At 46.0% G+C, this 72,089-nt stretch overlaps 1 long non-coding RNA gene across 1 annotated transcript; it reads left to right on the top strand.

The window, feature by feature from the left end:
• The first annotated feature begins 27,678 nt into the window (after positions 1-27,678).
• On the top strand, positions 27,679-36,324 carry LOC310766671. Its single transcript, XR_014550337.1, has 2 exons — positions 27,679-27,922; positions 36,169-36,324. It is a non-coding gene; the product is annotated as an uncharacterized lncRNA (long non-coding RNA).
• Positions 36,325-72,089: the final 35,765 nt, after the last annotated feature.

Genomic DNA, 72,089 nt, shown 5'->3' with positions numbered 1-72,089 from the left:
AATCTGGTGAACTGGATTCGCTTCCCCGCTCCTCCACATGCAGCTGCTGGGTGACCTTGGGCTACTCACACTTTTATGAAGTCTCTCAGCCTAATTCACCTCACAGAGTGTTTGTTGTGGGGGAGGAAGGGAATGGAGAATGTTAGCCGCTTTGAGACTCCTTCGGGTGGTGATAAAGCGGGATATCAAATCCAAACTCTTCTTCTTATACTAGAAATTTTCTCCATTTTTTTTTAAAGGAAGCTAGGAATCTGAAGGTGAGGGATCATCCAGGGAGAGCAACTGTCCCCCTTGACACCGTCACCCCCCAACAACCATGGCTGCATGGCTGGGGCACTTTCTTATGTGAAAGCGCTCAGTCAGGTCCAGAGCATTGCTGCATCTTTGTTGGGCTGGCCATAGCTTTCTCGTTTCCCAATGGGAAAAATGCTGTGGTCTGAGAGCAGGATGAAATGGACTGACCGCAGCTAGACGGAGGCAACTAAATTAAAGATAATGAGGCTGGGGGAAGGACTGTGAGTGCTAGGATTGCAACATGAATAGGAGCATCATTCAGGGCCCAGAGATCAGGGGAGAACTGGACAGTAATGTATTTTTTCAAAACCATCTGTGCAGGGCTGACTACGTCCATTAGGTCAGAGAGAAACGGGGGTGAAGAAAGGAGCTGTAAGGTACTTAGGTCACCCCCCCCAAGCCAATCTAGCATTATCAGAAGCAGAAGGAAAGGAGCCTCTTTAACAGGAGACAATCCCTCCAAGTAAAGGACTGTCTGGTCCAAGTTCAATTTAACACTAAGGGAACACAGGAGCAGGGCCGTCTTACCCATAAGCGCTAGGGGTGCGGGGCACCCAGGCGCCGGGCTCTCAGGGGCGCCAGGCTGAGAGTCCGGGCCTGAGAGTTGAGTCTGGGGAAGAGTCTGCCCGTCGGTCGGATTGCCGTGACAGGCTCTTCTTCTGCACCGCGAGTTTGGGGGCGACCAAGCCAGCGAGACGCTGAGGCTACTAGCTGGCTCTGCCCTCCTGTGAGCCTGGGACTGGGCAACCTGGGGGGGAGGGGTCGCCAGGCGGATCTTTGCACCCCGGAGCAGCATATGCTTAAGACAGCCCTGCACAGGAGCCTTGGGGCTGTGAGCACCTGGGCAGAAAACTGAGCAGGCAAACAGGTCACCTGGCCACAGTCTCCCCCACTTTGGTGAGATGTATTGCATTTCAATTTAAGTTGCTGAAACTATGATTTGCTAAATTGTTCTCTCATATGCTTGAAAGTTGGCACGACCAATTTTTTAAAATGCAAATCTGCGCACTCTGTTATCCCCCTTTCATGATGACGCATAAATGGTCGTCCTCAGGAACATTGCCAGTTAATGGGACCCAGAAACACCGCATCTGTCTGCTGTTAATAGCAACCTGGTTTTATCACGTCTAAGCCTGAGTGTAACCCAGTTTTGCTTTGTGGGAAGCAAGTAGTTACTAAACTTTGCTCTTGAGGCACATGAGCGTGCCGGGAGACAATTGCTAAGATGTCCTAGGAAATTAATTTTGAAAAATGACTTCTCCGGTGAGCCCATGCCATAGATATTGTGGATGTATGTCATTTTGTTGTGAGGATCATTATTGCATATCCTAATAAATTCCTGACTAAAATACACTGTTATTATTATATGTTTTCATAGAACCCAGATTAAGTGTTGCTATTATTTTGATAAACCTTGGAAGACGTTAAATAGGGAGGGAAGGGTAGATAGATAGATAGACAGATGATGATGATAGATAGATGATAGATAGATAGATGATATAGATAGATGATAGATAGATAGATAGATAGATGATATAGATAGATGATAGATAGATGATAGACAGACAGAGGTGTCTATCTATCAGTATATCGATCGATCTATCCTCTATCTCTACTATATATTTGGGGAAGTGGTTTGTCTGTCTGTCTAGGTTTGGCTGCCTCTCAAAATATTGTCACTAAATTTAGCATAAAGGTTTCTGAGGTAGGGGTGGCAGTTTCCATTGATGTTGGGCCACCAGCTTCCATTCTGAATCAAGGTGGCAGACCAAAGTGTAACTTTTGTGTGACTTCACCCATTTTTTGTCATAGGTTTGGCCCCCTCTCAAGATATTGCATATGCATTTCTGTACACATTACAGGCCTGGAGGCCTGTACTGCACAGTTCACAGAAATGCACGTTTCAAACGACGACTGTGTTTTCGTTTGCATATTGTGGTATATAAATGTGTTGAACCACACACAAAAGTGAGATTTCTTGCTTCTGTTTACATCCCTCCATGGCCTGGCCTAAATCTGGGAGAATTAGAAGAAAAACAATGTGTTCTGTCTCGGTATTCAAATATAGAAGCTTCGTAATGTCTTCAATGAGCCGAGGCTTTCATTTGGTTCAAAGCGAAAGAGCTTTGCACTTCACACCTCAAAAAGGAATCTGCCTTAGGCAGGCCTTTTATTTTTCATATCATGTTTTTCAAATTGTTCCATTCAAGGGAACCAATCACCTTGAAAGCGCATACAGATGCAGCCCCACCAAGTCACTGCCAGAGCCTCAAGCCAAGGAAAATAATAACAAAAACGGCATGGACAACGGCATACAGACAGGTGGCAATTAGGCAAATAAACTAACCTTATCACTGTGTTTTTGCTCAGCCTACACGACTCTGATGCCCTCCAGATGTTTTGCACCGCAGCTCTAATTAGCAATGGCAATTGTAGTCCAAAACATCTGGAGGGCACCAGGTTTGCAAAGGCTGGACTAGATGACTGAAATGGAGAAAAAGGCAGGAAGCTCAGTCATTTCCAAGGGACCATGCTTGTTTCACAACAGAACAGTTGAATTCAGTGCTTCCCCCCCAGCCAGAGCACAGTTCTGGCACTTCTCGGATGGGCGCCATTGTGGACTGGGTCTCCCCCCATCTGCTTCCTGCCTTTACGTACTTCTAAAAATCCCATCATGGATCACAGCCTTGCCGTGGCGAAGGGACTTGAATAACTCAGAGAAGCTATGAGCTATGCTGTGCAGGGCCACCCAAGAAGGGCAGGTCATAGTGGAGAGTTTTGACCAAACGTGATCCACCTGGACAGGAACTGGCAAGCCACTCAAGCATCCCTGCCAAGAAAACTCCATGGACAAAGACAAGAGGCATATAAAAGTTATGACGCTGGAAGACGAGCCCCTCAGGTCAGAAGGCGTCCAACATGCTACTGAGGAAGAGCGGAGGACAAGTACAAGTAGATTCAGAGCTGATGAAGCGGCCGGGCCAAAGCCGAAAGGTCGCTCAGTTGTGAATATGCCTGGAAGCGAAAGGAAAGTCCAATGCTGTAAAGAAAAATATTGCATAAAGATTGAGGGCACAAGGAGAAGGGGATGACAGAGGATGAGATGGTTGGACAGTGTTCTCGAAGCTACCAGCATGAGTTTGATCAAACTGCGGGAGGCAGTGGAAGACAGGAGTGCCTGGCGTGCTCTGGTCCATGGGGTCACGAAGAGTCGGACACGACTAAATGACTAAACAACAACAACAAAAAGCCCAAAATGAAAATTTCAAGTCAAAATGGAAGCCAGCCAGCGTGTGCAAGTCTAAAAAGGTAAAGGTAAAGGACCCCTGGACAGTTAAGTCCAGTCAAAGGTGACTATGGGGTTGCGGTGCTCACCATGCTTTTCAGGCTGAGGGAGCTGGTATTTGTCCACAGACAGCTTTCCGGGTCATGTGGCCAGCATGACTAAGCCGCTTCTGGTGCAACGGAACACTGATAGAAGCCAGAGCGAAAGGAAACACTGTTTACCTTCCCGCCATAGCGGTACCTATTTATCTACTTGCACTTCGACGTGCTTTCGAACTGCTAGGTTGGCAGGAGCTGGGACAGAGCAACGGGAGCTCATTCTGTTGTGGGGATTCAAATCCGCCAACCTTCCATTCGGCAAGCCCAAGAGGCTCAGTGGTTTAGACCACAGCGCCACCCACATCCCTTGTGTGCAAGTCTACACATTTTTAAACCTATGATTCCACCTAGTTCCTCCTAGCTGCGATTGGTCAAGGTATGAGGAGAGGCCAGTTCACATTTTCCATCTCCCATGTAGTGGTGGTGGGCTTTAAGCATTCCAGAAAGGCCTCTACGATGGCACATGTGCGCATTTGCACAAGGGTCCTTCTGAGCTGCCCTAGTCATCCACCTGAATCTAAGAGAATGAGGGAGGCAGGGGCATTTTTATTTGACCTGCACCAGAACCAAGGGCGACCCCCCCAAAAAAAATCAGCTATGGAGGCAGTTTGCTGTAGTTTTTAGCACCTCCACGGCGGTGAATGAAGCTGTTTTCAAACTGGTATCTGTTCAGGGCTGCTCTGAGTCGCCAGGCAACTTACTGTAATAACTTAATGGGGAGTTTATTTTTCCTGGTGGGGGGGGAAGCACTGGTTGAACTCCCCTGTGCTGCTTTCTAAGACTGTCCCTGGCAATTAGACATTGGCTCCAATTCCATAAAGGAACACGAGGGAGACATACTGAGAAACACAAATTAAAGCAGCGCACCCAATCCCAAAAGACTTTCCACCTCCAGTGTGCATTTTTCTATATGGCAACTTTCGCTCAATTATATTCTCCTCCCGCCCACATCCATTTTCCACTCTGCCAGGAAACGAAGTTGCCTGCAGGATAGAAGAGGGGTATTTTTATCTGGCCTGCCACTAGATTAGAAAAAAAAAAGTGGGGTGGGGAGGGGGAGAGAGAGAAGGCCTTTATCTGAAGCTCAGAGAATTGGCCTAAATTAAATTCAATCTCCACTTAGCTTCCAGGCTCTATTAAAGAGGCTTCTGAAAAGAATTTTTAATTTGATGGTGTCTTCTAAAAGTTTACGCTCGCACAAGCGGCGAGAGACAGGGAGAGATCGAGAGAATTGTGGGGCGGTAACTGAGAAAGTCATTTTGAAACAGTAGCACCACAGAGTTATGTGGTACAGTGGTACCTCGGGTTAAGTACTTAATTCGTTCCAGAGGTCTGTCCTTAACCTGAAACTGTTCTTAACCTGAAGCACCACTTTAGCTAATGGGGCCTCCTGCTGCCGCCGCGCCGCCGAAGCACGATATCTGTTCTCATCCTGAAGCAAAGTTCTTAACCTGAGGTAATATTTCTGGGCTAGCGGCGTCTGTAACCTGAAGCGTATGTAACCCGAGGTACCACTGTACCTTAAAGATCAATGCAGGGGTTGACAATGTTGATGGGCGCATGGGCACATTTGCAAACCAGCTGAAAAACCACTCCCTGCCTTGAAAAAGGCCTTCCATTGAGGAGCCAACAGTAGACTTTCCTTCAATATGAAGTTGCAGCAGGCGAGAGGGTGATTTTGGAGGGGCCACTACAGAGGATGGTAAACCTCAAATCACCCCTCCCTCATTTCAATTAAGCTTAGCAAACCAGTTTCTATTAACTACAATAGCAGGCTTATTTGAAGTCTGATTCTGGATGCTTTTGATGGGAGAGGTCAGAGCTTCGGAAAGGAAGGCTTAACTTTTTCTCCCCGGCTGTAACCCCCCCAAATCTCCTTCCACCATGGTGGAATCAGGCTGAGGGGGACGTGCTTCTATTGACTTCTAACCGGTGCCAACCAACAACATTTTGCCACCTGAGGTGGACTCCCAAACGACATCTCTTTTCCTGCCCAAGAAGGAGGGGTGAGGGAAGATCTATATCAGGAACAAGTTGGCGGGAGGGAGAGAAAGATTGAATCCTGCCACCCATTCTGGGTTGGCATGCCTTGCTGCTAACATTCCACCCAAACCATCTTTCTGTAATTTGAGCCCATAGTTGCTGTGAAGTAGGGATATGGTGAACCACCCTGTGGTTTTCAGATGAAGGGTGCTATACAAATTTAATCAATACAGGTAATGCTAATAAATAATGAAGGAGAAATTTGCATTTTTGTTTGCATTTTAATGAGAAACTACCTAATTCCCATGTCTCAAATCCATGTGTCAGTCGAAACACGGATCACCCTTCAAAATTCGCACTTTTCCAGATTTTGCGATACTGCTGTCCAGCTGAAGAATATTTACAAAAAAATGCATACATTGTTCATATAAATGCATATATTAGTGGAGGTAACACTCACAAATTGCTTGCAAAAATGTCATGAATTGGAACTATAACTTGTAATTTACTGGACTTTTAACCAATTTAATCCTGAATATAGTCCTTTGTCCCTTACAGAGAATGTGTTTCCCCTGGCCTAGTTTCAGTGTCAGCCTGTCCTATGATCTGCCCCAGTTCTGACCAAGCAAGAGAACAAGAAAGGATATACCCTGCAAGAACCTGGGTCTCCAGCTCTTTTTGGACTACAATTCCCATGATTCCTGACCACTGATCCTGTTAGCTAGGGATGATGGGAGTTGTTAAGACTGGGTTAGACTATGCCTGAATGTGGAAGTTCCATTGAGTGACCGTAGCTCGTGCATCTTACCTCCATGCACTTGTGGTTGTTTTTTTTAATTTTCTGCATCTCTCCAAAGGTTGCATCCAACCAAGTTCTGCTTTGAATTCCATTGATTCCAGTGGGTCTTCTCTGAGTAGAATTTAATTGGCTACAACCCAGCTATCTTGAGATAATGTGTTTAATCTGTTGGAAGCCATACAGAGTGGCTGGGGCAACCCAGACAGATGGTCAGCATTTAAATAATGAAATATTATTATTATTAAATTATTTTTATTATGAGTTTCATGTGCTGCAAATCATTTCCTTTGCTTCCTCTCTCTCCACCGCCCCCCCCCACAACAAATATATACCGAGTCATGCATTATAACATTTAACAAATGATCACCTAGAAATTCAGTGGCCTGTGGGGGCAACTATTCTACTACAAATCCCAATCATGATTACCTCTGTGCCTGTATCCCCATTACCATTAGCGTCCTGTGCAGAAACAGGAATATTAATAGCTACCTTCCTGCCTTGCAGGGGAGCTGGCTGGATTAATTAGTGGATGTTTGCATGAAGCTTTGTGCCAAATTTTGTGCTGATTGGCTTCTTGTGTTTGTCCACAGGGCTGCATGGGATCTTCGCCAGGTCAGAAGGCGTCTCTTTGATGACTGCAGCGTGCTACATGCTGGTGCTAATGCGCAGTTTATTTATTCGGCTGTTATTTATTTTGCTTTCCCTTCCGCTGGTCCCAAGGTTTAACCGCCTGAACCTACGAGTTGGCTCAAGCTCAAAAGCTGATCTAATCCCTGGGCATGGCTGTAACTGGAGTACAATGGGAACCACAAGAAAGAGGGTCTGCCCACTTTCCCTTCCTGGAATTCTCAACCTACATTGAAAGGCATTTTCTTCACCCTGATCCCCCAAATAAAGCCCATGATATTCTTACAGAAAAGCTGGTAAAATGTTGAACGAGGTAACCGTTAGGTGGATTTGTAGCTGGTTGAGTGACCGAACCCAAAGAGTACTCACTGATGGTTCCTCGTCATCCTGGAAAAAAGTGGGGTGCTGCAGAGTTCTGTCCTGGGCCCGTTGTTGTTCAACGTCTTTATAAATGACTTGGATGAAGGAATTGAGGTGATGCTCATCAAATCTGCAGATGACACTAAACTAGGATGGGTAGCTAATGCTATAGAAAACAGAATCAGAATTCAAAATGACCTTAACAGACTGGAGAGCTGGGCCCATACTAACAAAATGAATTTCAACAGGGAAGAAAGTAAGGTTCTGCACTAGGGCAGGAAGAACCAGATGCACAACTATAAGATGGGAAACACCTGGCTTACTTGTAGCAGATGTGAAAAGGATCGAGGGGTCTTGGTGGACCACAAGCTTAACATGAGTTAACAGTGTGATGCAGCAGCAAAAAAAGCTGGCAATATTCTAGGCTGTATCAGCAGACGTATAATGACCAAATCACGGGAAGTAGTAGTACAACTCTATTCTGCCTTGGTCAGACCACATCTGGAGTCCTGTGTCCAATTCTGGGCACCACAATTTAAGAAGGATGTCGACAAGCTGGAACTTCTGCAGAGGAGGGCAACCAAGATGACCAAGGGTCTGGAAACCAAGCCTTATGAGGAAAGGCTGAAGGAGCTGGGTATGTTTAGCCTGGAAAAGAGGAGACTGAGAGGAAATATGAGAGCCATCTTCAAATATCATAAGGGCTGTCACATGGAGGAGGGAACAAGCTTGCTTTTTCCTGCTCTGGAGGGTAGGACTCAAACCAATGGCTTCAAGTTACAAGAAAGGAGATTCTGACTAAACCTTTGGAAAAACCTTCTGACGGTAAGAGCTGTTCGGCAGTGGAACAAACTCCCACAAGAGGTGGTGGACTCTCCTTCCTTGGAGGTTTTTAAGCAGAGGTTGGATGGCCATCTGTCATGGATGCTATCGCTGAGATTCCTGCATTGCAGGGGGTTGGACTAGAGAACCCTTGGGGTCCCTTCCAACTCCACAATTCTATGATTCCATGACTATATATATATATATTCTGCCTTTTTCCTGGTCTAGAACGCAAGGTGATTTACACAAGGTGGTTTAAATAAGACCTGCCAGTAGAGGACTAGTGCAGTAGAGCTCAGGCTGGGCAAAGGTCTTTCTCACTGACATGCTGCTTTTCTACTTGCTGGGAGATACGTGCGCGCGCCCGCTCCCGCGCACACACACACACACACACACACACACAATGTTGATTGGCATTCATAAATTGTACACCCCAATGCAGTCTGAAGTGGTATAGGATTTTTTTCAAGGTACCATGCGTGGTTTTTAAAGAATGACACCCCCCCCCCGCTGCACTTCTCCTGCTAATTTTTAAAGAAACACAGAAGAGAAATCACACACACGACCGGTTCATCATCTGCTGCCCAGAGCAATGGCTTCATCTTGGTTGATGGCAAGACTGGTCCTTGGAGATCAGGCACGCAACACACTTCAGAGATTCCTTCCAGCAGGATGATTCTCTTGAAATCAATCTAAGCTAAGTTGTATCGAGAGAGGGAGGGCTAGAACATCAGCTGGCATGATTCAGTTATGATCCAATGAAATTATACCCAACAATTTACACTAGCTGTGGCCCAGGCCTGTGCTTCCCGAACAGAAGGTTTGCAGTCACATGTCAGGGCTGCTTTGATTTAACACAAAGCAAATGAAAACAAACAGTGTGCTTCCTCTTAATGCACAGAAGGTGTTCAGCTGTGCTGCTTGTATCAGCAGAGCAAAGCCACAGATCCATAGAGTAACGGAAAGAGAGCAGGGAGAAATCAAATCTTGCCTTGGTTGCTCAAAAGGCCCTTTGGTGGGGGCAAGAATTGCACATCAGGGCATGGTATGATCTTACAATGGGCAGCATCAAGGGCCACCACAACTATGGTGCTAGGTGTTGGGGACTGACTGGACACAGAAGAATGGTGGGAGGAACCAGCTGTGGAACCACCAAGGAAGAAAGTTCAGAGCAGTGAAGCCATCAAGGGGGGCCATGGGGTTGAAGGTGTTGGGAATCTGAATACGTGCAGCTACACACACAGAGTCAATTAAGGTTTGGCCGACAGCCAAGGCAATGTGAAGGAGTAAGTCTGCCTGGTGATACAGAGGCATGGAGACAGCTCCATGATTGGTCAAGCTCTCTCATGGGAATAATGATTAATGGCCTACTAACTGGAATGTGTTAGTACGAGTTGGAGGTTTAGGAGTTGTGAGTCGTGTCAGAGAGAGCAAGTGTCAAGATCCGTGTTCTGTTCTGTTCCTGTAAATAGTCCAATGTATATAATAAACACCTAACTACAAGTTCCTGGTTCCTGCTTCGTCCATCCTGTCTGCAGCCAAGTTGCCAATTGCTTTCATGAACTCTGCATTTACTCTGCTAGGTCTGGCTAAGGTCCTGCAACTAGTCAGAAAGTTGCGAAACACCATTAGGTTTTGCCAATATCAAAAATTTGCCCATCAAAAATTTCAAGGAAGGAGCCAGCCTCCCTCAATATTCTGCAGCAATACGTGTATACCATGCATGCATGCCACGTGATGTGTTCATGTCACACATGCAAGCCATGTGGCATGCGTGTGACATGAGAGCATGTCACGTGGCGTGTGAGAGTGATGTCAGCACATTGTGGAGGTGGTGGGGGTGGCTGGCACCTTCCTTGAAAATTTCAGTGTGCCTGGCTCAGAGCCCGGGGAGTCTTAGTGGGACAATGATGAGTGGTCAGTGGGAGAAGACTGGGAAGAAGAGGTGTCAGAAGCTGAAGGGGTAAATAGGGCTAAGTGAGCTGGGAGAGTCAGTGGTAGAGAGGAGTCCAAAATCAGGGGCAGAAGCAGAAGACGGCAAGGGGAAGAAGGGATACAAAAATGCATTACATTAGGACACGTTGCTTGCCAGAATGTGTACTTTAGTCAAAACTGTGTATAAAAATGAGTTTATTTGGGGAAATTCTCACTGAAATGCTGAAGAATTTTCATGCAGATAACAAACAAATAAACAAACGCATCACATATTGCTGCAGCAATGCAGAAAACTGAATTTAAGATTGGGGAAACGAGAAAGTGAGACAACAAAAATTGACAGATTCTGCCATCTCCATTTTGAACAGATACGGCAACATCCAGGAGCAAAAATTTGCTCTGAGTTTCTATAATCTCCAGATGCTGTTGCTTATGCTTTCAGCATAAGAGCAGAAAGAGGTCATAGTGTGGGAAGAAGATACGTTTGTAGAGGGAATAGTTATTTATGTTTTATATCTATACCCACCACTTTGGGGATTGGTCCATAGGCCCTTTAATAAGAGATGTGTGATATTGTTCGGAGGCAAACACAAGGTCTCGCCCCAGCTGTGTCTATCAGAGCTGCCTGAGACAATTCAGCACGTGGCTCTTAGTCTGGCCTGGTTTACAGGCACTTCACGGGGATCAGAGGCGAGTGAGGCCTCTGGATTTCATGTTACTTATGCTCACAGGCCAACAACAAAGTATCTGTACCTTCGTTTCCAGAGCCCCAGGCCATGTTACAGTAGGTAAACGGTTAATTAAAGCGGATCTGTGAGGATACCTTGAGGAAGGGCATCCAAAGCCTTTAACAGGAGTTACAGATGAAAGTTCCTGCATACTTCATTTTTCTCTCCAGGCAGTGCAGAAAGCCACCGTTTTTGACATTCTGCTCACCTGCGCCAGCCGAATACCCATTCGGCTCCTGGGTAGCAAGTTGCTGGTCTGCTTAGTGACTCACAGGCTGCCTGGGGTGGAGATGGAGCTTCATTTGTGCCCAGAATCACCAGGATCTGGCCCTGCAACAGTTTACAGTGACATAAGAACAAGTTCAAACCAGCAACACAGGACACCCCCCCCAGGAACTGATTTTGGGAGGAGGGGGGTATATACTGTAGGAGGATGAGAGGGGAGAAGGATGCGTTGTCCTAGTGGAAATCCTTGAGCACGCTTGACTCCCTAGTTGAATCCAGCTCAATGTGATGGCCTGGGACTCGGGCTCGGATTCGGAGCCAGAGGAGTCTCAGTCCGCACCAGATCCTTTGCCTCAGGCGGCAGCTGAACCTAGTCTGGGGCCTGATTCTGAAGAGCCCCAGTCTGCACAGGTTCCCCAGCAACAAGCACCAGCTGGGCCAAGTCAGGGGCCTGAGCCTGCCCTGGCTCCAGATGCGGGGATTACCTCGTTGCCTTCAGCTGGGCAATCACTTACAGCTGCTCTACTACCAGTTGGGTCAGGAGAGGCTAAGGCAGCCTCTGGGTCTAGTAACCTACTGATATCTCCCGAGCTGCAGAGACTAAGGTCTGAGATAGGGAGAGACCTGAGTACTAGCAGGAGGACTGCTCACCTTCGGGCAAGACAGAGAGGTGAGTCACCGGGGGATCAGGACCAGCCGTTACCCCGACACAGATAAAAGGCTGCCAGACCCCACCCCAGGTTGCGAGAGCAACATTGCTGCTTGCTGGAACCTGCCTGTTACCCTGTGCCTGACCTAGCCTGGTTTCCTGCCTTGGTCTTGTTGGACTGACTCCTCATGGAATCCTCAGATTCAGGACCGGACCTGGACCGCATTGCTCGGGTTAACCCCTGGGCCCAGCACACCCAAACTCAGGGCAGATTCAGCTGCAGGTCAGCATGGAGACTGGCCCAAGTAAAGCAGTTGCCAGAATGGATGGTCTGGGCCTCCCTGTCTCCTCCCAGGCCAGCTGTTTTCCCCACAGTCTTAAACTTCTTTGGGGAGTGCCTCCCTGTGTTCTCTGAGGGTTTTTTTTTGCTCTGCTACACACAAAACCCTCCGTGCCCTTGGGGACGAGGGGAGCTGGATACAGTAGGACCGGCCAGCTTCTATGTACCTGCTGCTTGCTCAGCCCCCACCTCCTCCTTAGCTGCCTGTCCTCTGTCTACAGCACTTTCTGCCTCTTCCTCCTCTCTCTCACTCAAGCCTGTTGCTTGTTCAGCACTCTGCCCCTCTCCCTTCTGCCTCTGACCTTTCTTCTGTGTTCCACCTCCACTCCCCTGTCTGAGCCTTTCTCTTCTGAGGCTTCCTTAAGAGGGGGTCTGCAACGGGGGCCTCCCACCACTCCTTATCATCCAGCCAGTCCCTGACACCCAATCACTATTATTTAAATGGGAAAACGTGACACATCTCACTGTAGTGTGGGAGACTACAGACAGGTGTGTGTACCTGTTCAATCTGCTGTCTAGATGCTCACAACTCCAAGGCCCATCTCCCTCTCCCTCCTTTAAACTGGACTAGGCACCCCTTCCAATAGAGGGGCTGTTCCCTGTAAGGTAGGACAGATGGCCACCTCATCCTGTCTAGCTCTTTTTCGGACTGTTTTTCTTTAAACTGGACTCTGCCCGGAAAACCCTTCAGAAAAAGCACTTCTTGAAACTGAGAATTGTTCCAAAAAGTCCAGCCAGAAGTCTCTTTCCCATTCCTTCCACCCAAGACCCTCTTTTTTCTGAAGATACTTGGAGTACACCTTCCTCGAAGCAAGAGAAGAAGTGGAAGCTTCAAAGCGAACAGCCAGAACCGCCTCTTTGAAGCATCCCAGTGGGACTGCAGCCAACCCTCAACTCTTTGAGCCATGCCTGACATGCCCCTTTCGAGATCTCAGCAGGGTCTTTGGCAGATGATTGTCAAAACACTCTCAGTTCCCAGGCAAGAGAAGCCAGCCACCTCCAAAGTGGCACCTATAATTAAGAAGGGATTGTGCTTTATTTCTAAAAGGTGCTCATCGAAACATGACACTCTCCACCCATCCATTTGGCCTCTTGGACTTCCCGCTGTTCCTAGTTTACAAAAGTTCTACAATTCCCAGGAATCTTTAGTGGGGCAGCCATGACAGTTAAAGTGATATGAAAATGACACACATTTAAAATGTTGATTCCCAAACTTAAAACAGGTGTGGAGAACCTGTGACCTTCTAGATGTTGACGGACTACAACTCCCATCATCCCTGACCATTGGACTAGCACTGGTGGGAGTTGTAGTCCAACATTCTCTAGAGGGCCACAAGTTCCCCACTGAGGTTTGGGTCTCAGATTACCATCCCTGCTCCATCTTCTTTGCAAAGACAGCTTCTCAGCTACTTCTGGCAAACGTTAGCTGCTGACTGAGGTGCTGATGTTTCTGATGTCAGCAGTGGGGAAAGGAAAGAGTAGGGCTGGGGGAGGAATTTGATTCCGTTCACAGTTAAAGGCAATTTGCACTAACCAGGGCTGGCCCACCCATTGGGCAGGCTGAGGCAGCTGCCTCGGGCAGCAGAATCCCATGGGACAGCACCCTGCCAAAGCGAGGAGAAGCAGTGGGGGCGGCAGCTTCCAGTGAGATCACACAAGATCCCCAGGAGATCTTGCACAACCCCAGTAAACGAAGCTCTGGCAGTGGTGCAGTGGATGGGAGTTGCCACCTTCCCAGTTTGCCTCAGGCACAGAAATAGGGCAGTCACTAGCAATACGAGAACCGAAATTTAGACATCCTTTGAAATTCTCAAAACTTGGATGTGTGCGAATTTCAAAAGATGCTTCTGGTTTGGTTCACACATTGATTTGGAAAGTTCAAATTGGAAACGGATTCAAATCAAATTTCTGCTGCCTTTCTGGGGGGAAATGCAGGGCTTTCCCCCCCAGCCATAGCTCACTGGAACTCAGTTCTGGCACCTCTCAGGTGGGCACCATTGCCAAGATAAGAGGAAAAGGGAGGCGTTCATGGTGAGTTCTGGAATCCCTTTCTCTAGAAAAATAGCACTGGTGGTCTGGGTGCCTCCTGAGATGCCACCTTTACTCTGGTCCCTGGAACAGGGAGGCAAAAGGGTTACTCTCGGCAAATGAGAAAGTAACAGCAATACTAATACTAATAGTAATAATGTTATTATTTATATGCCTGAAGGAGCATCTCTACCTCCATCGTTCTGCCCGGACACTGAGGAGCAGCACCGAGGGCCTTCTGGCGGTTCCCTCCCTGCGAGAAGCCAAGTTACAGGGAACCATGCAGAGGGCCTTCTCGGTGGTGGCACCCGCCCTCCCACCATATGTCAAAGAGAAAAATAACTACCAAACTTTTAGAAGACATCTAAAAGGCAGCCCTGTTTAGGGAAGCTTTTAATGTTTAATAGATTATTGTATTTTAGTAATGGGCAGAGATGGACTTTTTACTTTGGTTTTAAAATTTGTTGGAAGCCGCCCAGATGGGCGGGGTATAAATTAAATAAATAAATAAATAAATAAATAAATAAATAAATAAATAAATAAATAAATAATTTATGCTGCCCATCTGACTGGGTTGCCCCAGCCACATTGGGCAGCTTCCAACAAATTTTAAAACCAAAGTAAAAAGTCCATCTCTGCCCATTACACGTGCAGAACCTGTTTAAAAAGCATGCCTCTCTTGCTCAAGGGAAGCTGAGGTGCGGTCATTACCCCCACGGCCATCTTTCAAGTCATGACGGCGCTGAAGACATAAGGAAAGTGGGCAGTTATCAGAGCAGCTCCATTTCCTTCATTTAATCTCTTAAGCACATTTACAGGCTTAAGAGTTTCCAGTTCCTGAATCCCCATCAGCAATTCTGAAAAGCAATTATTTTGAATCTGTTGAAAGGGGGGGGGACCCACCCTACTTAAAAAAAAAATAATCATTCGCAAGAGTTTGCCCGGCAACTGCAATATTAGAAATAGGATGAATAGTTCTGAAATATTAATTGATAAGATTTATGACCTTAAAAACACGATTAAGAAGCTTGGTGCAATGCAGACACCATTTAATTCTGGCCATGGGGGACGTGGGATTTTAATGAAAGGGTGTTAATTAGGAATTTTGTTATCTCTGGGATGGTGGCTGAGGCTTCAGTTGGGTAGGGGGAAAATATATGATCAGCTAAGCATTATATGCCCTGGAACTACCCAAAAACTTGCTACATGATTTATAATTCCACAGAAATCCCTTTTGAAAAGGCACATTTTAGAGAAATCGACTTTCCCCCCACCCCCCAAATTGCCGTTTACTTTCAGAGCCACCAAAGCAAAGATATGATTGACAGATCCATTTCCTCCAGTCTTTGAAACTCTGTCTCATTCTTTTTTTAAAAAAAGAATAAATCATTGTCTGTAGTTACCAAATGATGTTTAGGGAATGGGTGGCAGATGTCCGGAGGGGTGGGATGCCCTGCATGCAGCCAAACTTAAAATATACCCTCTTTGGTTATCTTGAAGGCAGTTGTTAAGGCCCGTTGCTCCCCGTCCTCAGGTTCATCTCTCTTCAGGAGCAGCCCAAAGTTGGCCTGTTTTGAGCAGTTGGCTTAGTAAGCCTGTGCTTGTATGCACGTGAGATAGGAAGCCCAGGAGCTGATAAACAAGATCTGTTACGGTTCCTCAAAAGCTGTTCTTTAAAGCTTTCTGTTAAGTTATGGGTGAACATATCAGACGACACAGCGATTCTTCAAACACTTCTTGTTTATTCACAGGCCAGAACAGAACTGAACTGAAGGGTTCAGCCAGCCTGCTTAAATAGAGCTTCAGTACAACGCAACAGTAACAACTTTCTGTAACTATCCAATCACTGAACGTCACTTTCAAGTCCTTATTTGCATATGTGGACCTGAGTGAAAACTAGCTACAGTATCCCCCTGCTGGCCCAGGGTGAGAACTTCAGTACATAACACTTTCCCTTCTCTGTGGGCTAAAGCAGATGCTACTAGTGGCGGACGCTGGGATTTCAAATTTCAGCAGCTCCCAAAATCCTGTGCTCACCCCCCCCCACTTCTCACCTTGAGTTATACAATACCCTCCAACATTTCTCCAATGAGAATAGGAACGTCCCATTCTGTAATGATAACTTTACTATTTATACCCTACACATCTTATTGGGTTGCCCCAGCCACTATGGGCAGCTTCCAACATATATAAAACCATTAAAACCATTAAAAAACTTTCCTACACAGGATTGCCTTCAGATGGCTCGGGGGTCAGATAACTCCATACCCTCCAACATTTCTTCCTGAGGAAAAGTGGGACAATCCGGGATCAAATCAGAAACAGGTATGACTTCTTGAAATCAGGGACGTCCCTGGAAAATAGGAATACTGGGAAGGTCTGGGTATACATATTTGTTGCAGTGCTCTCTTGGCTCGGTGCCCAGTCACGTCAACAAAGGGAAGATAGCAGGATCCTCAAGGGAACTGGCTTCAGGAGCTAGGCCCATTGGCAGAGCAACTCTGTATTACAATGTTGTCTGCAAATGTGATGTGAAAAGACTGGCAAGATCAACCACACCCTGTGGGAATCCTTTGCAGACGACTGCAGTGCCAGGAGACAGAGGGTCAGGTCGTGCATCCATAGCAGTGACTAGGAAAGGAATGACCTCTGGGAGGAGCGCAGAGAGAAGAAATTCCATGGTGCATCTGCTGCAGCACAACCAGACGCCTTCATTTGCCCCAGCTGCAACAAAACATGTCTCTCCCGTATCTGTCTCTACAGCCACAGCAGGCACTGTAACTCGCCAATGGCTTGACTTCACTCCCAAAGGCGCACTGCTCCATTGTCTTCCGAGACAGACAGATGCCAACAGCCTTATGGGCAATCCTATAAAGATCTGGAGTTTTGTACAGACCCCTTGCAGGAGACTTTCATCAGCCAGAAACCTATATCACTGTATGTGTCTCTAAGGTAAAGGTAAAGGGACCCCTGCCCATTAGGTCCAGTCGTGGCCGACTCTGGGGTTGCGGTGCTCATCTCGCTTTATTGGCTGAGGGAGCCGGCGTACAGTCATGTGGCCAGCATGACTAAGCCGCTTCTGGCGAACCACAGCAGCGCATGGAAGTGCCGTTTACCTTCCTGCCGGAGCAGTACCTATTTATCTACTTGCACTTTGACGTGCTTTCGAACTGCTAGGTTGGCAGGAGCAAGGACCTAGCAACGGGAGCTCACGCCGTCGCGGGGATTCAAACCGCCGACCTTCTGATCAGCAAGTCCTAGGCTCTGCGGTTTAACCCACAGCGCCACCCACGTCCCTTGTATGTGTCTCTAGCTCCTGGCTAATGCGTTGCTATTCTGGTGCTTTTCCTTAGAATTAACTGAATTTATTTCATGCAGTAACTAAGGAAGTTCTGCTGCTTCTGGAGGTGTTTTCTTTTTTACATTAAATGGAAGGACCTAATTTTGTTGTCAACGTGCCACTCTGGTTGAGAGTACGGTTTCTAAAGCGCTACAATATTTTTAAAGGGCTTTCATGTTGAGTGGTTCCTTGACTCTGCTTCATAAGCATAATGGTGGGGCTTCCCTGGAGTCACTTAAAATTAGCTTTGCATGTCCCACATCTAATTAATACTATGTACACTCCTTAACTCCTTATAATTTACTCTGCTGTGGCATGTATGAGAAGCTGATTGGAAAAATAATGTAATCTCAAGAATCAATGAGATGAAAAACGATCGCTTTTCTGCATCTGAATAATATTACCAAGTGTTTTTTAATCAAAGTGGGTTTTTAAAGGTAATATATAGAAATCAGAGGAAGGGGGAGTAATAGAGGCTAGATGGCTGATCTAAAAGATCTGAATCTTAACTGCATCTTTGAAGTCAAACCTTCCCTTTGCAGAACGTTCCCCCCCTCCCCAAGTATAGTTTGTGTTCATCAAACAAAATCCTGTTAACCTGAGATTATCAAGGTAAATTCGTACCAGTGCAAATGCTTTCTTGCTTTCCGGTTTTATTGAAGTAATAAGGGCTCAGGCCACACACTGTTATTGCTTCCTCATTTTTAATCACTGGCCACTACATCTTTGTGGCAGCAAAATCTATAAACTGCACTTTGTTACGCAGCATGTAATGAGCAAACAGAAACCTGCTGCTGCAAGATGTGAAGACCACAAGATTGCAGGACAATCCTAACTATGTCTGCTCAGAAGGTGCAAATTAGCAGATACTCAGGTCAATCGTCTGACACAAGCCCTCTTCAGGGGTTCAAAGAGTGGGTGACAGCTCAGAGTGATAGGGTGTGTGCAGGTATGTGTCTATCAGTCCACCCTCAATGTCTTCAGAGATCATTCATTGTGTGATTTAAGAGTTAAATCCAGCTAACCTAGAGGTGAGTGGCGGCAGAGTTGTTGCTTAGCAACCAAGCAGCGCAGCATGCAATTTGCTGACTTAGCACATGCCCTGATAGGCTGGGTCATTCTGAGGGAGTTTTCCTCTGTATGTTTGGTTGAAAGTCCGCTAAGTATGTACAAGATCTGAAGTCAGAAAGAAGAAACCTCCCTTTTGCCTCACTGTTTTTTTGCCCAGTTTTGCTCAGTAAAGTGCCACTAGGACTTTTCTCTTTGGTCTCCATTGGTCATATTTAAGTGACTTGGCTAACAAGCAGATCTAGGGGTCGATTTGCACACAAACCACTCCCCTTCCCACTCTGTGACGAAACCAGTCACGTGCCCATTGTGTATGACTCGTGACTTCTGGATCAGTCTCTTTTTTTGTGCAAGGTATTGCAGGCTCAATGACTGAGTATTGCAAAGGGAGGTAATGAATGCTCAGGATAACCCGGTGGGAGAAGCCTTCTGTAATACTGCTATCAAGTTTCAGGTATTAGACAAAATATAGCTATTTTCCTACAAATGGCCAGAAATCTAGTGCATTTGCAGTGTCTCGTGCAATTTGTGAAATACAGTAATAGGGGGAAAGGCAGCTCTCCACTCTTGGGAATGCTCCATTTTCTTTTGTCCTTCAAAAGGACGCAGTCTTCCATTTCCTTCCCCTCTAGTTTAACTACCTAGCTCCATTCATCTCCTGTGACTCTTTTCCCTACTTTCCTTTGGCTTTCATAGATTCACTAATAAAAGCATATTCTTTCCAATAGTAGTAGTAGTAGTAATAATAATAATAATAATAATAATAATAATAATAATAATATCATCTGTGGTCCCCAGTGCTCTTGCTTTGGATGAGAAGGTACCTTTGCTTCAAAAGGTTAATTGAGGCTTTGCATATGGAATTGCAGTGAAATGCCACGCAGAGGGGTGTTGGGGGGGGGGGGAGAAACATCCTGCCAAATCCTGATTTGAGACAACAAAGGGACGTCTATTAATTGGGGAACACCTGCCTCCGCCGGGTGGAGAAACGGCACAGCAAAGAACGAATTCGCCGGGCAGTGGAGCCGTGACGTTGCCTGTTGCTGATATTAATTCATCCCTTTTCTTCGGAGAAAAGATCAGTATCAGGAGCAGATGCCTGGCTGCCGCAATAAGACATGCTGCCTATTGCGCTGGATATGCCGCTTGTCAAATCACATCACTCTTGCTCTAAACCCGACTTGACAGCTCCTGAATCGAATACATCGGCTATTGAATTAAACTTGTCTCCGAGGAAATCATATCAGGATTAAGTCTAATATATAGGGATATACAAATTGCTGCATGAATCTCTGGGCCGATCAAATTAAGGGGTGCCAAAGAGCATTAGCTGGGATTATAGAAAAAAGAGAGGGACACCCGTCACCATGTCAAGGGGTCCATGCAGGTATATGGATAGAAGGATGCATGTTGCAGAGAAATGTACATTGCACAGAGTTCCCGGATGCTTTGGGTCTCTGTCACCAGAGGCCAAGCCACCCGGTGTCAGAAGTGGACTTGATTTCACTACACCAGCCTTTCTCATCCTTGGGTTCCCCCGATGTTAGAATCATAGAATCGGAGAGTTGAAAGCGACCCCATCTAGTCCAGCTCCCTGCAATGGAGGGATCTCAGCTAAGGCATGCATGACAGGTGGCCATTCAATCTCTGTGAAATGCACATTTTACAGGGGGGAAGAAACGCATTGCAAATGTGCATTTTATGTAGAGATGCTGGAGAGTTTTGACAGAAGCAGGAGCAGGAACAAGAATTGCCCGTGCTCACGTATTGCTCCCATGTCTAGAATGGAAAATCAATCCAGCAAACATAATCAGTATGTGCTGCTGCTGCTGCTGCTTTCAATCCACAAATGATATGTAATCGATTACCTTTCCCCCCTCCCCCTATCTACAAGGAGTTTATTGTGCATTGAAATGAAAGCAGGGGAGTAATCTAATGACAACGTGCCTTACATCGTGAATTGCGTAAGTTGTGCAATTTCAATGCAGCAAGACAAACAGCATGTTTTTTTTTTTGCAGAAGATGGACTGCAGCAGAACGGAAGCAATGCAGTGAATACATTACTATGACTATTATTATTGATTAAATTTGTACACCACCTTTCACATACCTTCCAACATTTCCCCAATGAAAATAGGGACGTTCTATTCCATCATCGCCGAAGAATTGATGCTTTTGAATTATGGTGATGGAGGAGACTCTTGAGAGTCCCATGGACGGCAAGAAGATCAAACCTATCCATTCTTAATGAAATCAGCCCTCAGTGCTCACTGGAAGGACAGATCCTGAAGCTGAGGCTCCAATACTTCGGCCACCTCATGAGAAGAGAAGACTCACTGGAAAAGACCCTGATGTTGGGAAAGATGGAGGGCACAAGGAGAAGTGGACGACAAAAGGTGAGATGGTTGGATAGTGTTCTTGAAGCTACCAGCATGAGTTTGACCAAACTGCGGGAGGCAGTGGAAGACAGGAGTGCCTGGCGTGCTCTGGTCCATGGGGTCACGAAGAGTCGGACATGACTAAACGACTAAACAACAACAACATTCCATCATCATCATCATCATCATTTTACTATTTCTACCCCACCCGTCTGACTGGGTTGCCCCAGCTACTCTGTGTGGCTTCCATTGAAACCATAATAAAACATTAAACATTTTTTTAAAAAAACAACTTCCCTATACAGGGCTGCCTTCAGATGGCTCCGGGTGTGTGTGTGCATAATTCCATATCTTCCAACATTTCTCCAATGAAAATAGGGGAAAGTGAGATGTTCTGGGATCTAATCAGAAACCGGGACAGCTTCTGTAAATCCAGGGCAGTCCCTGGAAAATAGGGACACTTGGAGGGTCTGCCTTCATCTGTAGATCTCGGGGTGATTCACAACATAAAAATACAACATAAAAACCCAAAATACATAATAAAAAGAAGAACAAAAACAAAGCAATAACCCCCCCCCCCACATTTAAAAGGGCATCAGATGTTACCGTATTTTTCGCCCTTTGGACGCACTTTTTCCCCTCCAAAAATGAAAGGGAAATCTGGGTGCGTCCTATGGGGCGAACGCAGGCTTCAGGAAGACATCCGCAGCCTAGGCAGCCCTGCGGGAGGCCCTTAAGCAGAGCGCCCTGCGCGCCGGACAGACATCCGCAGACAGCAGCCTGCCGCCCGGTGGGCGGGGCGCCCTGAAGCAGAGCGCCCCGCGCGCCGGGCATACATCGGCCAGCCCCACAAGCTCAGGGGACAGCAGGGAGGCGCAGCGCCGCCATCCCGCTGTTCCTCGACCTGGTTCGGTTTCCCCGACCTGCTTTTGGGGGGGAAATAAAGGGAAAAATTTTTTCCTTTATTTCCCCCCCAAAAAACTAGGTGCGTCCTATGGGACGGAGCGTCCTATGGGACGAAAAATACGGTAATCAGCCAAAAGCCTGGTTGAAGATGAATGTTTCTGCCTGGTGCCTAAAGGTGTATAATGAAGGTGCCAGAATGGAAAACAATGCCTTCTTACATTCCTACATTTATGTGAAAAATGCAAGCGAAATATTCACAATGGAAGTGTGGCAAATTCTTACACCCTCCCACCTGCACAACAGAGGACAAAACAGGCCTATGATTGAATATCACAGCACTGAGCTGGGACAGAGTCAGGCTTCTCAGCCCATCCCTACACAAGACAGAAGTTTGGCGTGATCGAGCGAGGAAATCCTTGTTCTCCCGAGCATCATTCCAACCAAGAACACTTGTAAAAAGAGAGTTTTCCGTGCCGCTCACATTTCCAGCTGAACAAGTGTTCCTGCCACCCCCCACTTACGATGCTGTAAAGATGCAGTGACAAAGATGTCACCTGGGACTTTTGGCCTTTAAGCAGGACACAAGCGGGAACGATACGTGTTTCTGTCCTGTCACTCTGGAAATGAACAACCAGAGGAGCCTACAGCTTCTAAATTATTCAGCGCCATAGCTGGTTAGCTCACCTTTGCATGCAGCTTGTCACATCCCCTGGTCACACTGTCATGTGCCCCTGTATATTCCCCTTGAAATGCATTCATATTTCAACAAGGAGCAACCAAGTTGGGGCAAAGGGGTCGTGCTGAGGTCTCCCAGGCTCACACCTCTCTCTCTCTCTCTCTCTCTCTCTCTCTCTCACACACACACACACCTTTATCTACAATTTTTTAATTCCGAAACCTCTGGGAAGTCAGGGGGTACAACCCCATTGCATGCTCCCTTAAAGGTAAAGGTAAAGGGACCCCTGACCATTAGGTCCAGTCGTGACCGACTCTGGGGTTGCGGCGCTTAACTCGCTTTATTGGCCGAGGGAGCCGGCATACAGCTGACCACGTGGCCAGCATGACTAAGCTGCTTCTGGCGAACCAGAGCAGCGCACGGAAACGCCGTTTACCTTAGCACATACTTAATTGAATTCTTCAACTTTCAAACTCCAAAAATGAGGGGTGCTAAAATGTTGTAACATGACTAGGGAACTAATGTTCTTTGGCACCCCTTATTCTGAATGGCCCAGGGATCCATGCAAGCAATTTGTATATTCCTATATACAGTCGTACCTTGGTTTTCAAACAGCCTAGTTCTCGAACATTTTGGCTCCCGAACAATCAAAATATGGAAGTGACCGTTCCGGTTTTTGAATGTTCTTTTGGAAGCCGATCGTTCGACAGGGCTTCTGATTGGCTGCAGGAGCTTCTTGCAGCCAATCAGAAGCTGCGCTTTGGATTTTGAATGCTTTGGAAGTCGAACGGACTTCCAGAACAGATTCCACTTTTTCTGGAATGCTTGGGGCTTGCACATTCACATTCCTCCCATGTATTTACCTGCAGCTGGATGAGGGTGAGGGTCTATGGGCTGGGTTGCCACAGCAATGGGGTTTTGTTTCTCTTTACTTGGTCTCCTCTGAGTATGACTTAAGTCACAAAGCCATAATAGCAGCTTAAAGACAATCAGAGGCTGGCACTTCATCCCTGACTTGTAGGGCGCCACAACCACATGCCCATGGTCTTGTCAGCCCCAAACCCTGGAGAGCACTGAGACAGCACTGAGCCAATTGGGCCGATGTTTTGACTTGACGCAAGACAACCTCCCTTGGTCATCCTATGCCCATGGCTTTTTTGTATCTAGCTCCAAGCAAGCTTTTGTGAATGGCGTCGAACATTGCTGCTTTTATTTTTGAATTTTTGAATTATTATTTTACAAATATAAAACTATAACAATCCAAATGCATTTCCATATATAGAGATTATTTTGAATCTCTAGACTTCCGCCCATCCCCTTCATGGGTCCTGTTTGTCAACATTTTTAACTGCATATTATTTCACAATCCATATTTTGTATCTGTCCATATTATCCATAATAACTGTTACATTACAAGCGTTATTAAAATTTTGCTAATGTTTGCATCTGCTTACAGTGGTCTCCTAAATAAATTATAAATAGTCCATCAGCTTAACTTACCATTCCTCTCTTTTAGGGATGCTTTGTTCTTTCCATTTCTGGGCTAGTATCATTTGAGCGGCTGTTGTCTCATACATGAAAAGCCTTTTCTGCTCCTTTGGAATATTGGTACCTATAATTCCTTTTTAAAAAGGCTTCTGTTTCTTTTTTTTTTAACAAAAGTTATTTTGAACATTTTTCTCATTTCATTATATATCATCTCCAAGAAATCTTTTATTATCATACACAACCACCACATATGATGAGAGGTACCTTCTTTACATTTCTAGCAGGTATTTGTACTTGTTCTATACATCTCCGCTAACTTACTAGGAGTCAAATACCACCAGTACATCATTTTCATATAATTTTCTTTCAGTGTACAACATGCCATGAATTTCAGGTCTGTTTTCCATAACTTTTCCTGATCTGCCATCTGGATATTGTGTCCCAAATCATTACATTGTATCATTACAGATTTAACCTGTTCATCTTTTGTATGCCATTCTAAGAGCAAACTATACATTTTCGACAATAATTTGATATTATTTTCTAACATATCTTTTTGATACCTCACGCTGATAACCTTTCTTTTCATCTGTCTTGAAAGTGTCATTTAGTTGGTGAAACTGTAATCTGTCTGTTTATAAATCCCTTATCTCCTCATTGCTCCGTTTTAAGAAGTGTGTCCCATAGAGTTGCTCTTCTTTTTTAAAAAAATGCTTTTTATTGGTGTTTCATTTAATACAAACAAACAAAATACAGTAAAATTCATTTCCCCACATTCTTTCCCCACACTCTGCTGAGCATTGACTTCCTTCCCTCCCTTCAACAGGTTTTCTTATGTCAGTTATTTTTCCACAGTTTCTTATTGTATCCAATCCTATCTACATCGTAAGATTTATTTCAGTCCTGCCAGAGTCTTCAAATTTCTACAGTTATTATTTATGTACTCCATAAATTTACTCCAATCTTTTTGGAATTTTGCTTCCTCCTGATTTCGGATTCTACAGGTCAGTTTTGCTAGTTCCACATAATCAACCATCTTCATCTGCTACTCCTCTACAGTGGTACCTCGGGTTAAGTACTTAATTCGTTCCGGAGGTCCGTACTTGACCTGAAACTGTTCTTAACCTGAAGCACCACTTTAGCTAATGGGGCCTCCTGCTGCTGCTGTGCCGCCGGAGCACGATTTCTGTTCTCATCCTGAAGCAAAGTTCTTAACCCGAGGTACTATTTCTGGGTTAGTGTAGTCTGTAACCTGAAGTGTATGTAACCTGAAGCGTATGTAACCTGAGGTACCACTGTATTGTTGGTAATTCTGGTACTTTCCATTTTTCATAGAGTTGCTCTTCAAAGGTAGAGTGTGAAAGGGGTTTGTGTTTCCTTCCATGGATTGCTGCAGCTTTATAGAATTAAAAAAACAATCCATCAGAGGTCCTTCCCCACCCTCTAATTTAGTGGCAAGTCTAACCACAAGCCTTCCTGAGCTATAGGGGAACTTGCAGGGCTCTATGAAAACCCTTTCTTCTCACCCGCAGAAAGATGGAACGATACGAGCGAGGGGAAATGCAGGGCAGCCTGTTTTAACAATATCGCCTTTCAGTGCAGCTCTGCAAAAATCATTTTGGCGCTTTAGCCCCATGTGCTTGAGCTCTTTGAGAAGTGCGCTAACTCGACCGGCAAAGCAGACGCACACAGGCAGCTCCTATTGGGAGTAAACACAGCTAGGTATCATCTGACCCTTAGCATCCGTGCCCAGACTTCAAATGACATCCACAGTGAGTTGGAAAGAGGGGGTGCGTGTGTTTATTTATTTCTCCCTGTTCTTCAAAAGCGGATGACGAGGGAGGTTCTGCTCCAGAGACTGTCCCGCAGGAAGGAGAGGCTCGCACACCGACCTTGCACCAGCGGCCTGACCCACAGGCGAGCAGCACCAAAAGCTCACATCCGCTGGACTTACCGGAGCATGACTACAGTTTCAGATTGCTAGGACTGTAAGGCTCAAAAGCAAGCATGAGAGCCAGGAAATGCGAGAAAGGGAGTGGGGAGCGGTGAGAGGAGGCAAAGGAGAGATAGAAGAGGTAAATAAACCTTGCTCACACCTGAAAGAAGCAGGCAACATCCCCAAAGCAGGCAGGCGGCTTGCAAGGGGGCTGCAAACATTCTCACACATCTGTTATGTTTTAAGAGGGGGAAATCCACACAGGCGGTTTCGAATCAAAAGAGGACACCTTGAAATAGGTTTTAATAGGTGGCTGGCTATTTTTGCTGTCACAATAATGCAACGTGCTCCTCTTTTACACAACCAGGGACTTGCGTTTTGTTTTCATTCTTCTCCACTTAATGGGTTTCTAACCTCAGAGGCAATTCTTGAAAGTGGCACCGTCATGCCGCTCAGCAGATGGGCTCCCTCATTCACTCATAACCACTTATTTTAGTGCCAGGGGAAACTTTTCCTTGCAATCTTTTCAGCTGTGTTCCTTCCGTATGGCACAAGCAAGAGCCTGCATGGCGGGATGAGTTTAGAGCAGGAGTAGGTCGGCGGTTCGAATCTCCGCGATGGGATGAGCTCCCGTTGGTCAGTCCCAGCTCCTGCCCACCTAGCAGTTCAAAAGCACGTCAAAGTGGAAGTTGATCAATAGGTACCGCTCCAGTGGGAAGGTATACAGCCTTTCCGTGCGCTGCTCTGGTTCACCAGAAGCGGCTTAGTCATGCTGGCCACATGACCCGGAAGCTGTACGCCGGCTCCCTCGGCCAATAAAGCGAGATGAGCGCCGCAACCCCAGAGTCGGCCACGACTGGACCTAACAGTCAAGGGTCCCTTTACCTTTAGGCAACCTAAGGCCCATGGGCCACAAGGGGCCCACGGGGTTCATTTAACCAGCCCACGAGCTGCCCCCGAACCGAGCTGCCTGCTTGGCGAGTCCCTGTGTGCTGTGCTAAGCTGGCGCAGCATGGCGCAGGGACTCACTTCCGCAGCGCCGGAAATCGCGTCTGTGCAGACGCCAGAAATCACGGGCACACACGCGATCCGGCCCACAGAAGGATCTCCGCTGGAGCGAACCAGCCCAGCCGAGGTAAACCTTGCTGACCCCTGGTTTAGTGTTTAACACTAGGACCCAGGAGACGAGCGTTCAAAACCTCGCTCAGCCACAAAGCTCACTGGGTGACCTTGGGCCGCTCACTACCTCTCAGCCTAACCCACCTCACAGGGTTGTCGTTGTGGGGATTAAATAAGGGGAGAGAGAACCACACACACCACCTCAAGCTCCTTGGACAAAAAGGTGGGATATAGATGCAATAAATAAAAATAGATAGGACAGAGAGCAAGGAAGGCAATGGGGGTTCCTCTGTCTTCTTATGTAACATGCTGAAATCAACAAAAGAGTTGATTAGATTCTGATCTCTTATTGCACAAAAAGGTGGAAACACATGAAGAGACTGCAGGATCAGGCCAATGGCCCACCTGGGGGGGGGGGGTTAAAGTGAGCTACTGAAGCAGAGGAGACTCACTGCGGATAAAGGTATTGCACAGTTGGAGGAAGTTCAATGCATATCTTTTCTATCTTTGGCTGGTAGGATGTTACCTCTCCCTGGAATTTCCAGACTGATAGCTACAAGCCACAATTCATCAAGGGAGGAGGAAGGCTGGGTGGAACGTAGACTGGGAAAGTGACACACACACAAATTGAGTCATCACAGCGCGGGGGCTTGCCAGGATGGCAACAAACAGCAGATTGTGAATGATTTTGTTTTCAGATGAAAACATCGACCCTCATTCAGGTCGATGCTTTTAATAATTGCCATTGCTTTGGCTTGAAAAGCAATTTGCTCCCTCCTCCGCCGAGATGTCACGGATATGCGGGATGCTTGCATCTATCGCCAGGGTGAGTCCAAGGTGAGCCTAAGAAGCTATTTCCTGCCAGGTAACTGGATTGCTTAATAGCTGCTTGTGACAGCAGGGAGGAGGACATGACAATAGCCAGGAAATGAACCCCCGCTAGCCTGGAGGAGAGGACCGGCACGTCCTGTCTCAGGAGCAAATGTGTCCTTGTGGATCAACAGCTGGATAACTTGTTCCAGGGAGGCAGATGGAGCTTGCAGCTGCTGGTCTGACCTGCGCTGGTTTGCAGGGCTCGATGCAGCATCAGGAAGGACCATTGCTCATCTGCTCTGCATGCAGAAGGTCCAATGTTCTCCAGGGTTTCAGGCAGGGGGCATTGCCTACCTGGCAATGCCCCGGATCGAACCTGAAACCTACTTCATGCAAAGCAGATTCTCTGCCCTTGAGCTACAGCGCTTACCTGTGAATGCCTTTCTCTCTCTCTTTTTAATATAATTTTTATTAAATTTTTCTGTTTTAAAATACCCATTGTACATCCTTAAGATATCAGTGACTTCCCTTCTTCTCTTTCCATGGTTCATTTTAAAAGGTTACTTTTTGGAAGTATTATGGGAAAAGAAAACAGGGGGCACAGTGAGAAGCTCTGGTGGTGCCACCACCAACAAGCCCCTGCCCCATTTCGCTGCATATTGCCTGTCTTTTTGCCCTCCCAATTGACATTGCTGACAACATGGTGGTGAAATGAAAGGGCATTTCAGCATGGCTCCACCAGTGTGACTGAATCATAGAATCACAGAATTGTAGAGTTGGAAGGGACCCTGAGGATCATCTAGTCCAACCTCCTGCAATGAGGAATATGCAGCTTGTCAGTATTTTCATCCCTCCCATTGCAAAGGTCACCCTTCCAGACTTCCGTCCCTAGCACTGTGCTGGTTTTTCTTTGATCTGTCTAGAGACAAGATGGCAGTGTTAAGTTGTGGGTGAACATATCAGACGACACAGTGATTCTTCAAACAGCTCTTGTTTATTCACAGGCCAGGACAGAACTGAACTGAAGGGCTCAGCCAGCCTGCTTATATAGAGCTCCAGTACAACGTTACTGTAACAACTTTCTAAAACTATCCAATCACTGAATGTCACTTTCGATCTCTTATTTGCATAACTATCTACAGTATCCCCCTGCTGGCCCAGGGTGAGAACTTCAGTACTTAACACCCCTCCCCACCGAGATAAGGCGTTAGTTACAATCGTAATGGTTTCCTTATATACAGCACTACATGTAATGGTTCAATTAGGCACAAAAGCATATCGGTTACATTTCACATACTTCCACATACTTAGATCAACAGTGTTACATGTCCAACAACATAGTCCTTTAAATAAGTTGGGCGCTTGGAAACTCTGCCAGACCGCCGGGGACCGGTACCCAAGTCCGGGGGACCACCCAATTCTTGCTGAGTCTGTGGCGCGACTTTAGGTGGTGTTGAAACCAAGTCCCCTGGATCCGCTGCTGTGGGTGGAGCCTCCGCAAGGAGGGTTGGCGGAATGTCTCTCGTACATGTTTGTTATGTTCTTTTATTTGTCTAATCAGTAGAAATAAATTAGTGTTATGTACTGAGTTGAATAGGATCCAAAATGCAGCAGTCTGATTGGTCCTAGAACAATAGGATCCAGAATGCAGCAGTCTGATTGGTCCTAGAACAATAGGATCCAGAATGCAGCAGTCTGATCGGTCCGCAGGAGCCACCCAATCCCGCTCCAGGTGGAAGTGAATCCACAACCTGATTGGCCTACAGGAGAATCCCGGAATTAGCCAATCACGTGGGGCCCATTGTGTAAATAATGTATGTAAAGCAGACATTTTGGGGGAACTGGCATACTATGAGCTGAATAAAGAGCATGAAATCCACACTCGACTCCGAGTATATTTCAATTAGGTATGCAACAAAACCTCCACAGCTTTGCTTCCGCTACTCTGCTGCTTTTGAGGTGGCCACAATAGCAAATGTGGGTCCACTGCACCAGGACCTATTCCTTGGGAATGCTGCTCTGCTCCTCCTGCGTTCCTGTGATCGGAAGGTCAGAGAAGGTGCTCCCGACACCCAGCCCATGCAGGCGCTGAAGACGTGGGCTGTATATGAGTGTACGCTCACAGCTGTCCCACCCAGGGATCGAACCTGCAACCTTGGTGTTATCAGCACCATGTTCTAACCGACTGAGCTATCTGTTAGGGTCTAAATCAGTCTTCCCTAACCTGGTGCCTTGCGGCTGCTTTGGACCACAAATCCCACCAGGCCCAGCCCAGGGGATGGGGTTGATGGGAGCTATAATTCAAAACAGCCAGAGGGCACCAGGTTGGTGTACATAATAAGAAGCAGGAAAGCCAGGGAGGGGGCGAAGCCAGGCGGCAAAGCGGCGAGATATGCCATTCCTTGCATGAGAGAGAAATTAGGTCAGGCAGAGAAATCCAAGCTTCTTTATCTGTCTCTCCCTTTCTGGAGAATGCTAAGGAACATCCAGAGCCAATTTCTTCTTTTGCATCCCGACTCCCGCAGCCTCTCGAGTGATACACAGCGAAAGCAGTCCATCTGCCCAGAGAATAGGCTTTCAAGGTCCCCACTGGAAAACGCTGGCAGCAGCAAAACGCACTTGCAAAATTCTGGCTGCTTTAAGGGAAGAGTCAGTTATCGCCGCAGGGCTACTAAGCTGCGAGGAGAAAATGATTATTATCTTTCCAGAGTAATCTCTAAAGAGACAGCAGGGCAGCTCCAGCTTAGTGCGATGCCAAGAGTCCCAGTAGCTGCATTCTGCATTATTATTATTATTATTATTATTATTATTATTATTATTATTTTTAAATACCACCCTCCATCAAAAGATCTCAGAGTGCTTCACAAGTTAAAAACACATAGAAATTAAAACATAGAAATTAAAAATAAGACTATTTTTTTTCTTATAAATATTTTTATTCATTTTACATACAAAATTATCAAAAAACAGAACACATATTTTCCACAGATACATTCTTTTGGACTTCCCTCAGCTCTTCTGAGAATCCTCCATTTTGATTCTTTCTTACGCATTTCCTAATATTATATTGCCTTTTAATAAAAACCTTCCCCCTCCCTGCTCCCTTTTTTACAATGTTTCTAACATTATTCCTTCACAGAGCTTCTTGCAAACCAACAAACGTTATTTGTTCATCGCATATACTTTTCAAATAATCTACAAATTTATTCCAGTCCTCGGTGAACCTATGGTCCCATAGGTTTCGGATCTTTCCTGTTAATTTATCAAGTTCTGCATAGTCCATTAATTTCATTCTCCATTCTTCCATCGTTGGTAATTCTTCTTGTTTCCATTTTTGGGCCAGTAGTATCCTTGCCGCTGTTACTGCATATAAAAAAACTTACAATCTTTTCTGTTTATTTCATTTCCTACCATTCCTAACAAAAATGCCTCTGGTTTCTTAACAAATGTATATTTCAACATTTTTTTCAGTTCATTATATATAATTTCTCAAAGCATTTCACCTTTTTACACTCCCACCACATATGATAAAATGTTCCCTCTTTTTCTTTACATTTCCAACATTTGTTGCACAAGACTATCAATGGCTACGAGCCATGATGGCCGGGCTCTGCCTCTACAACTAGAGGCAGTGATGCTTCTAAATTTCATTTGCTGGAAACGACAGGAGAGGAGAAGGCTCTCGTGTGGTCGGATCCTGCTTGTGGGTTTCCCCACAGGCATCTGGTTGGCCACTGTGACAACAGGATGCTGAATTTAGATTAAGGTTACCAGATATTTTTCAATGAATCCAGGGACACTTTTCAACTTCAGTGGATTTTGTATGGGGACTGAGTTGTAAATCTGGGGACTGTCCCCGGGAAACAGGGACGTCTGGTAACCTTAATTTAGATGGGGCATTGGCCTCGTTCAGCAGGCTATTGCTGATGTTTAATTTTACTGTTTACTATTAGATTCTGATGGATTGTTGAATGCTGCTTTGTTTGAAATAATAATAATAATAATAATAATAATAATAATAATAATAATAATAATTTATTTATACCACACCCATCTGGCTGGGTTTCCCCAGCCACTCTGGGTGGTTTGCAACAGAATATTAAAATACAATAGTCTATTAAACATTAAAAGCTTCCCTAAACAGGGCTGCCTTCATATGTCTTCTAAATGTCAGGTAGTTGTTGTTCTCTTTGACATCTGGTGGGAGGGCATTCCACAGGGCGGGTGCCACTACCGAGAAGGCCCTCTGCCTGGTTCCCTGTAACTTGGCTTCTTGCAGCGAGGGAACTGCCAGAAGGCCCTCGGCACTGGACCTCAGTGTCCGGGCAGATAAATAAGTTGTTTATTTTAAAGTTATTGTGACTTTTTATATTGGATCAGATTGGTACTACAGTGGTGCCTCAGGTTAAGTACTTAATTTGTTCCGGAGGTCCATTCTTAACCTGAACCTGTTCTTAACCTGAAGCACCACTTTAGGTAATGGGGCCTCCTGCTGCTGCCGCGCTGCCGGAGCCCAATTTCTGTTCTCATCCTGAAGCAAAGTTCTTAACCTGAAGCACTATTTCTGGGTTAGCGGAGTGTGTAACCTGAAGCGTATGTAACCTGAAGCGTATGTAACCCGAGGTACCACTGTACTAATGTTTAATGCTTTATTGTGTTTTTTATGTGTGTTGGAAGCCACTCAGAGTGGCTGGGGCAACCCAGACAGATGGGTGAGATATATTATTATTATTATTATTATTATTATTATTATTATTATTATTATGCTCTTAAGTCCCATCAGCCCCAAGCTTGGGGCTGATGGGAGTTGTCATGCAAAACATCTGGAAGGCACCAGATTAGGAAAGCTATTTTACATGAATGGTGAATTCATGAGTTTGGCGCTGGGCTCCGGCACTGTGCAGGATGAGGCTGTTGCGAGATGAACCGCAGAACATCTGGATTGCACCAGGTTGCTTGATGTGAACTGTACTGATGTGAGCACATGCCCCGGCAGGTGTGCATGGTGTGGGGTCCAACGAGCTGAATGCAGCCCATGAGCCTTTCAATTTGTCCCAGCTACATTAGATGACATGTATGTCATTTCACTTGATGTTGTGCAAGCCTATCCTGTGAGGCTCAATATAGGTCATTTTTCTACGCAGTAGACATCACCTTGCCAACAAAGGCCCGTATAGTTAAAGCTATGGTTTTCCCAGTAGTGATGTATGGAAGTGAGAGCTGGATCATAAAGAAGGCTGATTGCTAAAGAATTGATGTTTTTGAATTATGGTGTTGGAGGAGACTCTTGAGAGTCCCATGGACTGCAAGAAGAACAAACCTATCCATTCTGAAGGAAATCAGCCCTGAGCGCTCACTGGAAGGACAGGTCCTGAAGAGAAGACTCCCTGGAAAAGACCCTGATGTTGGAAAAGATGGAGGGCACAAGGAGAAGGGGCCGACAGAGGACGAGATGGTCGGACAGTGTTCTCAAAGCTACCAGCATGAGTTTGACCAAACTGCGGGAGGCAGTGGAAGACAGGAGTGCCTGGCGTGCTCTGGCTGGTCCAGGGGGTCACGAAGAGTCGGACACAACTAAACGACTAAACAACAACAACAACAACAACAGGCACCTGAATGTAATGCAAAGGGATGTAATAATAGATTCGAGAAAGAGATGATTGCTCACAGCACTGAGATGTTTTTGCCTGCCTTATGTGATTCCTTTAACCTGCTATAAGGTTTTTTTCACCAATCTTAATGGCCGGCCTCTTGCATTTTAGTTGGGGAGGGTTATGGAGAATCTCAGTTTTCATTCAAAACAAAATAAAACCTATCCTCCCCAACTAAAATGCAAGCGTCTGGCATCCTGTTCTCACAGTGGCCAACCCCACAAGCAGGACCCTGAGCAAGAGAACACTCTCTTCCCTTGTGTTTTCCAGCAACTGCTATTCAGAAATCATTTACTGCCTCCAACTGTGGTGGTAGAGCAAAGGGTTGCTATGCTATTCAGTGTACAATGTTGACGACATTCTTGTTTTCTGTCTGAATCCTCCAGACAAGCTGGAGCATGAAGAGGAGGAGGAAGCTGCAATCCAGCACCAGCCAGTTTGGGTCTATGTCTCATTCAGACAATATAAAGGCTCATTTTAGCAGATGAACCGAGGAGATCCCAACATGGAATGACGTCTTTTGAGCTGGAAACACATCTCAAGCAAGAGAAGAACTCTTGCATGAAGAAATACATTCCCAAGGACACCGAGAGGTCATTTTCAGGGCGGCCAACGTTCTGCAGAAGGAACATCATGAAAGATGCAAAAGTGCCACAGGACAGCCATCACGCTTCCTTTCTAAACAAGGCTGCTGTCTCTATGCAGCGCTGCCTTAAGCCTGCTCCACTCAAAATGGTCTCTTGGGCCACCCCCATCATCCCTGACTATTGGGGCGATGGGAGCTGGAACCCCACAACAGATGGAAGGGAACACGTGTTCCCCTTCCCTGTTTCAGCTCAGATCACGAATTGTCTCTCTGTACTATATTTGCATTAGTCAGCAATTGCACTGTTTTCACTGGCTGTTCCCCAAGGCTCTAAATGCAGGGGTGGGGGAACGAGGAGGTGAAAGAATAAAAAAGAGGGAAATGGAGGATACGGGACCCTCAGATATTCCATAGTCCCTTCACATCATGTATTTAACACCAGGAGCCATGTGTTGTTTTCAACATGAAGTTGCAGATTCAACGAAAGTAAATTAGAACAGAAAATACATTAGCAAGCAAACACTCATATATATATTGTTTGAAAAGTTGGGTGTCTCCCCCTCTCTTTGCCAAGCAGTGGCAAGAGCCCAAGGGGTTCCAGGGTCTGTGGTCCTTTGGAGAACTGAGACATGGAGGATATTGTTGTAGCTTTAAGAAATATGGTTTGTTCACCTATTTACACCTTTAGCCTGCAGGGAGGGAGTCCAGATCTTACAGCATGGTCATTTCAAGAGGGGCTTGTCCCCCACTGCAGAGCAGCCCTGCAGTCCAAGGCATCTCTCCCAGCCAGCCTACAGCCAACCTGCCCAAGATGGATCCCAGTCGTTGTTGTTGTTTCTTCTTCTTCTTCTTCTTCTTCTTCTTCTTCTTCTTCTTCTTCTTCTTCTTCCCAGCAACGCTTCCTCAATAGCTCTCTTTTCCTGTCACCTCACACCCAGTCTCTCTCCACACATCAGGGCAAGGGGGAAGGACAGTTCTCTTGCCTGTCCAATGACCCCCAATGGCCCCCTATTGTTTCTTAATGGCCAGGTCATTTTCACACCCCAAATAATCAAAATCCTACCATTTATTAATTTCTAGGGTTTAGGGTAGTCCCTCATAAAAAAAAAATCTAACGCCATGTCCCACATCTATAAAATGAACATAACTTTCTCTAACTGACAGACTTGCTGTTAAAATATGGTCTGCCCAAGACCCAGAAGCACTGTCAATTAAAGTAGACAGTATTGTGCTAGATGGACAAATAGCCAAATAACCTGGTATAAGGCAGCTTATACCTATGTTAAGGTTGACTTTTTTGCTTTTCCCAAAACTTGCATCTAAACCCAAGCCCTGGCGGCATCTCTGTTTTGTTTTCTTTTAAACTCTCTAAGCCTCTCTCATTTTACGTGGTGATCTTATAATATCCTCATTTATATGACTCCTGCATTTCGACTGATCATTTGTTTTGGTCAGCATAGGCTGGAAATGGGGACCATGTGTTGTTATTCATTTCTAGGCCTTGCTGTCTGGACATGGACTTCCGCTACGAAGCTGTCTACTCGTGTCTCATTATATGGAACCTAATTTGCTCCGGGAGCTTGCATTACCGAAAAGGCAGAGGGCAAATTAAATCCGAGATTTGCCTGAAACAGAAAAACAAAGCCTCCATTGCAGATCCATTGCTTCCGATATCTCCTGCGGAATCAATGGGAGAGACAGATTCAGAATTTGCTTTGCTGGAATAATTCCACCTCTTCCCACTGCAGCTGCCTTTCGGCTGCGTTGAAGAAGAAGCTAAAAGAACAATACTCTTCAGCGGAATTAATCGCTCGACAAAAAGCCAACCTGAAGAGATGCCTTTCTTGTCTCCGACTGCCAGGTCTTGCCGCCTAGCTTCTCAAACGGAACAAGGAGGGAGAATGAATGCCCTGCTTTGTTTGGGACTAATCCTCACCAATGGTGCTAATGTTTAAAACAGAGTAGAGTAAGATCAAGAGGAGAACAAGGGAGGAAAGGTTAACATTTCATATCATGTTTATGATTGCTTCCAGGTGCCCCAGGTTCCAAGAAAACTCACCGTTGAAACGCCTTTCCAACTTCTGCTGCAGCTTCCTGTCTGTGTTGAAGATGCAACTTTAGAGTGGATGGCAGCGAGCTGTTTTCCTTTCTTATTCTTATGTATATAAAGTCACACCAAGCCGACTGGACCTTCATGTCTGCTGCGTCCTTGGATCGGTAAATCAAAGGGAGGCCTGGGAGAAAGAGCAACAATCCCAGCCTCCCACTGGCTGCAAACACATTCGCTGGGAGGTTTGCTTTGTTTTTGAGGAAGCAGAGATTGAAATGCACAGCTTTGGGGTTTAGGATGGGTCACTGGGAAGGAAAGCAACCGGGCCAAACCATCTCACACAACAAGCTTCCCCAGAGAGCCAGATCTGTGGGGTGGGAATAAGCTGTGTGAGGCTTTGTTAACTCTGAAAGCAAACAAGGGCTACTTTTACACATTTCCCTCTCAAGTCCAAAATAAGCAGTCTTCAGGGAGTGTGTGAGATAAGGGGATACCACACCAGCCCAGGGATGAGTTTCAGATGTGGGTTTCTGCTAATGCAGGATTGGGGGTGTTGGTGTCCCTCCAGATAATATTGGACCAAAGCTCCCATCCTCCCTGACCATTGGGCATGCTGGCTGGGCTGATGGAAGTTAAGAGTCCAGCAACATCTGAAGGACTGCAGGTTCCTTTGCTCTGGGATGAAATTTGGCAAGGTTGGAAGAACTCTTCCCGCCCATAATTCATCCTAGAGATTTAAAAATTCACTTATCTAACTTGCTATAGTCAACAAAATTGCTATATAGAAACCCCCTTGACGGAATCAAAAAACGATGGATGACATAGGTTATGAGATTAACCCCACCCAACGGACCAGAATGTGGTCTAAACCTCCCTTTAAATCTATATCAACGAAAGGAAAAGAACTCACTCTGAAACTCACTTACAGGTGGTACCTAACACCACGGAAACTAACACTAATACAGCCAGGAACCTCACCCAAATGCTGGAGAGGATGCACCTCCACAGGCACATACCTCCACATGTGGTGAGAATGTTCTAAAATCCAACTCTTCTGGACATCAATCATACAAGAAATATGCAAATTAACTAAGCAAGTATTAGAAGTCACCTCAGAACTGGCCCTACTAAACATCTTCCAACATAATAATGCCCACTCACATCACAAAGAGCTCATAACCCACCTACTGTCAGCATCCAGAAGCATCATAGCCAGACACTGGGGAGACCTGTCAGGAGTAAGCATGGCCCAATAGTATCAAATAGTATGGGAAACAGCCTTATTAGAAACAACTAACCAACAAACTGAAACTGACATGGGGACAAATAGAAGATGCCTTCACCCTGGTACGGTTCCCCTTTATCACATACACAGCCCAACAAGACAACAACCTGATCCAAACACACACACACACACCCCACACACCCGAAAACAAATTTCACTACAGCCAATGAAATACAACTAACCACACCCTAGGCCAAAGCCAACCTCTCCCACCACCAAATAACTACAACAAGCGAATAGTAAAGAGAACCCACACAAGTGACGCTGACACAAAACCACACATATACACTAAGTAGAAGAATAGAAGCATTACCACCTGACCCCACCCCACTCACCATTCCCCCTCTCCCTCTACCCCCTTTTCTTCTTTCTTCCTAACCTAACATTGTAAGAAAAGCACACACACACAAACAAAATTGCTATCTAGATTCCAACTCTCTATATCCTAACAGAAAGTGTAAGGGTCATAGCTCAATGGTAGAGCATCTACCTTGCATAAAAACGGCCCCTGGTCCATACCCTGGCATCTCCAGTGAGAGACCCAGCCTGAAATCCTGGACAGTCACTGCCAATCAGTGCAGACAGTACCGCACTAGATGGACCATGGTCTGAGTCAGTATAAGTCAGCATCCAATCTATCTTACAAAGACATTGGGTCACCAGCTGTACAAGGGTCATAGTAGAAGACAGTGCACAAGTTGAAAGGCTCTAGGAAAATCCTCCAAAAACACGTTTCTTGACTCAAGGCAATATTTCTCAGTAATCAGTAATATTTCTCAGCCCGCAGCATCACTTGCATGGACCCAGTATCAATGGGTGCAAATTGCTCAAGAGGCCAGCTCTGGATCCCATGTCCAGCACCAATGGCAATGAACATCCCTTCTCAGGTGACAACGCCAGCAGACATTCAGTAAAGTAAATAAAACCCCACTGTGTGATGAAGGAAGGAAGGAAGGAATCAATCAATCAATCAAGCAAGCAAGCAAGCAATTAAAAGGATGAATCGATTCATGTGTCTTGTGGCAGCATTCTTAAGTGGTCAAAACATGACCTGAGAACTAGCAAAATGAATAGAGGTTAGGTTTTTTTTTTAAGTATAAAGAATATGATTGAGTGGAAACATGACGTGCTTTTCATAGAAGCTTTCACAACTTGGGAAAAAAGCCTCCCTTTCAGTATTGGTTTGGGGTGGTGGTGGAGGGAAGGATATGAACAGAGAAGAACATGTTCAGCTTCTCAGAGAGCACAAGATTGACTTTGTGATGTGATAACTTTGCTTTATCACAAAGCCTTTTCAGAGTGAGGACATTAGTTCCTACCCTCATTCTGATTTGGCTTCATAGAATAATAGAACTGTAGAACTGGAAGGGCCATCTAAGACCAGCCCCCTGCAATGCAATCATCACAGCCAAATCATGATGTAAACATACAACTAAATCTAATTGGTTACATGGCATGACAGCTTCCCTGACTGGCTGACCCAACTCCCAAAGACACTGGTATTTTATTTTAAGCACAGGGGTTTTTTTTGAAGGTGATAAACAGGTTGCTAACAGCTGTGAGAAAGTGAGAGAGCCTTTCAAGGAAACCGTGGGGCCTTGGAAAGCTGCCCTTTCATGCCCAAACTGTTAACTTGTGAACCCTCAACACAGCGCTATCAGTTTATTATGAGGCTGCCTTTTGACATTTGCGACAGAAAATGTGCTTTTGAATGAAGTTAAAATGATGTTATCTGGGAGAGAACATGTTGTACACAGGAGGGACTAGAGCTTGTTCAGACTGCCAGAGGAACCCTGTGCACATCGTTCGAATGAGTCACACTCGAACCATCTTGCAAATAGGATAAGCACAAGAAGTAGCTGAGTGTTCCCTCACCACCGTCACCACCGGGAACAGGAGTGGGAAGGGGTTGCATAGCTGCAAAATTTGTGTCTCACTCCAGCCAAATGCACCTATTCGTTCATGAACTGCAGCTTACCAATTGCTGAATGACACTGCCCATTTGTGCAGGCCACCTCACAGTGTTAGGAGTTTGCAAGCAGCTTGGCGGGTCACATATTGCACAGGCCAGAATCATAGTCTCAAAACACATGTGATTTGATTAATGAGCAAAACAGATCTTCACATAATCAGAAAAGGGGCCTGGAGCAGTGATAGAGCATAGGAGATGGTGCCAGAGTCACTGTTAGGCAGCAGTCCCGGGGAAAGACTTGAGATTGAGTGCCCAGCTGCTGCCAGCCTGTGTGGGCAATACTGGGTTAGCTTTGTAAGACCTGGGCGGCATGCATCAGCTGTGTGTGTGTACCCCAAATTACAAGGTGAATCAGGGTGATTTGGGGAAGGACTCTCCTTATGTCAGAGGCTGGGCAAAGGAGGGGGAATGGTGGAGTCTGCCTCCCCATCCTGACCCCTCCAGGGAGGAGGAAGAGGAAGACAGTATAGATTTACAACAGGGGTTTGCAGGAGGTTACAGCTCAGAGGCAGATGAGGGGAAAAGCTGGGAGATAATGGGAGAAGAGGAGCAGGCAGAAGAAGAGCAGCAGCTGGCTGACACGTTGTCACTAGAAAACATTCCAGACCCACCATCTCCCAGAACCTGGCGAGCCTTAAAAGTAGGAGAGCAAAGAGCTCAAAGACAGAGGGCATGTAGCAGCATCCGTAGAGGAGGAGACGATGACGATGAATGAAGAAGTGGGAGAGAAGGGGGGGTGGAGATTCACTCAGGACAACACCATTACAGCCTCTGTCTGTAAAGTTTGAAATTTTAAAAAGGACTGTAAGAAACTTTTCCTTGTCTTTATACTTCCCTGGGCAACCAGCCGGGAGCTGCCGACAGCATCCTGACACCTTCATTGGAGGTTTTTAAGCAGAGGTTGGATGGTGATTTTTTTAGCTGTGATTCCTGCATTTCAAGGGGTTGGACTAGATGACCGTTGCATCCCTTCCAACTCTACAATTCTATGATTCTAAGTTGGCTCACACCATTAACAAGGCATCCCAAGTCCGGCCGAGGTCTCACTAAGCTTGCAGGTTGCTTTTTGGTCTCGGCTATTTGAAAACCCACCCCCCCATTTTCCTTGCTTTCTGAGAAACACAGCCAAGTTGACATAAACTAGGCGTGCTGTGTTATCATCATCTTAGTCCACCCTGTTCATTCCAGTGCAAAGGAAGCACAATGCAAATTGTGTGTGTGTGTAAATCTTCTTTGCAGCCTGAGAGCAACAACAGCGGTGAATGCTGACTGGATGGGCTTCCATTCCGGACACGGGACAAACAGGTGAGCAGTGGCAATTGTTGCTCCCATTTTTTGTTTTTGCTGGAATTCCCCAACATCCCTAGTCTAGGGAGGCGCTCTGAAACAGAAAGGTTTTCAGCAGGCATCTAAAAGGTTATAGCGAAAGTTCCTGCCCAATGTCAAGAGGCAGGGAGTTCCATAGGGAGATGTGGCGAGAGCCATGTATGCCAACTTGAGATCCTTGTTGTGGTGGGAACGTGATAATATACTGTAAGAATGTCTCTGCCTTCCCAGAAAGTTTATGCCCTCAAAAAGAGCTCTCCCCACAAACTGTCCCATTGGCATTCAGAGAGAAGGGGCGAGCTTTCCATGTGTGCTGGATGGAGAGCGTTGGCAAGAAGCATCATGGGCGGAATTGCCTTGCGTGTCAAACATGCAGCAGCTCAAGTCACTCCCCTGTGCCATCACGGCCAGGCACATATCCGTAGAGCGGGTGGTATGAGTGGCACCGTGGGTGGGTGGCTGCGTTCGAGTTTGCTGCCTTCACCGGGTTTCGTATCAAGATGTCTGCTACCCGGCTTAAAGAGCAGAAACAATACTGTGCGAATTAGATCACTGAGTGCATCATTTGAAAGCTCATTATTCCACATGACAGATTTCAAAAACGTTTGTCAAAACAAATAGCACTTCCTGAGAGAATTTATTTGCGAAAAACACCCGGAAAACAGGGTTGAGCATGATATGCTAGCCACGTCGTGTTTGGAAGGAAAACAAAGCAAGTTCTGATCACACACACACACGACACAGACAACATACATTGCTGTTTACGCCCTAGAACCCTGCAGTAATGGAATAGCATTTGAGGGGTTTTGATTTTAAAAACTGGAGATGAGCCAATTTCCTTCTGGATCCATCCTGTTGTGAACCCAGTGCTAGATTTTGTCTCCTTCCACTGCATGCCTGAACATAAGCCAAACCATTCCCTTAGTTAAGGGGGGACTGCCTCTCCCCAGATGAACTGACCCAGACCCTGAAATCATCTGATGCCTTTCTTTGAGTGCCCCCTCCGCAGGATGTCCAGTGTTATGTACTGAAGTTCTCACCCTGGGCCAGCAGGGGGATACTGTAGCTAGTTTTCACTCAGGTCCACATATGCAAATAAGGACTTGAAAGTGACGTTCAGTGATTGGATAGTTACAGAAAGTTGTTACTGTTGCGTTCTAGTGAAGCTCTATATAAGCAGGCTGGCTGAACCCTTCAGTTCTGTTCTGTTCTGGCCTGTGAATAAACAAGAGCTGTTTGAAGAATTGCTGTATCGTCTGATATGTTCACCCACAACTTAACATCCAGAGGGTGGCAACAGAAGAACAGACCTTTTCTGTGGTGGCTCCCCACTTGTGAGCTGCTCTCCCCCAGGGAGGCTCGCCTGGTGCCATCATTGTACAGTGGTACCTTGGGTTACGAACTTAATTTGTTCCAGAGGTCCATTCTTAACCCGAAACCGTTCTTAACCTCAGGGATGCTTTTGCTAATGGGGCCTCCTGCTGCTGGCGTGCTGCCAGCACACGATTTCCATTCTCATCCTGGGGCAAAGTTTGTAACCCGAGGTACTACTTCCGGGTTAGCGGAGTTTGTAACCCAAAGCATTTGTAACCCGAGGTACCACTGTATTTTTAAGTGCAAGGCAAAAAACATTTATCTTCTCCTAGGACTTTGGCTAGTTAAATAATATAAGGCCTTTTAAATTGGGGCGGGGGCGGGGTGTTGATTACTACAGTTGTTACTACGTTATGTATTTCTGTGTTTTTATATTGTTAACTGCCCTGTGATCCTCAGATGAAGAGCAGTATAGAAATTTAATAAATAAAATAAATAAGAATAAATAATAGTTACTGTTGAATGATGCACAACTGAAATCACTCCACAGGCAGAGTCACATTGCAAACCCTTGTGGGACCATCCCCCAGAACATAGTTGTAAATGTGTGCTTATTTGTAAGTGAAATGAATCCCATGCACTGTCCTGGTACCCGCAAAGACACCTGAACTGATAAGTAAACAAATTTGCCTGCGTGTGATGCTGCCTGTGTTGTTCTCAGTTCGCATTATTGTCAGTGGAGGATGTAACTTGTGATCTGGTACTTCCATAGATTTGGAAGGAAGGAACAAACAAGAAGGCAATACGAGTTTCTCTCTCTATCTCTCTCCTGACACCAGAACTTGTGGACATCCAATGAAGCTAAATGTTGAAAGATGCAAGACAGACAAAGGAAAACATTTATTTATTTTTTACTCAGCTCATAGCTGAACTATGGAATTAGATCCTTCAAGAGGCAGTGAAGGCCACCAAATTGGAAGGCTTTAAAAGAAGATTAGGTAAACTTATGGAAAATCGGGCTATCAATAGCTACTAGCCCAAACCCCTGTGTTCTCCTTCCAGTGTCGGAGGCAATAAGCCTCTCAATTGCTGGGAATCCCAACAGGGGAAAGTGCTGTTGTACTAAGGACATGCTTTCGGGTTTCCCACTGCAGCATCTGGTTGGACACTGTGAGACCAGAACGTTGGACCAGATGGGTCTTTGGCTTGATCCACCAGGGCTCTTCTCACGTTCTGATGAAGAATGATAGAATTGTAGAATTGGAAGAGACCTCGAGGGTCATCAAATCCAGCTCCCTGTAATGCAGGAATCTCCACTAGATCAGGGATCGGCAAAGTTTTTGTGGCTTGGGCCGGTTCACAGTCCCGCAGACGCTGCAGTCGGCCAGAGTGTGTGTACGTGTGCGTGCACGCATGCATGTGCAAACTCTATTTCTGGCACTCCTTCCGGTGCGGAAGAGGCGTGTGCAGCTTCCCATTGGCTGCAGGAAGCTCCTGCAGCCAATGGGAAGCTGGCCAGAGTCGCGGAAGGCGGTCTCGTTTTGCTCCGCGCCGGTTTAGCGCGGCGCATGGGAGCCAACCGATTGGGTGGCGGGGGTCCCTGAGCAGGTGGCTGGGGTCCATGGGCTGGTTAAATGACCCCCATGGGCCACTTGTGGCCCACAGGCCTTAGGTTGCCAACCCCTGCACTAGATCATACATGACAAATGGCATCCAACCTCTGCTTAAAAACCTCCAAGGAAGGAGATGGTCAGAGCAGCACCGGTGGAAAAGACTCAAATAGCCTGGATTAAAAGAGGTTTCAAAGATTTTGGAGGGGGAGCTGTAATTCCTTAATCCCTCTTTAAATTTGTTGGGGATTGTCAACAGTTGGCACTTGCCATTAAGCCAGACACAGAGGGGTTTTATTCTTGTGCAATCATCTGCACATTCTCCTCTGAGTCACCTGCGATTCGTATCTAACGTTTCCTGTCTTGCCTGAAGGTGAAGGGGGTGAGAAACTGCTGTTCCAGCAATACACCCTTCCCATTCCATGAATCCGTGCTCACCCAATTCCTAATCTTGCGGGAACGAGAAATAGGCAGCAGTGAACAGATGGCATTGCAAATGTCATGGAGGAGTCATTTTCTATCTCCACCAGTTGACAAAACTACTCCAGGTTATGGAAGCCGCAGGATTACCATCAGGAGTAATTAACAACCCAATCCACAACTCAGGGTCCTAAGCTAAAGTCCTAGGATTTAAGTCAGATTAGTTCCGTTAGTCTAAAGCCAAGTACTTTGGCTTAACTGGATTTGGGCCTGAATGTGCCCATCTTCTTGGAAGAGGAAATACAACTGATACTTTCCAAAGCGGTAGCTATGCTAGTCTTGCTGTGGCAAAAAACCCCAAGAAGGACTCCCATGGAATCTTAAGTTACTTCTATACTATACATTTAAGGCCGTTTCATGCCACTTTAAACACCCATAGATTTCCCCAAATGCAGTGGTACCTCGGTTTTCAAATGTAATCCATTCTGGAAGACTATTCGAGTTCTGAAATGTTCAAAAACCGAAAACTCAACAGCCGACAGCCAGGCCTCAGGATCTTGCACTCAGAGGAAACCGTGTGGCATGTTTGACTTCCAAGGTGTGTTCAAAAACCGAAGTGTTTACTTCTGGGTTTATGGCATTTGAAAACTGAAATGTTCGTTGATGGAGGTGTTCGAAAACCGAGGTACAAGTGTAGTGGGAACTCTAGTTTGCTGTGGGTGCTGACAGTTGTTAGGAGACCTCTCACAGAACTACAATTCCCAGAATGGCTGAACAATCAGCTCCTCTTTCCAGGGATCTCTGAGAATTGTAGCTCTGCAAAAGGAATTAGGGTCTCCCCAGCACCCTTAAAAAAAACTACAGTTCCCAGGATTGTTTCTGGGAAGCTACGACTATTAAAATGGTGTAAAAGTGCTTTTAATGTATAGTGTGGATATGGGCTTAAACATAACTACATTTATTATGGCATAAATTTTTGGGATCAGAGAGCCCAGCTTCATCTTTGGCATCAATGATAGGTTTGTCTATGATACCTTCTACATTATTATTATTATTATTATTATTATTATTATTATTATTATTACTACTACTACAACAACAACAGGACATTAAAGAACTATCAAAGCAGAAAATGAATTGAGTACATTTTCTCTAGCAAAACCCAGTTTTGCACTTGATAAGCTCAGTCACTACTTCTGGAAAGAGTTCAGAGTTCAGCTCAAACTAAAATAAATGTCTCCTGTTGTCTAAAGCTGAGTTAGTACTTCTCAGAGAACTTTTTTTTTCTGAGGTTGCTTCTTTTGCTCACCTCCCAAGAAATGGCCAGTTTGCAGAACATTCTCCATTGTGTGTGTGTGGGGGGGTAGCCACTGTCTCCACAGAACACACAGTCCTGTGGCATGACACTAGATCTGGGGCATTGCGGAAGATGTAAAATGGCGGTCAGGCTGACGTCACAGTTAAGCAAAGAAGTTGTGTTACTATTGCTCTAATGGTGAGCTGTGGCAAAGCATCTCTTTTGCAAGCAGAAGTTCCCCCAAGTTCAGTTCCTGAAGTTTCCTGAAGGCTGGGAGAGACTCTTGCATGGGAATCCATGGCTAGTTAGTGTTGTTGACTGCCCAGGAATCAAATGTCTCCCACCTTAGGCTCCACAATGGAAGAAAGGCAGAATATAAACAGAAGAATCTTTAAAAATAAATACATGCTGGGAGTGTAGTTCAGTGGTAGACCCCATATTTTGCTGGAAAAGGAAACCCAGGTTCAAGCCCTGGGAACTCCAGTTAAGAAACAGACTATTGGTGCTACCAACCTTGCTGTATGCTTGTGAAACGTGGACCACTTATAAATGCCATCTCCAACTGCTCGAAAGATTCCATCAACGGTGTCTCTGAAAATTTTAACACATCACTTGGGAAGACATGAGAACTAATGCCAGTGTACTGGAAGAAGCAAAGATCAGCAGTGTCAAAGCAATGATTCTTCAACATCAACTTCATTGGACTGGTCATGTTGTGCGGATGCCTGATGATCGTCTTCCAAAGCAACTACTCTAGTCCGAACTTAAAAATGGAAAGCGTAATGCTGGTGGGCAACAAAAGAGTTTCAAAGACTCTCTCAAGGCAAATCTTTAAAAATGTAGTATAAACACAGACAACTGGGAAACACTGGCCTGCAAGCGCTCCAGTTGGAGAACAGCCTTTACCAAAGATGTCATGGACTTTGAAGATGCTTGAACTCAGGATGAAAGGGAGAAACGTGTTAAGAGGAAGGCACGCTTGGCAAACACTCACCATGATCAACTCCTGCCCAGAAATCTATGTCCCCACTGTGGAAGGACGTGTGGATCCAGAAGTGGCCTCCGCAGTCAGTTACGGATTCATTGTTAAAACCGTGTTCATGGAAGACAATCTTATGCGACTACGAGTGATCGCCGAAGAAGGTGGCAAAGACATCTGTGAGAACCTGCAGGGATATTCATGCTCAGAATTTTAGGTAGGTTACAGCAGGCTAGAGATGAACAATGGTTTGAACTGGCATAAGGCGCTATGTTCCAGAAGTAGATATGAAGAGAATGAATCTAGCAAATCTAGGCTCAAGCCACCAGCCAGCCCTACGTCAGAGCCCAGAGTCTAGTGCATCCACCTCATATATCACCTAGAACTCAAAAGGGAGATTTCCCCACATTTTTATCTTAAGTGTTAGCATCAAATATTATGTTAGCTGAGACACTTCCCTGATGAACTGAATTCTCTCACCTCAGATAAATCATCCAGGTTAGACCATTCATAGCCTTGGGATTATGCTGCTGGAATGAAATGATTGCTTCCTAATGACAGATGGAGTCTGACAGGAAACAATTGATCAGTCTCCGAGAGGCCTGATACATTTCCAAAGACTACCGCCTGTCCCTCAGCAAGCTATCACTGTGAGGTATACGATACCTCACAACCTCTGCAAATGGTATTGCTTTCTGCACAAGGAAGCCACAGCTGTTATTTGTTTCTGGTGGTGAGTACAGACAATGTCCCCCTAGCTATCACATCTATCACCTACATTCAAAAAACAAAGCTGAAATTGCTGGGGAAATGTAATTTTTCCCTGTGACTTTTTAGGGCAATTTGGATCACATTTGTGTTATTTTCACCATTGGCACCGGCCACTCCTGGTCTCTTCTTAGGGTTCTTGGACCAGACAACTCTTGAAATAGAGAACTGCACTCTGTGAAGTATGGCCATCCATCCTATGAGAATGTGAGGGACCAGATGAGCCATTGGCCAGATCCAGCCAGGCTCTTCTCATGTTCTTGAGATGGTGCTCCTATGAAGAGGAACACCTGAAGTCTGTAGAACCCTATGCTTTGGACAAAATTTGAAGCTTGTGGTTACGCTATGTGGCCGAGCCATGCCTTAGAATCTGCAAGTTTCAAACTAAAATTTTGCAGAGCAGGAACTTGCAGAGATTTATGTTTGTCTTTCTCTCTGAGAAGAAAACTTTTATGGCTGGCATTTTACTCCCTCATTAAATATGCTGATGCAGTGCTTTTCTGACCACAAGATTAATGATGCCAAGCTCAACATTATGTTTGCTGTCCCAAGGGTCACAAACAATCTCTTCCCAGTATTATTATCTGCTTTCATCTTAATGGCCACCGAGGTATTTGTTTACATGGGCATTAGCATACAGGCAGGTTTAAGTAGATTAAGCTGAAAGCATGGTGGATCCATCTGCTTTCAAAAAAACATAAGTTACTGGAAGAAAATAACTCCCAAGAACAACGACATGATATGTTTTACAAGGAGTCAGCAGTTGACATTTATCAAGGTTCCAAGAACACAACGCATTAAGATCTCTGAAAACTTGGATTTGGATAGAAAAGCCCAAGAAATACATCACCTGCTTGGTGAACAATTTGTCAGGATATGGTGAGAAGGTGAGATGGGAGAAACGGAAGGGGAGTGATGGGTCAGTGACGTGGAGGGAGCATCTTGAAAGAGGAGCTGTGAGAAGCAGGTCCTGGGAGGAGGGAGTGGGAAAGGGATGCTGGGGAAAGAGGCAATGTGGAAGCACAGTGAAGAGGAGAACGAGAGGGAAATGGAAAGGAGAGGAGAAAAAAAGAAGAAAAGGAAATCTGTCTTACATCTGAAGGCAGCCCTGTAAAGGGATGCTTTTAATGTTTGCTATTTCATTGCATTCTTTATAATTTGCTAGAAGCTGCCCAGAGTAGATGGGGCAACACAGTTAGTTGGGCGGCATATTATCTACTACTACAATGTCAGAGGAGACAAAAAGAAGACATAGCGAATTTTCTGGGGCTGTTTTTTCCAGTGGTGAGGGCAGAAAAGACAAACAAGCACAGTAGGGACCACAGCACTACAGAAATAACAACAACAACAACAATTATTATTTATTATTTATACCCTGCCCATCTGGCTGGGCTTCCCCAGCCACTCTGGGCGGCTTCCAACAAAATATTAAAATACAGTAATGCATCAAACATTAAAAGCTTCCCTAAACAGCCTTAAGGTGTCTTCTAAAAGTCTGGTAGTTGTTGTTCTCATTGACATCTCGTGGGAGGGTGTTCCACAGGGCAGGCGCCACTACTGAGAAGGCCCTCTGCCTGGTTCCCTGTAACTTGGCTTCTCGCAGTGAGGGAACCGGCAGAAGGCCCTTGGCTCTGGACCTCAGTGTCCGGGTAGAATGATGGGGGTGAAGACGCTCCTTCAGATATACTGGACCGAGGCCGTTTAGGGCTTTAAAGGTCAGCACCAACACTTTGAATTGTGCTCGGAAACATACTGGGAGCCGATGTAGGTCTTTCAAGACCGGTGTTATGTGGTCTCGGTGGCCACCCCTAGTCACCAGTCTAGCTGCCACATTCTGGATTAATTGCAGTTTCCAGGTCAAGGTCCTGTGATGAAAGGAGTGCCCAAGCTCTCAGAGACCACCAAGTGGTTCCTGAAGTTAAGAGAAACCCTGGGGCTCTGAGAAGACCAGGGACCTTAAAAGAGGTAGAGCAGTTGTTGAAAAGAAGGCTCTTGCCTGGGCTAACAATCTGAAGTGAGCCAGGAGCTGTGCATAGATGCCAGTAATTCTGACAAAAGAGTAAGTCAAGACCCCTGACCATTAGGTCCAGTCACGGACGACTCTGGGGTTGCAGCGCTCATCTCGCTTTATTGGCCAAGGGAGCCAGCATACAGCTTCCGGATCATGTGGCCAGTATGACTAAGCTGCTTCTGGCGAACCAGAGCAGCGCACGGAAACGCCGTTTACCTTCCCGCCGGAGCGGTACCTATTTATCTACTTGCACTTTGATGTGCTTTCAAACTGCTAGGTTGGCAGGAGCAGGGACGAGCAACGGGAGCTCACCCCGTCGTGGGGATTCAAACCGCCGACCTTAGGCAGGGTTAATCCATGAGCTAGAGGTATTTTCTTGAGAAACTGTTACCTGCAATTTACTGGTTCGCCACATGGGGGAAGCCACTCTATAACTTGCCAAATACTGTACTGTCAATAAATGTTACATACAGTACTGTTGCCACGGGTCCAGGATTTCCTGGGCAGGTCTGGGATTTAACTGGCAAAAATAGCTCAACAACTTTCATGTCCTGAAATTTACTTCTAGAAATAATGGCAACCCTAACGTACAGCACGTTCCAGTATTAGCGACCTTGTTGCTAAAGTTGTGGGCTGGGCTTTTATTTCTACCAACAAATCCCTGCGTAAGGTCAAGTTGTCTATCTGTGTGTGGTGTAAAGTTTCTGCGAGTGGATAAGTAGGCCTTCGTTTGACAAAATGGTGCCCTCTCTTTCGTTCTGCGTCCTCGCTCAGCCAATGTGCTCCACCCATGTATTGTACTGTATTTTGCATTGCATTGCTCACAGTGTGATCTGCTCAGGGAACATGTGTGGATGGGCGGTCATATAAATCTAGTAATAAAGGTAAAGGTAAGGTAAAGGTACCCCTGCCCGTACGGGCAGTCGTGTCCGACTCTAGGGTTGTGCGCCCATCTCACTTAAGAGGCCGGGGGCCAGCGCTGTCCGGAGACACTTCCGGGTCACGTGGCCGGCGTGACGAAGTTGCTCTGGCGAGCCAGCACCAGCGCAGCACACGGAAACGCTGTTTACCTTCCTGCTATAAGGCGGTACCTATTTATCTACTTGCACTTAGGGGTGCTTTCAAACTGCTAGGTGGGCAGGAGCTGGGACCACCTGCCGCGGGGATTCGAACCGCCGACCATGCGATCGGCAAGTCCTAGGCACTGAGGTTTTACCCACAGTGCCACCCGCGTCCCCTCAAATCTAGTAATAAGTAATTATATAAAATTAAATAGCTCTGAATGACTGATCTTAAAGAGATAAGGCATTCTGTGATATAAGAAACCCATTGCCTTTTGCATCTCAAACAACCCAGCTGTGAAGAATTATCGGGTTTGTGTTTTTTTAAAAAACACACAAAACCCCTTGCTGATTTTTTAAAAACACAAAATATTTCCTAGCACAGAATCTCCACACTCAAAATATTAGCACTACATCGCCAGTCAAGCTGAGGGATTGTCAACATTTCTCCGCTTCGACTTAAATGTCAAAACACTAATGAAGGAGCATCATGCAGATATTGAAAAATTCCAGATGTCACCATATTTGACATTTGAAAGGAAAGAGGAAAACCTGCAGGTGTTTTCAGTTCACCATAATGCAAATACTTTTGTTGAGGAACCTACAAGGACCACTGCAATGTAGAGAGAAATATTAGGCTGGCAGCAGAAATGGCTGGTTTTAAATGTCCATTGAAGGCAAAAATCATTGCATGGGAGTTGTAGTAACAATTTTCTGCTTTTTTAAAAAAAAGAATGAAAAGCAGTCACAAGGGGCTGCCAATTTGAGGAAAGGAATGGTGGGGACCAAGGCTTGCTTAACGCTTACCCTCCCTTCCCATCTTGGGTCCCTACAAAATTGCCCTGCTCAATCTTTTTCCTTTCCCAAGAGAACTTTCCAGCTGTGGGTAAGAAACCAGCTTGAGGGGTGATTTTGAGAAGACCGATAGCAGGAGAAGGAAGGGGTAGTCTGCACCTGGGACTCAGCTAAAGAAAAAATGTTTTATATGTGTTGTATATGCAATATAACACTGTGACACCAGATGGCGCTGCGGAGTCCCCATATTTCCCTACTGGATTTCCCTGTATGAGTTTGCAATGTGTTTAGCTGAGTTGCTTCTTTGACCTGTTTAGATTCAGCTTTGATCGCAGCTGCTAAGGCTGCTTTCCATGTGTTTTTAAAAATGCAAACCATATACAGAGTGTTCATGCACTGCCTGGGTAACTTGACCATCACACATCAGTGGCGACCTCGGGCCAGAGTCACTATCTTGTCGCCTAATCTACCTCCTAGGGTTGCTGTGTGGCACAATGGTTAGAGTGTTGAACTAGTACGTGGGTAGGCAAACTAAGGCCCGGGGGCCTGATCCGACCCAATCGCCTTCTCAATCCGGCCTGCGGAGGCTCTGGGAATCAGCGTGTTTTTACATGAGTAGAATGTGTCCTTTTATTTAAAATGCACCTCTGGGTTATTTGTGGGGCCTGCCTGGTGTTTTTACATGAGTAGAATGTGTGCTTTTGTTTAAAATGCACCTCTGGGTTATTTGTGGGGCACAGAAATTAGTTCATTTCCCCCCCTTCAAAATATAGGCCGGCCCCCCCACAAGGTCTGAGGGACAGTGGACTGGCCCCCTGCTGAAAAAGTTTGCTGACCCCTGAACTAGGACCTGGGAGACCAGAGTTCAAATCCCCACTCCGACATGAAGCTCACTGGTTGACCTTGGAGTCAGCCACCATCTCTTAGCCCAACCTACGTCAAAGAGTCATTGTGAGGATGAAATGGTAGAACCATGTACACCACCTTGAGTTCCTTGGAAGATAAAGGTGATATAGAAACTTAATAAATACATAAACAAAATAGGATTAGCCCCTTAAACCTATTGGAAGGGTCCCCCCACCCATTTTTATAAATACCAATGGGGGTGAAAAATAAGGCTAGCCAGAACCATTTTGTTGCTTGAGGTAAAAAAACAAGATGGCACCCTGTCCACAGACAGAAGATGTCTGGATTAGCAGTTCAATCTCCATTCAACACTGGCAATAGTCCCCCAACACCCCTAAGGCCAGTTTCACATGGGCATGGGAGGTCTTGTAGCAGACACAGCTCTCTCCTCCAAACGGCAGGCTTAGGGTCATAGGAAGTTGCCTTATATTGAGACTGGCCAGTGGCCTATGTAGCTGAGTATTGTCCACACTGACTGGCAGCAAGAGGTTCAGGCAGGGGATATTCCCAGCCCTACCTGCAGATGCTGGTTACAGAACCTGGGACCTTTTGCACCCAAAGCAGAGCGAAGGCTTGGGGGTCTGTCGACATTGCCTCTCAGCATCTACCACCTGAGGACTCACTTTTCCTGGCAGCAGGGCTGACTGAGGTGGGTATTTGGTTGGTATGTTGAGGCAACACTTTTTTAAAAATCAGAGTACAGTCATACTTCGGGTTAAAGTTGCTTCAGGTTGAGCATTTTCGGGTTGCGCTCCGCGGCGACCCGGAAGTAACGGAACGCGTTACTTCTGGGTTTCGCCTCTCGCACATGCGCAGACACTCAAAGTGAGGTCACACACATGCGCAGAAGCAGCAAATCGCAACCCACACACGCGCAGACGCGGGTTGCGTTTGCTTCAGGATGCGAACGGGGCTCCGGAACGGATCCCGTTCACATCCAGAGGTACCACTGTATCTGCATAACCCACATTTCGATTGCCTATTTGATCTCCACAGCGAGACTCATGCGAATGAATGCATAGCATTGTCCTGCATCTTGCAAGCCCTGGTGGAACTTCAGCAATGAAAGAAGAGAAGGAAGAGCTGGGGTTTTTGTTTTTGTTTTATAGGGCTGTCCCAATTTGCATAATCTGGCAAAGCAAACAAAAAAACCTGCAGGCAGACAGTTTGGGGGAGAGGGAAAATAGCAAAAGCCGCACTCCCCTGGCCCCCAGCATTCCGAAGTTCTTCCAGCTAATCTGACACCGATATAATATATAGCTTATTCCGATGCGCAGGGCTACCTCTTTGGGATGGAGGCCTTTCCCTGATTCCCAACAGCACTGCCATTAAAACAATGGATGCTGTAATTGGTGTGATAGAAAGGCATTATGGCTCTGCTCCTTCATCAGGCCTTGTGCAGAAGGGAGAGTTTGTTCTTTATTAATCCCCCTCCGCCAGGACGGCACGGACCAGAAGGCTCCTTCGCCACTGTCTCTGCGCGTACAAAAGATTTCTGCACTCGGGGAGGGGGCAGCGGCAGTGTGAGAACCTTTGTTTGCGATGAAAGAGGGGCAATAGAGGCCTTCTGTCAGCGCCAAGGGGGAAGAATGAAAAGGAGCCTTTTATCCACCAACCAAGTGCTGAAGAGGCACACAATACTGTAATATCTGTACTTTGCTGCTGCAAGGAGAGTGTCGCAGGCATAGCGACAGCAAACGGGCGACAAAATGCTACAGCCTGAGAAAACTGACACGGGCGGTCACTGAGAATTAAGACAGCTACTCCTTCTTCATTTGCATGTTCTTTCTTTCTTTCTTTCTTTCTTTCTTTCTTTCTTTCTTTCTTTCTTTCTGTTTTCAAGAAGGACAATGTTGTTTCTTGGCCTAAGGTACCAGAGACAAGACCTTCCCTGGTTACGGCACGATCCAGCAGAGGTCTAAATCAGCATATGGAAACCTCTGAGCCAAGAAAGGAGCAACTCCCCCCACCCAACCCCCCCCCCCTTAGGAGCCAAATGTGATAGGTGGGCAGAGCCACCCACCTGTCAGTCACCTGGTGGCGTAATGGTATTGAGGGACCTTGTCTTCAGACAAGGGGGTCTTCAGAAGCCTGTCTCAAAGTACTGTTTGTACGACCCCTTCTGCAGGGCCTTCTAAAGATCCAATAATCGGCTGGTGTCTGGAGCTTCAGAAACAAGGTAGAATCATAGAATCATGTTGTTGTTGTTTAGTCGTTTAGTCGTGTCCAACTCTTCGGGACCCCATGGATCAGAGCATGCCAGGCACTCCTGTCTTCCACTGCCTCCCGTAGTTGGGTCAAACTCATGCTGGTAGCTTCGAGAACACTGTCCAACCATCTCGTCCTCTGTCGTCCCCTTCTCCTTGTGCCCTCAGTCTTTCCCAACATCAGGGTCTTTTCCAGGGAGTCTTCTCTTCTCACGAGGTGGCCAAAGTACTGGAGCCTCAGCTTCAGGATCTGTCCTTCCAGTGAGCACTCAGGGCTGATTTCCTTCAGAATGGATCTGTTTGATCTTCTTGCAGTCCATGGGACTCTCCAGAGTCTCCTCCAGCACCAGAATTCAAGAGCATCAATTCTTCAGCGATCAGCCTTTTTTATGGTCCAGCTTTCACTTCCATACATCACTACTGGGAAAACCATAGCTTTAACTATACGGACCTTTGTTGGCAAGGTGATGTCTCTGATTTTTAAGATGCTGTCTAGGTTTGTCATTGCTTTTCTCTCAAGAAGCATAGAACCATAGATTCTATGATTCTAGCGTCCCTTTGTCCTTAAAGTAGACTTGGACATGACAGTCCTTGAAACAGATAACTCCTTTGAAAAGAGGACAGTCCTTTTCTGAAGCAAGACATCGGGTCACATTGCCATATTAATGATAGAACAGGGTTCCTCTCCATCCGCTTCCTTCCATATGCACCAAAGCATTCTGAGTATTACCCAGAACAGGAAGCCGCACTTCCTGTTTCCTAATCCAACCCTTGCTTCCAGCCTGGATCTTTTTGCCCTGGCTCCCACTTGTGGATCCAACGCTCGGACTCCCAGCACGATTATTTCCAAAGGCTTTATTCCAAAGTTCATTTCAGTTGCCCAAACACAGATCAGGTTACAAGGTGTGCAAATCAGTAGCTGAATCCAAAACTGTGTTTTGTGACTAGGCACGCGCTAAGACATTGTCCTGACACTTGACACATGTCAAGCTCCCCTTTTCAAGAGCAGGTTGGAGGGGGTTTCATCCTGAGTCATGGAACTGGCCAAAGCAAACGGGTGCTTCTGTGAGCAGGCTGGAGCGGCTCCTGACAGCACACTCAAAACTGCATCTCTTGCAGAGCAGGATTGAACCCCACTGGTCTCAGTCAGGAAATCCCCACTGCACTCCCAACTGTATGTTTAATTAGGGTTTTCAACCCCAACTTAAACATTGGCCCCATCATAAATGGCTTTGGGGACAGATGTAAAGTGGATGGCTCCACGTTTGACCTCTGTATGTGTGCATGTGTGGAGTTGTGCTCATTCCTAAAATAGATAAACTTGGTTTAAGAATCCCCAATCTTGATCATTATTCAACGCACACAAGCAATTTCTTAAATCCAAGCCATGTTTTTTTCTGTTGCTGCTTTAAATGTGACATGTAATTATTTAAATCAATGCATTTGATAGACAGGGGAGAGCTTCTGCCTGTCTGGCAAATTGCAAATTGACAGGGTGAGAGCCAAACTCTTTCCCCTGACTGTTTTTTTGCAATGTGTACTCACAAGGTGCTTTGAGGAATACTGAACGCCCTCGTACTTCCAGATAATGGGTTCTTTTTTTCAGGGCACCCAAACTCTAGCCCTCTGCTAAGGAAGAAGAATTAGGGGGAGGAATGTCCATTCACCTGTAATTTTCATTCGTTCAGGGATGGAAGGCCACCTAGTCCACGTTCTGCCACAAGAGAAGCCCATCCATGCCTTGTCCCATGGATCAAAGACCACTCCAGATGTCCTTTTAACATGCATTTGTGAAGATTTGTGCTCACTGAGGTGATTAAATGTGATTCCACTTTCAATACTGTTTGCATCTGCAAATATTTTAGGTGGACATACTACCTCCTTTCAAATTGGTGCATGCCCCATAGCTTCCTCCTGAATTCCTTTAAATTTTTAAAGAAACATTTTATTCAACAATCAACATAAACTTACATACCAACACATAACAACACACAGCAATACATTATTTACATCATCAGTCACAAATCTTACACATACCTATTTTACAGAAAAGAAAAGAAAAAAGAAGAAAAATAAGAGATTAAAATAAATAAAGTTAACTTCCGATTATTCTCAGTATACTATTTCTCATTTTGTTATTTTACACACAGCACCTAATTATTATTTTTGCTTACCCAATTCTTATCAAAAATACTTTGTTGTTTTAGTTACAGGTAGGTAGCCGTGTTGGTTTGCTGTAGTCGAAACAAAATAAAATGGTCTCTATGGTGCTACTGGAAGGAATTTTTTTATTTTACTTTGTTGTTTGTCACCTTAGTTTTACAAGAATCATTCGAGGTCTGCCAGGAGATTGCCGTTGTTGCAATAATTTTTCAAAGAATCTTTAAATATTATCCATTCTTTATGTACCTTCTGCATTGAATATCCTCTAACTCTCCCTGTCATCATTGCCAGCTGTATATATTCTATCATTTTGGCCTGCCATTCCGTTTTGGTGGGGATCTTTTCACTTTTCCAGTTCTTTGATACCAGAATCCTGGCTGTTGTTGTTGCATCCATGAAGAGTGGTCTGACTTTTTTTAAATTCCTGTTGTCATTATTCCTAATAAAAAGGCCTCCAGTCTTTTGGTGAATTCCTTTAATTTTAAATGCCACACATAATCTGTAGGGAGGTTTTCTTGAGTACCATGTTTGTTACCCCTCTAGATGGCAATAATGTGATAACCCTGGGGAAGCATCACAGAGCAACTAATAAAGGGGAATGATGTGCAGATAGTCCACTATAGGATCATAGAGTTGGAAGGGACCCTAAAGGTCCTCTAGTCCAAGCCTCCTGCAATACAGGAACCTCAGCTAAAGAATCCATGACAGATGGTCATCCAATGTTTACTTAAAACCCTTGAAGGAACGAGAGTCCTCTCAGTCCCCTCTTTTCCAGGCTAAACACACCCAGTTCCCTCAACCATTCCTCATAAGGCTTGGTTTCATTTTATCATCTTGGTCACCATCCTCTGCACATGTTCCAGCTTGTCAATATCCTCCTTGAATTGTGCTGCCCAGAACTGGACATAGATCTACCTCTGATGCACAACAAACAAACAAACAAATAAATAATAAAAAGTATTTATACCCCACCCTCCCCGGCCAGAGCTGGGCTCAGGGCGGCTAACACCAGTAAGATTAAAGTAAAAACATAATGGGGGCAGGACTAATTTAAAATACAGGTTAAAATACAATTTAAAATGCAGCCTCATTTTAAAAGTAGCCCATAGATCAAAACCATAAGGGGAGGGAAACATAAGGGTCAGACTGAGTCCAAACCAAAGACCAGGTGGAACAGCTCTGTCTTGCAGGCCCTGCGGAAAGACGTCAAGTCCTGCAGGGCCCTAGTCTCTTGTGACAGCATCAAAACAAAGATCATGGCCACTGGTCCCATCACCTTCTGGCAAATAGAAGGGGAAGAAATGGAGGCAGTGAGAGATTTTACTTTCTTGGGCTCCATGATCACTGCAGATGGTGACAGCAGCCACGAAATTAAAAGACGCCTGCTTCTTGGGAGAAAAGCAATGACAAACCTAGACAGCATCTTAATAAGCAGAGACATCACCTTGCCAACAAAGGTCTGTATAGTTAAAGGTATGGTTTTCCCAGTAGTGATGTATGGAAGTGAAAGCTGGACCATAAAAAAGGCTGATCGCTGAAGAATTGATGCTCTTGAATTCTGGTGCTGGAGGAGACTCTGGAGAGTCCCATGGACTGCAAGAAGATCAAACAGATCCATTCTGAAGGAAATCAGCCCTGAGTGCTCACTGGAAGGACAGATCCTGAAGCTGAGGCTCCAGTACTTTGGCCACCTCATGAGAAGAGAAGACTCCCTGGAAAAGACCCTGATGCTGGGAAAGATGGAGGGCACAAGGAGAAGGGGACGACAGAGGACGAGATGGTTGGATAGTGTTCTCGAAGCTACCAGCATGAGTTTGACCAAATTGAGGGGGGCAGTGGAAGACAGAAGTGCCTGGCGTGCTCTGGTCCATGGGGTCATGAAGAGTCAGACATGACTAAACGACTAAACAACAACAACAAAGAGGGGTGCTGTTCTGATACCATAGATGGTAGGTCATCCTGAGCAGAGCATCTCTGGAATGCCTCCTCCTCTCACCTCGACAACATGGAAGGGGAACACAGTCGAAGAAGATCCCAACATTTCATGAGATGGCAACGTCAGTCCTCTCTCTCTCTCGCACAATCTGCTCCTTGTCAGGATTTGACAGTGTTTTGAAATGTAGATGATCTCCAAGCCAGCAACGCCCGCTTTGCTTGATGGTAAACAACTCCTTTCCGCTCAAGAGAGCCTTGCGAAACTGACAACTGAGAACGCTGGTAATATATATTGACACAGGACAACCTTTCATTCCAAGAGGATCGCAGAGAGCTCCGAGCTGCCGCTGATTCGCTGCACGGCTCCAATTGCACGTGACGTTCCAGCACCTGAAGCGAGCAACCTGCAAATGGGCTACAGTCGAAAAACTCAGCAGCACCTAGAAAATTAACATGCCCATGAAGACAGATGCACAAACTGCCGTACAGACCAAAAATATGCCGGTCTTCTAACTCATGCTTCAGGCAGCTTTTAGAAGTGTGCAGCTTGCATTTACATTCGGTGCAAGTTTATTTTTAATTTTGTTTTTATCACATTTGTATTCCCCCCCCCCACTTCCTCCAAGGAGCTCAAGGTAGTGAACCCTGGATTCCCTCCCCAGTATATCCTCACAGTGACCTGGTGTGGTAGGTTAGGCAGAGAGACAGTGGGCTAGCCCAAAGTCACCCAATGGGTTTCCTGGCTGAGTCAGGATTTGAACCCTGGGCTCCCCGGTCCCAGTCCAGCAATCTAACCACCCTTCCGCACTTTGAGGGGCTGGCAACAGCAAGCCCTTCCATCTACCCTTATTCTATTCTATTCTATTCTATTCTATTTATTTATTTATATTTATACTCCGCCCTCCCCGGCCAAGACTGGGCTCAGGGCAGCTAACATCAGGTATAAAAACAATTGATTAAAATTCAACTTAAAAACAAGATTAAAATACTACTTAAAATGCAGCCTCGTTTCAGTGGAAGCCCAGATCAAAAACTGTTTGGGGGGAGAAAACGTCAAATCTTCACCAAGCCCAGCTATTCAGACTGGTCCTACGTAGGCCAGAAAAGCCAGGGAAGTCCCCAAATAGGGGTTCCATCACAGAAGGAGAAAGGAAAAAGGAAAGAGGGGAAGGGGATCAGGCTGGTTCTAAGCCAAAGTCTGACCGGAACAACTCTGTCTTACAGGCCCTGCGGAAAGAAATCAGATCCCGCAGGGCCCTGGTCTCATGAGACAGAGCATTCCACCAGGCTGCAGCCAGTGTTGAAAAGGCCCTGGCTCTGGTTGAGGCTAATCTGACTTCCTTAGGGCCCGGGACCTCTGAAGTGTGCTGACTTACTCCCCGGCAGCCGAACTTTCCTTGCCATCTGCAGCGCTGGATTTAGGGTGGTTCACTGGCGGAGGAAGTGAGAGCTGGACCATGAAGAAGGCTGATCGCTGAAGAATTGATGCTTTGGAATTCTGGTGCTGGAGGAGACTCTTGAGAGTCCCATGGACTACAAGAAGATCAAACCTCTCCATTCTGAAGGAAATCAGCCCTGAGTGCTCACTGGAAGGACAGATCCTGAAGCTGAGGCTCCAATACTTTGGCCACCTCGTGAGAAGAGAAGACTCCCTGGAAAAGACCCTGATGTTGGGAAAGATGGAGGGCACAAGGAGAAGGGGACGACAGAGGACGAGATGGTTGGACAGTGTTCTCGAAGCTACGAACATGAGTTTGACCAAACTGCGGGAGGCAGTGGAAGACAGGAGTGCCTGGCGTGCTCTGGTCCATGGAGTCACGAAGAGTTGGACACAACTAAATGACTAAACAACAACAACTGGCGGAGGAACGGGGCGGCTGGAGCACACCCGCCCCCTGGACACGCACACCCGACCGCTACGGGCACCACACCCCCATGGGCAATGAGTCACGCCCCCAGGACACACCTCACGCCCCCTGGACATGCTCCAGCCACACCCCCACCTGCTCTCCGCTCCCGGTGCCAGAGCATGCAGCTTCATCACTGGGGTGGTGCAGGCCGTCCACTGCACCGGGTGTCGAGTCGGGGTGTGTGTGTGCAAAATTGAGAAGATCCATAATTGAGAAGATCCATTTTGGGACACCAAATGTTGGCCTGGCTCTGTTGGGGCATGTGCAGAGTGCTCATTCCACACGTCAGCGGAGTGTGCCAATGGAACAGGAAAACACCGGGCAGTTTTAGGTAGGGTTTGTTCCTTTACTGACAATACAATGCCGTTCCACAGCTTAGCAGTTACATACAGCTGTAGTATACAGCCTTCCCAGCGGCATACAGTCTCCTTGCAGTGTTTCAACACAGACTAGGCTCCGGCCGTGGGAAGGGTCCGAGAGCAAACTTGCTTCAATCAAGAGCATATCTATCCTTTTGATTGTGCTGAGTCACTCTCTCATGCTTGCTGACTCACTCACTCTCACATGCTGAACCTGTTGCAGGTGCAGGACAAACATGCCCAAACTTAATCAGCACACCTAACTTAACCCTTTCCTGTCCTTTTTCTCTGCATGCATAAACCCATATATAGGGGTACCTTGGTTCTCAAAAGCCTTGGTGCGCAAACAACTTGGAACCCAAACACTACAAACCCGCAAGTAAGTGTTCCAGTTTGTGAACTTTTTTCAGAAGCCAAATGTGCTGCGTTTGGAGTGTTACACTTCCGATTTGAGTGTTACGCTTCCTATTTGAGTGCCACGCTTCCGTTTTGAGTGCCACACTTTCATTTTTAGTTTTATTCTGAGGTCTGTCTGTTTTTGCTATTTATTTTGCGTTTTTGTTTTTGCGGCTCTTTTTGTTTTGTTCTTGTGACTGTGTAGAACCCAGTTCAGCTACTGAATGATTGCTTGTGTGACTGCAGTACATTTTTTATTGCTTTCATTTTATGGATCAGTGGTCTCGTTAGATAGTAAAATTCATGTTAAAATGCTGTTTTAGGGGTTGTTTTTAAAAGTCTGGAACGGATTAATCCATTTTGCATTACTTTCTATGGGAAAGCGTGCCTTGGTTTCAGAACGCTTTGGTTTTGGAATGGACTTCCGGAACGGATTAAGTTTGAGAACCAAGGTACCACTGTACATTAACTCTCTCAGGGCACTGCATCACCCAAGGTGAACAAAGTCTCTCCCTGCTATTTGCTTTTCTGCAACAGGCATTTAAGATGCAACGGTTGCGGTGACTCTCAACAGGCTCACTCCCTTGCCGCTCCGAGGCTATCTGGAAGCAGCAGGAGGGCATATGGAGCTGTTGCTAAGTAGCCATGTTAACACAGCCATGCCTCCTTCCTCCCCTCCTCCTATTGCTAGAAGCACCATCTGCATTCAAATAGCCATTTGCTGAATGCTGAATCCATGCAGGGAGCAGCCAGAGCAAAGCTGCATGGTCAGCAGAATCACAGCTGCTGCTGGACTCTTACTGATTCACACCATTACTGGGCGAATGACATTTGAATGCTCCCCCCAAATCTCCCTGCGCGCAGAAAACCAACACATCGTGGAGCAGGCTATAAACTGCCACCCTAACGAACTAGCTCTCCATAGGGACAGAGCTTTGCTTTGTTCGTTTTTTAAGACAGAGGGTTATTCAAAACGGGAGATTCCCCACTGGCAGCCTGAAGCTGATCTGCATTTCAGTGCCAAGTCCTTCTATGAGGCACATTTTTATATGCGGTTTTGCCTAATGAGCACATTTTTCGCCAAGCAATTCCCCCTAATGTGATGCATTTTTGTATGTCTACAAATATATGCATGCTTTGTCCTAATATAAGCATTCTCGTACACATTGCTTGTCTAGAGGAATGCATGGTGGAATTAGGAGAGACTGAGAATGGGAGAAGAGGACGCAATTGTTTGAACTTAGAGGGGACAGAAAATGGAACACCTACAAAAGACTGAAGCTCTTTTGCAAACAAGCCTCCATTATGTATGTTGCATGTACAGCCAGATGACTGTTTTTATTTATTTACTTATAGCATTTCTATCCCGTCTTTCTATTTTTCTAGAAAAAGAGGTGTTGGAACTCACCATGAACACCTCCCTTGTTCTCTTATATTGACAATGGTGCCCACCTGAGAGGTGCCGGAACTAAGTTCTGTCCGGTTCTGTCTGAAGAAAAAAGCCCCCGCCCACAAACACACACATTCAGTCTGAAGGCCTTTGAAAGAAATGGTAAGCATAGGGGTTTTTTTTAAAAAAAGAGAGCAGCTGGCAAACACTTTTTAAGGATTGCATAACGTTGCTTGTCAGCTCTGTGGAAAGCGGCAAAACGACATTCAGTTCTATTTAAAAGTTCCTTCCCACTGTTCTGGGTTTCGTTTAAGGGTGGCCTTGGGAATCTCTTCAGAAAATTCACATTGAATGATACATGATGTTAGACATTTCTCTAATACTCAGCAATGTCATTCAAGAACCGTAAAAAGCAACACTTATTTTGCCTCGTGCCTGTATTATAATAGGTATCCTTGCAGGTAAATGTGACAGACTCTCAAAACAGCCCGGGGGAGAACAAGCACATAGGGATTAGCAGGGTAGGAGCAAATTATTAATTTTTTCCATGTGGAATCTGATTCAGATTGACATTAGCCTACAAGTGGTTCGCAAATAGGCTTCTGCTGGGGGCCAGAGAAGGGGTGAAATAGCTGGAACCTCTGACTGTCAGAATGTAGAAAGGAGATTTACACCTGGGGGTCAGATGTTGTCCCCCAAAATCCTCTCTATCTGACCCTCAGGTCTCTCCCCCCCCCTTCAGCCACACACCCCAATTGTCCTGCTTCACACACCGTGTGTTGCTGCCTGGCTATAATGTCTCACCGAACTGTGATAATGAGTTGCTCGCCCAGGTAGAAGCTGGAGAGGCATGTGTGACTGTGTGTGTGTGTAGATACTAGCGAACTGTACAATGATGAAATGTGCATGTGCTGTTCCTGTATACCTGAAGGAGCGTCTCCACTTCCATCGTTCTGCCCGGACACTGAGGTCCAGCTCCGAGGGCCTTCAGGCGGTTCCCTCACTGTGAGAAGTGAAGTTACAGGGAACCAGGCAGAGGGCCTTCTCGGTAGTGGCGCCCGCCCTGTGGAACGCCCCCCCCCGTCAGATGTCAAGGAAATAAACAACGATCTGACTTTTAGAAGACATCTGAAGGCAGCCTTGTTTAGGGAAGTTTATAATGTTTGATGTTTCATTGTGTTTTTAATATTCTGTTGGGAGCCGCCCAGAGTGGCTGGGGAAACCCAGCCAGATGGGCGGGGTATAAATAATAAAATATTACATTATTATTATTATTATTATTATTATTATTATTATTATTATTATCTCTGGCATGATGGTATGTGGCCCTTAAACCTCCCTAACTCTGAGGTTATGCATTGCCAGTGCACCCACGAGGAAGACCTGAGAGACTGTTAGGTGGCGAAATGGTTTTATTTATTAAATATAACAAGCCAGAAGATCTGCAAAACTCACTAGCCCAATTTTAAAAACATGATTCTGGCCCTGTCTTCACTACACATTTAAACCACTTTTATGGCTCTGTTAACAGCTACGGATAATGGCAAAGAATCCTGAGAATTGCAGTTTGCTAAGGGAGCTGCTGAGACGCCTATTCCTTCCACAGAGCTCCAGTTCCCAGAGTTCCCTGGGACTGATTGCTAAACCAGCCTGGAAATTATAGCTCGGGGGGGGGGGGAGATAGGGGGTCTCCTGTCAACTCTCAGCAGCACCTTTAGCAACCTGCATTTCCCAGGACTCTGTTTAAAGCGGTCTAAGAGTGCTTTAAATGTATACTGCAGAAAGCACCTCAAAAGCAGACAGCCTTAGCATAATTATGTTGCTTAGATTTTATTTTTTTTAGCTCTCTCTCCCACACCAACTTCTTTTGATATGTGAGAAATGCAACCCTGCATTTGAAGTCGCTGGACGTTATTTCAGATACTGCTCTATTCAGCTTGCGTTTATATACAAGGGGGAACGGCTGCCTGTGCTAGGAAAGAGATAGTGGGGACCAAGTCAGGGTTTTGAAGGCGCCAGACAGGAGGGTGTTTCTTCGGAGAATCCTGCCATTTCCCACGTGGAGATAGAGAAGAGGGCGAACGAAACAGGGCATTCTCTGAAATGACAATCCTTATAGCCACCCTGTTCAAAGAGGTGCTCCTCTTCTCCAGGTATAAAAGAAAGTTGGTTGTGTATGTGAGCTGAAATGAAAGCAACATAATTACATTAGGGCAGGTAGGTAGGCAGAAAGCGACTTTAGGAATTGTGCATTGAGAAAGGAACGTTGGAAGTTTCCTTATAGCATGTCGGACTGTCGCTCCATCTCGCTCAATATTGTCAACACCGGACGGCAGTGGTTCTAAAGGGTTTCAGACAGGGGGAATTAAATGCCCTTCCTGGAGATAAGATTGAACCAAGGACCTTCTGGATGGAAATCAGATGCTCTACCAAAAATCTGCAGCCGGGGGATGGCCACCATCCCAGAATCTGCCACCTGAGGTCTTTGCCTAACTTTGCCTAATGGTAGAGTCAGCCCAGTGTGACCAGTGGTGGGCGTTTGCTTGGTATATAAAATGGACGCTCTATCTTATGGACCTTCTCCAACATCGATGGTCTTGGAAGTAAGGATGGCTCCGAGTTTGCTTGGGTCTTCATCATGGACTCCCTGTCATGTTTGCTCCATCCCCACCCTGATTGCCCCAACTATGGTCTTGCTTTCCCACCCTCTGCCTTCCAGAGACTGAAGCTTTTCTTTCCCTCTCATTACACTAGAGCCCAGGACTACCCAATGAAACGGAGTGTTGGGAGATTCCAGACTGGCTAAGGGAAAAACTCCTTTGCACAGCATGTGGTTAAAGTATGGTGTAGTGGTTAAGAGCAGTAGACTCTTAATCTGGTGAACCAGGTTCGCGTTTCCGCTCCTCCACATGCAGCTGCTGGGTGACCTTGGGCTAGTCACACTTCTCTGAAGTCTCTCAGCCCCACACACCTCACAGAGTGTTTGTTGTGGGGGAGGAAGGGAAAGGAGAATGTTAGCTGCTTTGAGGCTCCTTCGGGTAGTGATAAAGTGGGATATCAAATCCAAACTCTTCTTCTTCTTCTTCTTCTTCTTCTTCTCTAGATCTCACGATTGCCACCAATTTGGACTGTATTAAAAGCGGTTTAGACAAATTCCCAGAGGAGAAGGTTAACAATGGCCCATCTAGTTCAGCATCCTATTCTCATAGTAGCTGATCAGATGCCTGCAAGCTGGAAATGAGCACAACAGCAATCTGATTCCCAGCAACTGGTATTTCAGATGCATACTGACAGTGGGGCTAGTAGCCATTGATAACTTGCTCCTCCATGACTTTGTCTAATCCTCTTTTAAAGCCATCTAAGTTGGCCATTGCTGCCTTCTGTAGGTGTGAGATCCATATCTCCTTTCTTGGAACTTGAAACCATTGCTCCTCCAGAGCAGGAGAAAACAAACTTGCTCCATTCTCCATGTGGCAGCTCTTGAGATCTTTGAAGATGGCTATCATATCTCCTCTCAGTCTCCTCTTTCCCAGGGTAAACATACCCAGCTCCTTCAACCGCTCCTCATAACGCTTGGTTTCCACACCCTTGATCACCTTGGTCGCCCTCCTCTGCCCAACTGTCCAGCCTGTCAGCAACTATCTTAAGCTGTGGTGCCCAGAATTGGACACAGTACTCCAGGTGCACTCCAGAATAGAGTGCCCCTATTACTTCCCTCGATCTGGACACTATACTTCTGTTGGAGCAGCCTAGAACAGGATTCACTATTTTTGCTTGGTGCATCACACTGTTGACTGCTCTTAAGCTTGTGGTCCACTAAGACCTCTCGATTGTTTCCACATGTTCTACTAGTAAGCCAGCTATGCACTGTGTGAAGAAGTATTTTTCATTGTCTGCCCCGAAGGACTTTCTTTATTCACCATCATCTTATCCATGTTGGTCACTGCCTGCTCAAACTCCACTTACATCTTTGCAAGGTTGAGATTTTTTATTTTTAACTCTAATGTGCATCACTTACACTGAACCGCCCCAGACATATTTGAATGACCATTCCCTTTGGGGAATCCTGTAGCACACCGGTTCTCAACATGTGGGTCACGACCCCTTTGGGGGGTCGAACAACCCTATCACAGGGGTCACCTAAGACCAGGGGTCGGCAAGCTTTTTTGGGGGTGGGCTCCTCCGACGACGACAGCCTCTGCCACTTGCAAGGGGTCACCACAACATGAGGAACTGTATTAAAGGATTGCGGCATTAGGAAGGTTGAGAACCACTGCTTTAGCAGCTTCTCGCGAATCCCTTGCAAGATTTCCTTGCATGGAAAAGTCTCTGCCTTGCGGCACTGTGACACGCCAAAAGTGGCATGAGTGACAATTTACATTCACTCAACGCAGAGCTGCAGAGGCTTATTTTGACATGTATTCTTTGCAGCTTGAGATACATACCACATAGCTTCTCCCTGCGCTGATACTTCCTGGACAGGAAACATGTTGCATCTCTCAAATAAGAGAACAGATCTGTGGAGGGGAATCTGGACGCGTGTTGGAGAGAGGCACGCAGCACGATATGGCAGGTGGCAACTGTTATGTTACAGTTCTTGCCTGCAGATATATTGCTATAGCCAACCATAATATGCTCTGTTCTTCTCTGTGCTGACTAAGATGCAGAATCTTGATGCAAAGGGGTATTAATCAATGGTAGCAGTATGCCTCATATTCATTCATTTATTTAAATGTTTGGAAAGCTGTCCTCCTTGACACCAATACTTTCTATTTGTTGTGTGTTTTTTATATTAAAAAATCTTATTTATTTGTCCTGTATATAAATAAATATGGACAAAGACAATGCGAAAAGTCAAAGAGGACACAAAAAAGCCAGAAGAAGGAAGGAGGGAAGTCAGCTAGGGAGAGCAAGAACAAATGTGAAATATAATGTATGTGTATGTACAGTATGTAACTAAAAATTCAATAAAGATCATCTGAAAAAAAAAATCTTCTTTATTTGTTCTTCACGAAAAAACATTACAAATTTTAACATAAACCGTAAGTTACTTTATCCATTGGCTTCTGATTCTTTCCTTCCATGGTTTCCATATTTACCCTTGAATGAGGCATATTTCCAAATACTTTGAACTGGATGTGGAAATGGAGAGGAAGCTGAAAATACAACAAGAACAACAACAACATATTATTATTTATACCCCACCCATCTGGCTGGGTTTCCCCAGCCACTCTGGGCAACTCCCAACAGAATATTGAAAACACAATAAAACATCAAACATTAAAAACTTCCCTAAACAGAGCTGTCTTCAGATGTCTTCTAAAAGTCAGAAAGTTGTTTATTTCCTTGACATCTGATGGGACGGTGTTCCACAGGGCGGTCACCACTGTCAGACAGTGTAAACAATGGGACACGGGTGGCGCTATGGTCTAAACCACTGAGCCTCTTGGACTTGCTGATCAGAAGACTGGTGGTTAAAATCCCTGCAATGGGGTGAGCTCCTGTTGCTCTGTCTCAGCTCCTGCTAACCTAGCAGTTCGAAAGCATACCAGTGCAAGTAGATAAATAGGTACCACTGCGGCGGGAAGGTAAACAGCGTTTCCGTGCACTCTGGTTTTCATCACGGTGTCCCGTTGCGCCAAAAGTGGCTTAGTCATGCTGGCCACTAGACCTGGAAAAGTGACTGTGGACAAACACCGGCTCCCTTGGCCTGAAGCGAGATGAGTGCTGCATCCCAAAGTCGTCTTTGACTGGAGTTAGCCACCATGGGGTCCTTTACCTTTTTTTTTTAAAAAAAACAACCTTAGTGTAGACAGTGCTGAACTAGACTGCCCAATGGTCTGATCTGGTATAAGTCAGTTTCCTATGTTCCCGTGTTCCTAATTATTGGCGGGAACATTTTTGGACTGTTTTGACAATAAAATATTTTTGGCATCTTGGCACATGTTCTCTTTCGGGGATTTTTGGAATATAAAAGTAACAATAAATAAAATAAAATACTTAGCATGCATTTGTGCACATGATTTTGCACATACTGGTCCCAGTTGTATCAGGACACACCTATGAGCTACTCTGACTCTTGGTTTACTCTTTGTTCTTTGCTGCTGCAACCCCCTCCTCCTCCACCACCACCACCTCCAGTTCCAGTGTCTTCTTTCATGTTCTGAGCCTCCCCCTAATGGACACAGATCCTTCTCATGTATAAATAATAATTAAAATAAAAATTAAACTCCTTGCGTCGGAGGCTGCTTGTCCAAACTGTCAGTGGTGGCTCAGGACGTTGATTCATTGTGAAACATCCACTCTCTCTGATCCCATTTCGGTTTGGTGAAAGCAGCCTTGGAAATAATGCTCAGGCGCATTAAAGCCGCACATTTGGGCTATCACCATAAATAAGATGCACTATACATGTCAAAACAAGTTGTTATGTAATCGACGTCTCTCTGTGGCTTCTTACACCAGCAGCATCCCTTCACAAGCCATCACAGGGAAAGGAGTGATCTCTGTGATATGGAAATATCTCCTGCAGCACATAAATTATGCCTTAGTGCTTCAATTGCCTGAAAAGTGGGGCAGTCCCACAGGTCGTTGGAGCCATCCGAGTGATACGGCTTGCAAATTTTAATGATTTCTATTTTCACCACGAAGTACTTGACTATATAGACACGAGAGAGCTCCAATTTAGGGGAGAGCGCAGTCTCTCTGAGCAGGTAATGATCAAAGTCAAATAGGGACAGAGGACCTTGGTTGGTTTGCCAATGACTGAAACAAACACTAAAGAGATCTTAAAGCTGTGCGCCAGCACCCTGAATTAGACTCTCAAATGGAACCAATCACTCTGCCTAATGGAAGTAGTGGTTCTATTAGACTGACAAATGATACTTGCAGCCAAATATTGTACTCCTGTTCACAGTTTCAACCAGCCAGCCGTGTCCTCCTTCGCCATATTCCATTCCAGTCCCTCTCCCTCCAAATTTTCCAATTCCTGCAATGGTCAGTAAGTGTTCTGGTGCTTACCCACACTCAGCCCTCGATGGGCTACAGTTCCCAAAGTTCCCTGGAAAGAGAGAGGGATTGTTAAACCACCCTGAGAATTGTAGCTCTGTGTGTGGGAGGGGAATAGGAGGTCCCGTAGCAACTCTCGGCACCCTTAACAAACTACAGTTCCCCAGATCCTTCTGGGGAGGGGGAGCCATGATTGTTTAAAGTGGTTTGATGCTGCTTCGAGGGTGTAGTGCAGATGGGGCCTTATGCAAGCAGCTTTGGACATGGGGAAAAATGGAAAAGATGGGGGTACTCATGTTTGAAATAAAGAAAATGTTAAAGATGCACAGGTACTTGGGAGTCAGGCTGTAGTTTTAACCCCCCTGATCATTAACACAGGATGAGATAGGCCAGAGGTATCACCAGGCTCACTCCTGGGTGGGCTCCACAGCAGAAGTCTTTGGGGCAAAGCAAGACAGGCCATGAATTTGCTGAATCCTAAGACCATTACACAGGGATGCGGGTGGTGCTGTGGGTTAAACCACAGAGCCTAGGACTTGCCGATCAGAGGGTTGGCGGTTTGAATCCCCGCGACGGAGTGAGCTCCCATTGCTCGGTCCCAGCTCCTGCCAACCTAGCAGTTCGAAAGCACCTCAAAGTGCAAGTGGATAAATAGGTACTGCTCTGGCGGGAAGGTAAACGGTGTTTCCATGCGCTGCTCTGGTTCGCCAGAAGCGGCTTAGTCATGCTGGCCACATGACCCGGAAGCTGTACGCCGGCTCCCTCGGCCAATAAAGCGAGATGAGCACTGCAACCCCAGAGTCGGCCATGACTGGACCTAATGGTCAGGGGTCCCTTTACCTGTTAAGACCATTACACAGAGAGGGACCCAATCCAGAGGCATCAACTGTACCAGCCTTAATGTGGCACTGCCAAAAATGACTCTAAAACCACTAGGAATGGCCAAATAGGTCAATTTTGGTTTCCCTCGGTTCCTCATTTTTCCAAACTTAAGTCCGGCTCTCCACATTACCTCATCATTTTGAGATTAATTTTTTCAAAGTCCTCGTGAAAATTCACCAGTGGTTCAGTGCCGATTTCTCCGAACGAACACACTTTTCTACTCCATTTGGCCAATGCACCCAAATGTGATTTATTTGTTATCATCACCAATCTCTGCATTTCTATGCATGGTTTATTCTAGTGCGTTGCATTTGGGTACACAATAGTTGGCTGGGAGAGCAGTGTTGCAAAATTCAGAGAAGTGTGACTTTCGCCGAGTCTTGCTTCGCGTGCTGTCTTGGAAAGTTCAAATCAGGTAGGTTCATCTTTAATTGCAAAGAAAATTGAATATCTCCCCCATCCATGAAAACCGCCCCTCCACCTTCCATCCTGGCTAGTGTAAGCCTGCAAGCCTTCAGATGTGGGTCTCAACTGGCTGTTCCATTTGCCTCTGCTGCTTCCAGATTGCTCTGTAAGACTCTGTGAACTCCACTGGCCTTAGTCCTGCATAAACATGCCCAGGACCCCCCACCCCCTATAAAATTTTATCCTCTTCATGAGGTGTGGTGCTGCAGCAACACTCAACAAAAGTAGTTTCCTGCCAGCCCATCCTTAATCCTCTCTCCTGGTGTTCAGTGTCATGACTCAGGAAATCCTGGAGCAGTGGCTGCCTGGAAGAAGGAAGAGACCCTAGCAAATGAACGATGGCTCTTGAAAACAAAAGACATCTGGGGACCATCCCAAGGATGTGGGCTGCCTCAGGAAGCCTTGCTGGGGAAATAGATTGGATGATCAACAGGTCTTCTCCCAACATCTGCACTTCTCAGCTCCTCTGCGTTTCACTTGAGGGGCATTTTATCAATCGGTTGCCACTTCCTCCTCCATTCTCCCATGTCTTCCTGCCTTTGTTTCAGCTCAGGGGGTTGAGGGTGAGTTGGGGCGGAAAGGAGGAAGGACTTGAAAGCGTCCCTTTGCTTATTTTAAAACGCCGCTCAGCGGGAGACTCTCCTGAGGCACATTTCTTGGTCTCCTTCAGGGTCAGCTGAGTGTAGAAGCCGTGTCGTTTTCACAGAGCGAGCGTTTGGTCAGAACAAAAGAGCTCAAATGTGGTGATTTGGTTTTAAACTTCAACACAAGCCATCTTCAGGTGTTCGTTCCCCAGCATTGTAGAGTGAACAAGTGAGGCAGGTGTGTGTGTGTGTGTGTTCACACAATGGTGATGAACCTGCTGACTCCACAAACAACCACAATTATTGCTCTTATCACCCCCATGAGCTGGAGGGTGACTATCTGAAGCGGGGAGACCCCTGTTTTCGTGTACACAGGAAGACATGAAGTGGCCTTGTTGTTGTTGTTTAGTCGTTTAGTTGTGTCCGACTCTTTGTGACCCCATGGACCAGAGCACGCCAGGCACTCCTGTCTTCCACTGCCTCCCGTAGTTGGGTCAAACTCATGTTTGTAGTTTCAAGAACACTGTCCAACCATCTTGTCCTCTGTCGTCCCCTTCTCCTTGTGCCCTCCATCTTTCCCAACATCAGGGTCTTTTCCAGGGAGTCTTCTCTTCTCATGAGGTGGCCAAAGTATTGGAGCCTCAGCTTCAGGATCTGTCCTTCCAGTGAGCACTCAGGGCTGATTTCCTTCAGAATGGATAGGTTTGATCTTCTTGCAGTCCATGGGACTCTCAAGAGTCTCCCCCAGCACCATAATTCAAAAGCATCAATTCTTCAGCGATCAGCCTTCTGTATGGTCCAGCTTTCACTTCCATACATCACTACTGGGAAAACCATGGCTTTAACTATACGGACCTTTGTTGG

Source organism: Podarcis filfolensis (genome assembly GCF_964270895.1).
Source record: "Podarcis filfolensis genome assembly, chromosome: 1".
Classification (NCBI taxonomy): domain Eukaryota; kingdom Metazoa; phylum Chordata; class Lepidosauria; order Squamata; family Lacertidae; genus Podarcis; species Podarcis filfolensis.
Note: the sequence above shows the minus strand (reverse complement) of the source record. Positions and strands in the feature narration are given on the sequence as shown.